Consider the following 72089-nt stretch of genomic DNA (forward strand, 5'->3'; position numbering starts at 1 on the left):
ATATAATTATTGTGGTTGGGGGTATGATTTGTTACCAAAAAGTTAGACCAGCACAACAGCTGGTACGGACACAGTTATATGAGTATAAAAGGTGTCTTATAACCATCTTTATACTAGTATCACTGTGTCCGCACAAGGGGGATTTAACTATAATGGTACAGTTAAAGTAGTACTACTTGTGTGTATGGACAAGCATTTACATGCACAAGCTAAACTGATATAGACCAGATTTAAATGGATGTAACAGTGTTCACACAGCTCTGGATTTTTGCACTAAATCAGTTATTAAAGAAATTTAAGTTAAGCAGTATAACTTATATGTGTAAACAAGACCTGAGAAGGAGGTGTCCCTGACAAGTTCAGTGGTCCACTGTGTCAATTGGAAGGTGGTAGAGGGGAGAAAACACTATCTACACAAGTAAGACAGTTATATATAACTAATACTGTTCCTACCCAGCTTAACTATCACTGTGTATATAAGATTAGTTATGTTAAACAGACGGTGCATCTGATTCTCTAGTCTTTGATTTTTATGAAAAACTGGTGTAACATATTGGAAAATTAGGCCCAGTTTCTTTTATTTTAATCTGATTTCCTCTCTATTCATGCATAGTTATCTAGTGCATCACAATGTGGGATTGGGCCTTAGAGCAAAATAGGTGTATTTTGACCATAGTATGGCTAAGGTGGGACAAAATAAACGTCAACATTTATTTAAGGATGTTGACACCAGGGATGGGGATTGATTTCTGTAGGATGGTGCAATGGGCAATACCTATAAGTAATGGGATACAATTAAGAAAAGAAATACTTAGGGGGAGATTTTTGAAAGTGCTCTGTGTTGGCCTAATTCTATTCCATTTCAGTCAATGGGAACAGAGTTAGGCCAATGCTGGTGGATTTCATCCCAAGCTAAGGAACTGATCTTACCCTAATTTCTCTTGTTCTTCGTGTTCTCTACCTAGAGATTTCTGGAGTTATTTTTCATAAGAAAGGAAAGTTTATTATTACAATAACTCAAAAAGAAACATGTATTGACTAGGAATATTTCTGAATAAAAACAGCTTCATTTTTATTAACATCATAACATCACACTTCTGGCACTGGTCCATCTTCAAATAAGATTGATCATGGTATTTATTTTCCATTAAATCTGACTGGTACTTTTTGATTCACATTTTCTTCTTATTTAATTTTCTTTTTAATCAGAAAGATTGTCATTGTAAAGCACAGAGACAGAATTTGCGAGAGAATTATCCCTGAGGTAACTGCACTTCTCACCCTGCCTCCTTGAGGGCACCCTGCTTAGACATCTGGCCTCTAGCCATCACCTTTTTTGGGATGGAGTCCCACGACTCTCTGCCTCTAGGCTGGGAATTTAGGCTGCAATTCCTCCTGCAATTTCTACTGTGATCACCATAGCAAGTCTGACGTTAGTTTAGTCTTCTGTCCTGGTCTCTCAGGGGAATCACAAGTTTAACCAGTGACCAGCCAGCCTTCATAAAGCAAAGTATTATTTTTTCTGAACAAAAGCATTATAGAGTAACATATCTTAAAAACAATAAACAGCTTATTTGCAGGTCTAGATTTCCAGGCAGTCGTTCCACATGGAGATCCTGATAGGATTACCGTACTTCAGACCTATTCCACAGGGTCTGCCACTCTTGGCCACAGACTCATGTCAGTTATTTAACTGAGTGAGGGTGACCTGCATTCCTATGCCAGGCTTGTCACTTTATACATTTTCAGTTCTTTGTTTTCTCGGCTTCTTCACCCAGGTCAAACCAGGCTATGCAATTTGCCTCAGCAGGCGAGATTTCTCCAGACTTGCTACCTGCCTAGGGATTTGCATTAATTACTCCCCAGTGGGTTTAGTTTCTGTAAGAAACCTTGTAACTCCTCCATTCAGTCAGGAATACAAACACTAACCCATAAAGATAGATAGAGCATTTATAAAGTTGATACAACAATAGTTTTTGAATATTCCATATGTCCATAGCATCTGTCACATTTTACTCTTTAATAAATAAATGGGACTACTTGTGGAATAAGGAACTACTCAGTATGAGTACATCTGGTCCTTAATGAACAGGGATCTGAAAGTGAATATTCTTTTTAAAAAAATGTTTTATTAATGCGAAGTTACAATAAAATGTTGACATACAACATTGTACATTAACGACTCAGGATCAGGTTAATATTCAAAGAACCCGACTAAGGAGTCTAGCTAGACCATCCCATTTTGTAGGCTCATATAGAACGTTAGAGTTCTCCCTTGGTCTTTTATGTTTCCATATGAATTTTAATAGCACATCCTGCCATATTTTTAATGTCAGGTCAGGGATAGCAACAGGGATGCACTGAAACAAAATAACTTTGGGAGGACATTCATCTATACTGAGGCTACTCTGCCTAGCCAAGAAATTTCATACTTGTTTCATTCCCCCAAGTCTTTTATAATTTGGTTCCACATTGGAGGGTAATTTGTCTTAAGGAGATTTTTGTTTATCCACAATATTTATTCCTGAATATTTTAGAGATTCCTTTAAACATGTGTAATTGACAACAGTTTGGGGAATACTAATTCCTAAAATTTCAGATTTATCAAATCATTTTACAGTCTGCCCAAATTCCCATGTCAATTGTTCTACCATTTTTAACAAGGTTTCTGGCTCCTGCAAAGATAAGACATAGTATACAAAACTATAGTGTGTTCCAAATCAGATAGCATTTTGCTGCCCTCTGTCAAAGTGCTGTTTCTCACATTTGTTGCAAATGCCTCAATTGCCAAAGCAACCCTGTCTCGTATTCCTAGACCAGGGATTGGCAAACTACGACTTGCACCTGCAGGACTGCCCCCCGTGGTGCCGCAGGCCCCGTGCCGGTACCACGTTCCTGGGGCCCCGGGGGGTGGGCACAGAGGGCACCATGTGTTGCCCTTACCTCCAGGCACTGCCCCCCGCAGCTCCCATTGGCCTGGAACGGGGAACCCAAACCCCTCCTGCACCCAACCTCCAACTAGCTGCCCTGAGCCCCCGTCAAACTGCACCCCTCCTGCACCCCAACCCCCTTCCCTGAGCCCCCTCATACACCCCGCAGCCATCTTCTGCCCCAATCCCTTGCCCTGAGCCTGTTCCTGCACACTGCACCCCTCCCATACCCTGCACTCCCTCCCACACCCCAACCCCCTGTCCCAGCCCTGCATACAATTTCCCCACCCAGATGTGGCCAAAAAGTTTGCCCACCCCTATCCTAGACAAATTAAAAGGAGGGGATTGATGACCATTAACCAAATCAAATGGATCAGCTAATAGGCCCCTATAAAACTGATTTCCAAAACCAAATCTCACTAGGTCTGAGGTACTCTCCAGCTTGTCAGAGGCTTTCTCACAGTCCAAAGAAAGCAGTGCACAGAAAGAACTGCTAGATTTAACATTATAGTTCAAAGTCAGAGTTCTTCTGGTACTATCAGATAGATACCAGCTAGTGCTGAACCCAGTTCGGTCAGGATGAATATATTTGTGAAAGATAACACTCAGTCTGTTTGCTAGCACCTTGGTATACATTTTCGCATCTACATTACTTAAAGCAATAGGTCTGTATGATGCAGATTCTGTAAGATCGTTTCCTTGTTTAGGAATGACCACGATTTTTGCCTCTTTCCGTGAATCTGTAATCTCATTTCCCTGCAATATACCATTAAACAATTCAGTTAAAATATGGACCAACAGTTGCTTTAGAGCTTTAGAATACTCTCCAGGACACCCATTGTGACCTGGCGCATTATTGGATTTTAAATTCTTACATTTAAATTACAGCTCCTTCTTCACCAATTCATTTATCAGTAGTTGCCACATAATCCGCTGAAAGTTGTGGTAGTTTCACACATCCTCAAATATCTATTTATAAATTCAGGATTTGGATGTTCTGAAATTTACAAAGTATGGAAAAAGTTAGGAATGGAGATCTGTTTGATGCCAGTTACTAAGTCTGCCTTTTTATTTCTAATCAGAAGGATGTCAGATTTATCTTGTTTCTTTTTTAACTTTCTGGCTAAAAGTCTATCAGCTTTATTGCCCTTTTCATAATATTGTTTACTATATCTAAGTATTTGCTCAGCCTTATTGTTTTGTAATAAGTTACTCTCCCCTCTTATCTCAATTATTTTCTTATATATTCTTTTAGATCCAGTAGGTTTAGGTCTACATTTCAAAAAAGAAAGTTCATTAACCAAACTTTCTTCATCAGGAGCTCTCATCTTTTTGAGATATGATGTTTTATTTATAAGGATCCCTCCCATTTCCACCTTTCCTGCTTCCCAGAGAACACTTTTATTGATCCCTTCCCTACCATTTTCTTGTAATATATTTCTGAAATTTGTTCCCAGCTCTTGAATTCTAAGAGTATCATATAACAAAGCTCTAGTCAACCACCAGGCTCCTTTCCCCACCTTCTCCAACTGAGTTCCAGTATTTGTATCTAATATATGTATGAGCAGGATCAGACCAAGTTATAACTCCCAGAGTAACTTTTCTGAATAATTTAGCCAAGGTCCTAGAAAAAAAATCATATCCATGATAAGATAAGGTAAGAATAAGATCCATGAGTAGAAGAAGAATATGTATAATCCCTGGCATCTGGATTTATCTCCCACCAGACATCCATCATCATTTTCTAAGTGATGCAACAAATTTGCCTTTGCTCTCAAATGCCCTCCGTGTTCTTCCAATAGATCAAAAGTGAATTTAAGCACTTCTTTAAAATTTCTCCCCTAGCCGCACGCTAGGTCTCCATAACATTTGCACTTGTTCTTTAAATAAGACATTTTAGATGGAGTTCCTATCATACACACAGTAATTTTTTGGACACCCACACACATTTTGCTTTTTCCTTTTTTTAACAGCTATATTGTTGTACCCTGATCCTGAGTCTGGTTTACTATAATTTTTTAAACTTCTGAGCCCTAACTTTTTTATTAGTATAATATTTTCTATTAAAAACATATAACAGTATTTAACATCTGTTTCTGTTTTCTTCACCTGTATACTTGCCTCCTTCCTCCCTTCTCATTCCCCCATTATCATCTGGTCTCTTCTAGCAGTGGGAACTTGGGATCTCCTTACTTCCTTCATGGGTGTGTTAGTTCCCGGAAGGGTGTGGGGGATGTTTTTCCTCCTTTTATTGTTGAGACTCATCAAGCTTTATTGAATCTTGTGAAACATCTGTATAATATTGGATTTTCTGAGGTTATTATGCTATCTTTGAGTTCACATTTTAGAAAAAGTTTCCACCATAGGTGACCCTTCACAAACATTCCAAAATGTATATCTCTAAAGTCCAACTTACTTCAGTAGGGGAGATCTGGGTTTCCTGCTATTTCATTATTAAGTTCATTTATAATATAAATCACTACATTGTATTAACTATAATGTTTTCCCCTTGCTGTGTACTGTATCCTCAGAGAATAAAATAACCTGGGTGCTATCCAGCCCAGCTTCCATTTAATTATATTCATGTGGTTATAATGATAAAGTGATAGAATAGTTATTTTTTTATTGTAATGTCTTCGCCTATGAACTAATCTTGTTTTTCTGGATCTGGACTGTTTCTTCTGCTCTCATGTCTGTCCTGTTGTCTTGATGTTGCACCTTTTTGAGCTATTTGGGCTGTCTTTGATCTCATTGATTCCCAATGATTTATTGGTGACCTGTGGGACTGATACCTTTCATCTTGTTCAGAATGTCATTGACCTGATTCACCTGTTCCCTGTTAGAGATGAAAAGGATGATCAGGCGGATTAAATAAATGGGCTTCTATATTGCGGTACTTGTTCCCCTCGACTCAATTATCGAGAGTTACATACCTCACACTCTTTTATCTAAGTTAATATGTAAAAACCCACATTTACTACAACATCCCCATAACCCTTATTTGATAATATTAATGCCCATATAATGAATATTAATAGCTATATACAGAATATAATTATACCCACCCCTGTTTACTGTTTACACCATTAAACATATTATACAGACATTTTTACCTTGAAGATGCATTTCTTTGCAGTAATTGTAGCCACAAGTTCCCTTAATCAGCAGTTCACAGGGGAGGGAGGAAGGGGCCATGACCCTGAGCTCGTTTATGTAGTTGGGAAAGGGGGAGGGGAGAGAGAACACTTCTTCACACAAAGGGTATCCCTCAGACAACCACATTCCTTATGCAACTGCAATGCTTATCTATCCTTAACAAGCAGAAGCGAAGGGAGTGGGATAGCACTTTATCTATCAAGTGAAGAGACAGTGCCTGCCTGTGCCTTCCTTCCTAATACCATGCTAGTGGTTACGCAGGTCTTTACTTAACCCTTACATACCCCAACACTCCCATGTCCATGAGTACCTATACATTTTCTTCTGGATCTGAAATAGACAGATATCTGTCCTTCCACATAAAGGACAATTTAAATGGGCATCCCCATTTGTAGCTTATCTTGTTCTTTCTAAGAATTGTGGTCATCTAGCAGAGTTCTCTTCTCTTGCTAAGGGTTGAGGTTGGCAGATCTGGGGAAATTTGTATGGGCTTGTGTGGGTGGGTATGTCAATGCCACAGCACCCATTCAGGCCAGGCCTTGCACCAGAGTTCACTCAGTCTGGCAGGGTGGTCAGTTGGTGCCTCTCTCTTGAATCCTGCTGGACTTCTCTTCTTATTTCTGGCAGAGTCAGCTGGTCCTGGGGCCCCGGGGTCTTGAAACCCTCTCAGTTCTTAAGTCTCTCAGGGGGCTGGTAGGGGAACCCAAGATTGCCCACTCCACTGGGCTCCAGCTCAGGGCCCATAAGGGTTGCCAACCCTCCAGGATTGACCTGGAATCTCCAGGAATTAAAGATTAATCTTTAATTAAAGATTATGTCATGTGATGAAATCTCCAGGAATAATCCAACCAAAATTGGCAAACCTAGCCCTAAATCAGACAGCAGAATCAGAACTCAACAACTCCAGGTGTTCCCTGAGCTCCTTCCTACCTCCCCTTGTTTTTGTAGGCTTCTCAGCCTGCTGGTCTGGTTGTCCCTTCTCAAGGTGCTGTCTCTGAGCAGCTTCTTAGCAGCTTGCTGGCAGGAGTTCCCTTCTCCAGCCTTTTTGTTCCTCTGGCAGCCACTCTGCCTCCCAGCTCTTTTATCCACCCAGCTGCTGTGAGGCTGCCAATCAGCAAAGTCCGACAGTACCTGTATTATCCCCTCAGTTGTTGGGCCAGCCTTGGGTATATACCTCCCATGACAGCTGCTTAAGAATCATCAGTGGTTCAGCTCTCTCCCTCATTATTTTACCCTTATCGTAACAGTCATGTAGCTGGCCATCTCTTGGTCTGGAGCCTGCTGTGGGCTGGGGAAAAGGGATTCTTTCATCTAGATTCATAATGCCATCCCATTGCTCATTTAATCTTTCTTCATCTCATTCATTTCATTTTTTAAATATCTTTAAAAAGTACCCGAATGTTCCCAGGAAAGCTCAGATGTGGATTGGCATCTATCAAGGTCCATTGTTAGCCAAGTACTCCCAATTACTTGAATAACCCCTTCACACTATGTTGACCAACCTTAGGTGCTTTCTACAGCAAACACTTTAAATACAAGCATAGAGCCAACGCTCATAACTTCAAATATAAAAATGATACATGCATACGAATAGGATGAATACATGCAGTAGAACGAAAAGGAGTACTTGTGGCACCTTAGAGACTAACACATTTATTTGAGCACAAGCTTTTGTGCGCTACAGCTCACTTCATCGGTTGCATCTGATGAAGTGAGCTGTAGCTCACGAAAGCTTATGCTCAAATAAATTTATTAGTCTCTAAGGTGCCACAAGTACTCCTTTTCTTTTTGCGAATACAGACTAACATGGCTGCTACTCTGAAACCTGTCATTATGCAATGCAGTAGAACATAATCTTTGCAAAGATACGTTATGTGGCATATCTAGCATATCTAGCATAAAACATATTCCAGTTATGTCATATTTACACTCATAAGCATATTTCTATAAAGCATTATGGGGTGCAACGTCACATAAGGAACAAGATATTTTTGGTTAAATGAGACATTTTTCTACAGAGGATATATGTTGTGGCCAGCAAACCTGCTTAACAGAACTAAAACAAGTTTTGAACATCTGATCATTTTTACAATTATGCCAAAGCAAAGATTAGAGATAGTTCTAGAGGTATCCGGGTTTCCTTCCAATTTTAGTCATGTTCTTATTTCCTTGGTGCACTGTTTATAGAGAATACATTCTATGATCCATGCTGGTCTTTTAGAGTACTGAGAATAACTGCCAGGTAACATTTGTCCATCCCAAGTTTTGGATTTGACTAGAGAGTCTGAATTAGATACAAATGGAGAAGCTGCATGTTGTGTTCTGCAAGCTGTCAGATTAAAGCAGTGGTTTGTGGAATCTTACACGCTACACCATGTCTGTGGGTTTCATTCGAGAAACTCCTAATAAGTTAGGACTCACTACTCTGTATTCTCATTCCTACAGACTTATCCAACTGGCTGCGTATGTTACAACACAGGCTACAGATCTGCACAGACAGGTGACTCTGAATGCATGGATGCTCCTTCCCAAAGTGCCCATGGCTTCAGCACTCTGTTTACCTCTGACGTTTTTCTGACATGCTTTCACACCCTGTATTTGCTTCAGGCTCATTCCACAAGCACTTTTTTCTGACTGATAATGATAAAAAACATTTTTATGCACATAGTGCCCAGAGTAATAAATAACAGGATTTGGGGGCTCCACAGTGAGATTTTGTATCACACTAACTTGCTTATAGTACCTGTTGACCATGGAGCACAGTTATCATTGCAGATGACCTTGAAGATTAAGCCTGTTTAACTCCTTTCCTGAAGTGAATGCTATATGGTATTCCAGATTATCATCTGCTTCTTTAACTTTGTTCCAGCACCCCTGTGTATTTCTGTTTTCCAACTCACACAAACAATTCTGAGGGGGTGCTGAGAAGCATTGAACCAAACTGTAAACCCTTTTATATGATTGAAAACACTTCAAGCAAAGGGCTGCGGCAGCATCCCCTGCACTCCTAGTTCCATCACCTGTGGAAATATGATGTAAATGAAAGGACTAGATAGCTGAGGGAATTGAAGATAAAATGTAGAATCTTTCATCACAAGATTATTGTTGTTTAACCCAATTAGTATAACACTTTCACGGTGGAATTTTCAAAAGTACTCAGTGTTGACCTAACTCTTTACTCCTGGGGGAATTCTGTGCCAACAAATTAAAAATTCTGCACATAATATTTTAAAATTCTGCATATTTTATTTGTCAAAATAAAACAATATAATCACAGCAGTTTCAATTATTTTGGTAATTTATTTTAAAATACCTGTTAGCAACTATGTCTGTAACAATACAGACAACAAAAAAGATACAGGAAATTTTTTTTGACAAATAGATTCCTTACTAGGCATATTAATATAGAACTCTGAGTGATAATTCATTTAAACTACAATACAGAAAAGTATTTCCTGCTCCCCTCAGAAGAAGTGCAAAGGCTTGGGGGAGTCAGGGTAATGGAGGAGCTGAGGGAGAGGGAAGTAATTGCTGGGAAGGACCCTGGGTGTCAACTTGTAGGGTTGTTGGGTGGGAGAAGTATGGAACATGTTTATTTCTTGGGCTGGGAGGGATTGTTAGGGAGCCTCTACCATGCAGACCCTGGCTGACCCCTAGACTCTCTCATTCGGTCAGGCACATCTGCCCTTGTCCCCATGTGTCCTTGCACCCCCACTCAGCCATCCTTCCTACCCCCATCCCCATATATACCTGAATTCTCACTTCTCCATGTGTCCCTGCCCCCTACTCAGCCACCTCCTCCTCCCTTCATCCCCATGTGTCCCTGCACCCCCTCCCCCAGTGGCCCTGAACTCTGACTCAGCCACCTTGTCCCCCCATCCCCATGAGGCCCTGTGCCCCTACTCAGCCACCTCCTCCCCCATGTGTCCCTGCAGCAGGTAGGCCTGCTCCTACCTGAGGGCAGCTGTTCTCTGTTCTGGCACTACAGCATCCCCTGGTGGATGAAAGGAGTAATTGCAGCACCTTTCTGGCAGAATGTATTTTCTGTGGAAAAAATTCTGCACAGCACATGAATTCTATTTGTGGTGCAGAATTCTCCCAGAAGTAGACTCTGCTTCCATTGAAGTCAGTGGGATCAGAGCTAGCTCAATGCTGAGGGTTTCTGAAAAAATCCCAAACTTTGTCTTTCAGGTTATGATTTTTTTTCAGAAGTCTTTTATCTGATGTCTGTTCCATACTGTATATGAATTAAATTGCTTGATTCAGCACATGAGGTGTTCATGTCATAAAATGGCTACATGTTCAGAAATCTGGCCAGCAGTTAATACAAACCAGAACTAGGTGCCCCCTGAAGATGCTACTGCAAAGTTGCATGGGGCTCCATCTAATGGCAGCATGAGAGCTAAGGTGCTATAGAGGATGAGGAAACCAGTGTCAGAACTAAGAGGCAGCAGGACTTGTCTCCAAAGCTCTGACATGTCCCTTTACTGAGGATATTAACGACTGGTAGGGTAAAGAGGATCATCTTTATGTCTTGCTGAAGTGGCAAGCTGCTTTGTAATGTTTCCACTATTTCCACAGTTGCTAGAATGTTGTATCACCCTCCAACCAATCTGCAAAATGCAAATGGCCCCAAATCCCTCCCGCTTCAGGGGATGATTCACAGGAACCTTTGTAGAGGGAACTTTATGGAGTTTTTCTGCTCCTTTGAGCTCCTCCCATGGGATTCTTCATTGGATCTGGTGACCTTACCCAGTGTGAGTGGGAAAATGTTTTCAGACCACACACACATTTAAACACCTTTTCCACAAACATCTATGGGAACAACACTGATGTGGTAGCTTTACAATACATTGCCATGGGTGGTTTCCACCATGACCCTAGGATTATTACTGAGATTATTACTATTATTATTATTACTGGCAATTATTACATTGCCATAGTGAGAAGCTTTAGGCATGCAGCAAATTTATTTCTGTATAAATAGGTTCCTAACAGGTTCCTTTCCTGCCTAAGTCCTACTGTGGAGAAATTCACAACAGTGTGACAGCGATGGCAGCCTTAGAGGCCTCCAGAGGCCTCTCTCTCCTGGCCAGGTAGTGTAAAATGTACAAAACATTGAAAAAGAACAAATAAATGAATTCTGGGTCCAATCTGTGAGAGCAGCTAAAATCTGTTTGGTGCAGGACTTGATGGGACCGATGGGGCAAAAGGGCTATGCCCCATCATTATACTCTAACAATTCTTGGGACTAACCCTGGGCTGGTTCAGTCCTTAGTGGAATTTAGAATGGCCATAGAGCTGCCATAGCCTGTGCAGGCTAATAATGCCTCTTTGTCCCTCAGGGCAATTATACTGGCTGGAGATAAATGGAATCCTAAGGTGTTGCGGCTATATTTCCTTGTCAGCCACACCCTTGACACACTGCAGTAAAATTCAGCTGCCTGGTTAAGGTAGCATTATTGACCCTTTGCATTGATACTAAGTTATGTATTGTATTAGGTGGAAAATGGGGGGCATGGATCAACATTCACGTTGTACTCCCTGTCAGTACCCAGCCTGGGCTGGGGAAGCCAGTGGACCAAATTCAGACCAAATTTGGTGATGAATCCTGGTCACGTTCTAGAACTGATGAATGAAAATGTTCATAAGTAAAGTTTACGAATGAAAAACATTCATTCATAAAACCGGTTACCCCAAGAACTGGCTAATTGACAATTAAGATGCTTGTTAAGAGCCATAGCTGTTCAGCCAGCTGCCCTTGTAAATTTCACTTTCAATCCAATTGCTGATTAAATCACTGAAACTTACACTGTTTCAACATTGTAACTTCTGCTCACTGTTAGCCATTCATTATACTTGTCGACATTATAGCTTCTGTTCACTCTTTGCCATTCCTTACACTTGTCCATATTGTAACTCAAACTCCATTTTAAAATGCTCACTCTATTTTGTAAAAGCCTGCTGCAATCTTCATTTTGTAAAACTCTAATGTAATCTTATTAGTTTAGTTTAGATGTGTAAATGAGGTATGTATGAATGATGGAATCAACCTCTAGGACCAGCCCATCCTGATGAAATAAAAAGTAAACACCAATGGTTGAAGATACAGACAACAGCCCTGACAAAGTAAGAAGAGTTCACCCTAAAAAGAAAAGAACAAAGGTACAATTGAAGGAACATCAAAGCCAGGTCTGAGACTGAAAGGCACATCTGCAATTGACAGGTGATCAATCACACCGAACCCAGAGGCAGCGTGACACAACAAGAGCTATAGACTCTGGATTCAAACTAAAGCTTACAAAAAGGATGGGTGAGATGGAAGATTTTTGGGTAATGTTCTGCTGCCAACATGGGAGGGCATCAGTGCACACCCGACAGAGACCCAGCCCTTCCTTGTGCCTGGCTTTCCTGGCCAGTTAGCTGCCACAAGCTACAAATCCAAGCTGTGAACCCAAGCCACAGACTCAAGCTACGTTCAGGACTGGTAACTATCCAGCAGCTGCAAAACATTTAATCTCTCTCTCTCTCTCTCTGTGTATATACATAGGCATTAGATATTAGTTATTGGTCATAAATCAAATGTGTATAAATGAAATAAATCATAATAAATGTGGCATTTTGTCTTGTCCCCTGAAATGATCCTGTGTAGTTTTGTCTGCATAACGTGTCACCTGAGGCATGTTTCTCATAAGCTAAGAAGCAGCAATTAAATGCAAAAAGGAGTATTTTCTATAAGTCTTTATATTTAATATTATATAAAACCATAAAATGTTTATCTAGGCAGAACTCTTTATAGTACTGGACTAGATAAGTAAAAGTATTTTAGTAAGCTCCAGAAGATGTCAGAGTGTTGATTTTTAATTTTCATAAAAGATGCAAACACAAAGCATGATCAATTTCGGTGTATGTGTTTATGTGTGACATTCATAAGCAATTTTTATAGCTAATAAAGCCTATGCTAGGATTTGCCTTATGCCTTTCATTATGTTCATTTTCTGACGAATTTTCAGTGGGATAGTTATAATTCATTGTTTGCTTCTCTAATTGAATAGGTCCAAAGAGAAAACACTGATTAATAATTAGATTTCAGCTAGCATTCAACACTCTGAAGCACAGTCAGGCATACTTTTCTCAAATCTTCTCTTTTTAAACTATAATTAGCAGTATGCGGCATGAAGGTGATACAACATTCTGGCGACTGTGTGGAACTAGTGGAAATATTGAAAAGCTACTTGCCACTTCAGCAAGACATAAAGATGATCCTTTTTACTTTCAAATTTTAGTGCTTCAGGTTAAGCACCTCCATCCATATTTATGCCAGAAATATAAGATACTGTATCTGTGCCCCACTAAAGAGCTGAATTAAAGAGCAGGAAGATAATTGGAATGTTTCCCATTGTCTTCAGTGAGCTTTGGATTAAGCTATAAATACCCTGGATCCAGGCATTTCCATGGTCTCATATTCCCGTTAGTAAATAACATGTAAAATCTTGTGAAGTGTAGACTGTTTATAGGATGGATGATCTAATGCTTCAAAGCAGGTCAGCTGGTGGTGTCTCACATGCTAGAGACACCACCAGGTATAATTTTTGGGGCTGCAGTACCCATTTGTGCTAAGGTGGAGCCATTGACTATTCCATGCCAGGAGCATTTCCAGGCCATCTCCCTCTTGGCAGGTACATTATTTAGTTGGTGCACTTGAATCCACTTGCGCCTCCTTTAAAATTTATGCCTGTTGTTGCAGACTTAGGTACCCAGTTTGGTGGCACAAAATCTTGGTATAGACAGCTCAGTACTTCTCTCTCATATCCTCATTCTCAAAATGTTTATATAGTATTTTAAGGACATTGTTCATATTGATATAATTACTTGGTATGTGTTTGGTTTATGAATGAAGAGGCTGGTATCTTGAGGTCAGCAGTTAGCTCAGTCATTTTCAGTAGCTATTACTCTTTGAGATATTTTCTTGATTCATCATCTCCATTTGAATTCCATGTCATGCACATGCTTGCTTTTTTACAGTATGGAGGAAATCCCACTTCAATGGCTGAGGGTCCCAAGACTGCAAAACCAAGATGGGACAATGGGGACTTTATTGGAGGTGGCTCTGAAGAGTATCCCTTCCTCCTTGTCCCTCTTCTCAGTATGCAGCCGAGTTACATACAATAACCACTTAGCTGAAGATTTGTTCCTGTGTGTGAGAGAGATTTGTCTGTATCTAGAAATTCTTGCAGATTTCTAATGACTAGTCTCTTAACGCCATTTCTATTGAGAAGATGGATGTAGAATCATAACTGCTGCCTACTCACTCACTCCAGTAATTAAGATTTAAAAACTAACTATGGAGCTCTCCCCTTTCAGGATATAACAGAGTATCAGAGAAATTAATTTTGTAGCAGGACACCTTATTACAGTGTTTACCTTTTTGCACCCAGAGCCGACTTAGGGCATGTCTATAATACCTTACAGTTTGGGCTCTGGGGGAGTGAATTGCAGTGTGCACCAAAGTACGGTGGTGTAACTTCCCTGTCTGAATGCTGTGGGTGCGAACTTAAAGGTCTGTAGTTTGCACTAATGTTCAGGACTACATTAATAGTTCAGGACTACTGCTGCTAGTCTACTAGCCCAGACTGTGAAGAAAAAAAACAAGAACAATTTTCTTAACTGCTCAGTTAAAAAAAAATAACCGACAGCACTTTCATCTCAGGATATCGGGTAATATCCCTTTTGAGCAATATCTGACAGTATCTCTATCGTTTCTTCCTTTGCCCTCCAATTACTCATTTGCTTATTGCATCCACCTGTTTTCTGACAGAAACTATAACATAAATTCTTAGGTGTGGAAAATTACATTTAAATGAGTGTGTGTATGACGCGTATGTGTTTACTGGGACCCCAAATCTTGATTGTGTCTTTTAAATGCCACCCCAGTACAAATAACAATTTTACACAAAGATAAAGACAATGGCCAAAATAAAAGTGTTATGAAGGGTTTAAAAAGCATTTTACATAACCGTACAATATATTTAGTCAAGTACTATTAATCATCTCTGTAGTGCCTTGTGTGTGTACAGTGCTTTACAATTCAAAACAATGAGAGTTCCCTGCACCAAGAAGTTGAAGATATTTAATAATTTTATTAAGATAATGTTGAAGTAAAAAGAAAACGGTACAGAGTTTAGGCATAGAAGTTTCTGGTTATGAGGGAATTAGGTACAGATTAGCAAGGGGTGTGAAATTCAGTTTAGGAGCAGGTGGCATAAGGAATACATAATCTGCAATCTCCCCAATTGGGGGTAAAAGTTTAATGGGTCAAAGTACAGACATTGAGATATGGGGGTATGTTGTCCATATAATGGCTATGTTCATTGTGGAGTATAATGAGCGGATACGATGATGAGGATGGATCTACCCTCATTTGGTGGGATTTAATGTTCAGTGAGTTTATGGTTCCAGTTCATATGGTCCAATGGAAAAAGTCTCTCAGTCCCTTTCCCATAGTTGATGCACGATGTCGTACCGGCTCACACCTCCTGGTATTGTCGGTGGCTGGTGATGTGTTCGATGTAGATGTCCTTGGACCTTCGGACTGTGTCCGAGACCATGAGGCGCCGCATGAGCCGTGCGTACCATCGACTGATCCCTCAGGTCTTCAGCACATGCTCGTTGCAGGGGTGCCAATCGCCCAGGGCTCCGACAATCAGGGCATCCATCCTCACCTCGCAGCCCTTCGCTTTCAGGGTGTCGGCCAGGGAGGCATATTTTTCCAGCTTACGAGCTTGGGATTCGCGGAAGGCCGGGGTCCTATTCTCGAAGGAGACCGTGGATCTACACTGCATTGTAAGCCCAAGGTTTGAATTCAGTCTTGCACCCAGTAAAGTCCATAGGAGTTTTCCATTGATTATGGCAGGAAGACGGGCCATAAAACTGCAGACAGGCAAAAAACAGACAAAAGGTCCATTTATTGAATGGAGATAGTGAAACAGACAGACAATTCTAGAAATTACTTTGAAAAAGATGGGTTTAGAATATATTCTTATTTAGTAAATATTTCTTTAACAATCTAGGGGCAGATTTTCAGAGGCACAAATGGCTTGCAATGGGATTTAGGCACCTAACTGCCAATTGTATCTATGAAAATCTCTCCCATACAGAATAGCTAACCATGAGTAAAGTCTTTAATTTTGTAAAGTGTTTTGAGAGAGAGAGAGAGAGAGAGAGAGTGAGAGAGAGTTTGTACTGTACAAAAGACTTGAGATTAAATAAAGTTGCATTGTTTTGTTGCTGTACACAAGGAAACACCATCACTGAGTATTATTGTGTTATTTATATCCCTCTAAATTCGATGAATATAATCTCTTCATGTGCCATCTGATAATGCTACATAGTGGGAAAAGCAGAAGACAGCAGAATAATGGAAGAAGATTGATCCTAGTAGGTTACTTTCTTTTTCTGTGTAACACTCTAGATCAGTGGTGGGCAACCTGTAGCTGATCAGGGTAATCCACTGGCAGGCCGTGAGACAGTGTTTACATTAACAGTCCTCAGGCACGGCTCCCCACAGCTCCCACTGGCTGATATTTGCTGTTCCCAGCCAATGGGAGTTGTGGGAAGCAGTGGCCACCTCCTTTTGCTTTTACAATCTTCCCTTAGGCTTACGTTAGTGGTGCTCAATGGTGATCAGCAGCAGCCATAGGTAGTTGTTTTTACTTGGTATGGGTAATGTTCTTATGGCTCTATGGAAGACCCTCTATAGGCATATGAATCTGTGACTGCCATTTTCTGTGCACCATCTCTTTAGCAATCCCATAAGTAATCTACTCAAATGTTAGTACTAGTGGAGACACCGTTAATTTTTATGTGTAGACGTTGAACCTCCTTTCTGCAATGGACTGGTGGCTCTGGAAAAGGGCTCAGGTGCACAGGCCTACTAGAGCAATCCTGCTGGGGCTGAAGGGGTTTGGAAACTGCTGCAAGATCCATCTCAGGTAATCCACAGATGGGGGCCTGAACCAAACCTGCTTATTGCTTGGGAGAAGAACTCTGACTGCCAAAGAAATGATTCAGAGGAAGCTCTATGAGGATAGTTTTGTGGAGTCTCCAGTATTCTTTGTGGATTTGCTGCCATGATTGAAATGATGACATAGTGTGATGGGGCAAGGTCAGATGGTTATAGAAAAGTATTGGGAGACAAATATATTAGCCCCAGGCTAAATAAATCTCTGTTACCAGGATAAGTAAATGGCAGCTGCTCCAGGTCAATTAAGACACCTGGGGCCAATTAAGATCTTTCCAGAAGGCAGGGAAGATAGCTGAACACCTGAAGCCAATTAGGGGCTGGCTGAAACTAGTTAAAAGCCTCCCAGTTAGTCAATTGGCCATGCATGTCAGGAGCTGTAGGAGGAAGCTGTGCTGTTGGAGGAACTAAGCAGTACAAACCATATCAGGCTCAAGGAAGGAGGCCCTGAGGTAATGGTGAAGGAGATATTGAGTGGGGGCTGCTGTGGAGAAGTGGCCCAGGGAATTGTACACATCCTATTTCCATAGCTGCTACTATTAGGGTCCCAGGGCTGAAGCCCGGAATAGAGGGCAGGCCTGGATTTCCCCCTCCCCTACCTGATTAATCACTGAGACTGGGAGACAACAGAGACTGTGAGAGGGAGGGTTGCTTCTCCTCATCTCCCTTGCTGGCTTATGATGAAAATGGCTCAGTAGGCTGTGACCCTTGCCTCTAGAGAGAGAAGGGCTATGTGGAGGGTCACAGTGAGGCTAGCGTAATCCACCAGGAAGCGCAGGACCCACTGAGACAAGGTTGGAGCTCTGCCACAATAGATTATTGATTTTAATTTTATTTCATACTTGTATGCTAATAATTCCTGTAATGGTAGCCTATTAAAATACCTTTTGTTTGTTTCTATTAAAAATCCATGTCTTGTGGTTTGATATGCAAAACCAATATCAAAAATAGATCAAGATGTGTCAACATTTCCTTTACGAAGTACTATTTTTCAGGGGTTTCTATATTACATAGTCAAGATACTCCTAGGGTATGATGTTCCTTTCAGTTGCACCAGCACAAATCCACTGATATGATGAGTAAGAGCTGGATGAAGTATTTATAAAAATCATTTATTCAAGGAATTTCACTTTTGTATAATTCACAGACAGATCATAAATTCTCAAGTGTACTTATTAGAAACTATTTGCAACTTTCTTCAGCAAATAATTTCTGAAGTTTTTCATGAATTTGTGAACATATGCATGCTGTAAATCACTAACCTAAGGCATGCAGTGTACTTTCTACTGCCTGATTAGATGACTTAGGCAAATAATGGAGTGCAAACTGTAAAATGTTTTTTGGTTTGATCTTCTCCAGAACTCCTGGAGGGCTGTGGCATTCTCCAAATGTGTGAAACATATAATCCGCTCTCAATATTTTTATTCTTGCTTTGTTGCTTTACTAGTTTATTATGAACTTATTTTATTCTTCTTTGTTTTTAAATGCACTAATGATTCTGTCTGGAGAATCCAAATCTGATCTGATTGTCCTTGTGGCTGTCAATTTAAATATTCTCAGCACTGTCAAGATGGCACCAATTGGCATAATAAAAATGGGATACAACTGTGTGGTTTACCTTGGTTCCTGAGTCTCTGTGCTTGTAACTCAGGGAGAGGTATGCTGTCCCTGTAGGGTGACCAGACAACAAGTGTGAAAAATTGGAAAAATTGGGGTGGGCAGTAATAGGAGCCTATATAAAAAAAAGACCCAAAAATCGGGACTGTCCCTATAAAATCGGGGCATCTGGTCACCCTATATCCCTGAGAAGAAGGGGACAAGGGCAACCTCAGAGTCTGCTGGGTGACCCAGAGAGAAAGAGGATAGACACTATTTTGAGCAATAGAGGTTCCTGTTGGCTCAGGGGGGTGATAGCAAGTATGCCTGGCTGGTTACCAGCACGCCTGCTTGGAGGAGGAGCACTGTCTGAGAGAAAGGAGTGGGGCAGAGTCATATAACTAAGAAGTAAAAGCCCAGGAAAAGAGGATAGCCGGGCCAATAGGAAATAACATGCCCACCTCTGGAAGCACTGTGAGGGGGGGAGAAGCTGGTCTGGAGCAGTCTGGAGCCAGCTGCTGGAAGGTAAGGACTTGGTATGTGGTGAGCTCCTGAGTCCCAGGCCTGCATGCAGGGTTTCCCCTGAGAACTGGCCTCTCGGTACCTGGAAGTAATATCCCTAAGCTTGGCCCTTTCCCCTTTCAAGGTAACGCTGAGAGTTTAGAACTTTTTTGGGAGATCTCCCTCCCTAGCAAGACTGAGTTAGCCCTTCAGTTCCTAGGTAAACTCACCTACCACGTGGTCAGTGCTGCTCTTGCTGTTTGTCCAGGGCTACCTGCCTGCTGTGACTGTATCTGAGCGCTAAGATCAGAAATCAGAGTTAGGGTTTTTAGTAAAGTTATTATAATTTTCACTTTGAGCCCCGCATCCCTTTGTGGTGAAGGGAAGTTGTGGGAATGGAAGCAGTCTGATTCCTGTATGAAGGGGACGCCTGCCAGCTGAGATCATCAGCACAACTGCAGGAGTCCAGATTCGTTTCTGAAGCTGAAGATCATTTTCAGGATTCAGAGTGCACCAACTTTTAGTTAGGGAAATTGTTTGGGAGACCCCGGACTCCATAAACAGTCTCCTAAAGCCAGGGGTAAGAGTTTGGGGATTTCATTACCAGCTCCCTATTAAACCTGTGAAGGGACTTACCATCTGATCCCACATGTGAGTCTTTTGGGATGAATTGAACCAGGTCAGTCAAATTGGCAATTAGTGCACAAAATATATCATTACAGGCCATCCAGGGTTTGCTTGTGCATACCAATGGGACATTACATTTTATTCCTGCTCTATCAGGTCACATCACTGGGGAAATTCATGGATATTAGTGTGGTCACCAGTGACCCTTACTCTATTATATTTACTTTCTGTTTTATATAATGACTACATTGAATATATTGTTTGTATTTGTGTTATTTCTTGGAAGTTTCCAACTATCTGGAAAGTAAGTGTGGATTACCCTGTGGTTAGAATTTTTCTTCCAAGCTGCCCTGGTGAGAAGGGTGGAGACACTACCAGCTAAATTCATATGAGAAGAAAATAAGGAAGTTACACCCTGCTGAGCTGGAGCTGGGATCCAGAAGAACCCAGGCTTGTCCATTAAAACCAATAAGGAGATTGGTGCTTAAGGAGTGAACTGAAAAGACATGCTATAACTGCAGTTACCTCGTTCAGTAAGATTGAAACATTCTCTTTGGAATACAGGCCATTAAATATAGTAGGACCCTTATCTGTCTTATTCCATCATCCAGTGACATGAGGATTGCCTTGTGTGTCTACAGACCCATTCTTCAAGAAGGATTGTGGTTGACCATCACCATTCTTCTCTTTATTTGGGCAGGATTCACAAGGGGGACTTAGGCACCTAAGTCCAACATTTAGGCACCACAAAACTATCATGAAGTTGCTGCCTAATACCCTGCTGATGTTTCTCTGGTAACATCTCCTAGCTTCTCCTGGGGGGCACGCACAAAGCTGCCTTAGTCCCAACAGTGCTGAGCTGCTCGGTGCCTAATTTCTGCCTAAGACCTGGCAGGATTCACTAACTAGACATTTCCCTGCTTATCTTGACCGCAGGCATGCTCAGAACATGCCTAACTCACAGAGATGACAACCAGGAGGAGGAAGTGTCAGTGGATAGAACACGCATGTGGGAGACATGGGTTTAAATCCCTGCTCCAAACCAGCGGGAGTGTGGATTTGAACCTGGGTCTCTCATATTGTAGGTGAGTGCTCTAATCTCCTTCTCCTCATTTTTTTTTTTTTAAACAAGAAAGGGTTGACCGGCTTTAGATGCCTAATTCCAGGAGAGGGGGGAAGGCTGTGAATCCTGAGCTGAGTTAGATGTCTCTCTCCAGCCTGCAGTTAGGGACCTAATTCCCTTTGAAGGGTGGGCTAAGGCCTCACCCCTCACCTCCAATTCCTACTGGCTAGTTTAGATGACTCCCTGCTCAGCATGCTAGCTTTTGTGAATCCCTTTTTAATGTGCTTACCTCTTCCCATGCATTGTATGGGGAGTCCAAACACCTAATTAGAGTTGTGAATTCCTCTAAGTGGCAGGGTGCCTGAGAGTTAAGTAAAAAGAAAAGGAGTACTTGTGGCACCTTAGAGACTAACAATAGGTCACAAAGTCAGTGGTGTCCAATTAGCCTACCTTGCTTGTCACTCTGACATCATAATCAAAAAGGCTGACAAAGGAGGTGCTGTCGTCATCATGAATAGTTCGGAGTATGAACAAGAGGCTACTAAGCAGCTCTCCAACACCACTTTCTACAAGCCATTACCCTCTGATCCCACTGAGAGTTACCAAAAGAAACTACACCATTTGCTCAAGAAACTCCCTGAAAAAGCACAAGAACAAATCCACACAGACACACCCCTAGAACCCCGACCTGGGGTATTCTATCTGCTACCCAAGATCCATAAACCTGGAAATCCTGGACGCCCCATCATCTCAGGCATTGGCACCCTGACAGCAGGATTGTCTGGCTATGTAGACTCCCTCCTCAGGCCCTATGTTACCAGCACTCCCAGCTATCTTCGAGGCACCACTGACTTCCTGAGGAAACTACAGTCCATTGGTGATCTTCCTAAAAACACCATCCTAGCCACTATGGATGTAGAAGCCCTCTACACCAACATTCCACACAAAGATGGACTACAAGCCGTCAGGAACAGTATCCCCGATAATGTCACGGCTAACCTGGTGGCTGAACTTTGTGACCTTGTCCTCACCCATAACTATTTCACATTTGGGGACAATGTATACCTTCAAATCAGCGGCACTGCGATGGGTACTCGCATGGCTCCACAGTATGCCAACATTTTTATGGCTGACTTAGAACAACACTTCCTCAGCTCTCGTCCCCTAATGCCCCTACTCTACTTGTGCTACATTGATGACATCTTCATCATCTGGACCCATGGAAAAGAAGCCCTTGAGGAATTCCACCATGATTTCAACAATTTCCATCCCACCATCAACCTCAGCCTGGACCAGTCCACACAAGAGATCCACTTCCTGGACACTACGGTGCTAATAAGCGATGGTCACATAAACACCACCCTATATTGGAAACCTACTGACCGCTATTCCTACCTACATGCCTCTAGCCTTCATCCAGATCATACCACTCGATCCATTGTCTACAGCCAAGCTCTACGATATAACCGCATTTGCTCCAACCCCTCAGACAGAGACAAACACCTACAAGATCTCTATCATGCATTCCTACAACTACAATACCCACCTGCTGAAGTGAAGAAACAGATTGACAGAGCCAGAAGAGTATCCAGAAGTCACCTACTACAGGACAGGCCCAACAAAGAAAATAACAGAACGCCACTAGCCATCACCTTCAGCCCCCAACTAAAACCTCTCCAACGCATCATCAAGGATCTACAACCTATCCTGAAGGATGACCCATCACTCTCACAGATCTTGGGAGACAGGCCAGTCCTTGCTTACAGACAGCCCCCCAATCTGAAGCAAATACTCACCAGCAACCACACACCACACAACAGAACCACTAACCCAGGAACCTATCCTTGCAACAAAGCCCGTTGCCAACTCTGTCCACATATCTATTCAGGGGATACCATCATAGGGCCTAATCACATCAGCCACACTATCAGAGGCTCGTTCACCTGCGCATCTACCAATGTGATATATGCCATCATGTGCCAGCAATGCCCCTCTGCCATGTACATTGGCCAAACTGGACAGTCTCTACGTAAAAGAATGAATGGACACAAATCAGACGTCAAGAATTATAACATTCAAAAACCAGTTGGAGAACACTTCAATCTCTCTGGTCACTCGATTACAGACCTAAGAGTGGCTATCCTTCAACAAAAAAGCTTCAAAAACAGACTCCAACGAGAGACTGCTGAATTGGAATTAATTTGCAAACTGGATACAATTAACTTAGGCTTGAATAGAGACTGGGAATGGATGTGTCATTACACAAAGTAAAACTATTTCCCCATGTTATTTCTCCCCCCACCCCACCCCACCCCCCACTGTTCCTCAGATATTCTTGTTAACTGCTGGAATTAGCCTACCTTGCTTGTCACCATGAAAGGTTTTCCTCCTTTCCCCCCCACCCCCGCTGCTGGTGATGGCTTATTTTAAGTGATCACTCTCCTTACAGTGTGTATGATAAACCCATTGTTTCATGTTCTCTGTGTGTGTATATAAATCTCCCCTCTGTGTTTTCCACCAAATGCATCCGATGAAGTGAGCTGTAGCTCACGAAAGCTTATGCTCTAATAAATTTGTTAGTCTCTAAGGTGCCACAAGTACTCCTTTTCTTTTTGCGAATACAGACTAACACGGCTGCTACTATGAAACCTGAGAGTTAAGTGTTGCACAAGTCCCCTTTGTGATTACCTTTTCCAATGCCACCTCTTTGCTACCAGAGAGGTCTTTTGATAATCTGATCAGATGATAAGCTGCGAACTAACTTTTAGTTAAAACACTTTTGAGTTGGAAACTTTGCTTCCTTACTTATTTTTCTAGAATATGGCAATTATTGTTTGTGTTTCAGAAGTGAAAAGCAAATATTAGATGTGTTCCATCTTCAGTTACTAAGGGTGGCATTGTTGATGATGTATAATAGTTGTTACAAAAGCTCTTATTCATCAGTTCAGAACTGTCACCACAAATGCACACTATTAACAGTGGCTTACTGTTCACAAGATATGTTTCAAATTGACTGACAGACACATTTGAATGGAGGTGGCTTATTAAAGTTATTAACTCAGATAAATTAAGATTGATTCAAAATGTGAAACCTAATTAAAAGCAACAACGCAAAACCCTTTCCCACTTGGTTTAATATAGTGCTACATTGCAACTTGCTTCTCTGCTCTTTTCATTCACTGAGAGGCACAGTTTTTATTTGAGGCTGCTAAAACAACAGCGGTGCCTGAAAGCACCTTTGGTGAAAGAAGGAGACGACAGTCATGTGAATAGATAATAATGTACTGTGCATTGGTTAGGGAAGAATTTTGGTCACAGAAATTGGTTGCTATTGCAGCAGGTTGAATAATTTACCAATTCTTTGCTGGATGAATTCTACTTTCTTTTTCTGTTAACAAATTGTCCATGAGCAGATCAAGATTTTCTCTAAATTATTCATTGTTTGAAACCAAATTGACTTTTCCTCCAAAACACTCTCACTCTTCACATTCCCTGTCACTCTGACCCTATGAGGGCCAATTCCATATCCTTCCTACCTTCTCCTGCACATTCACATCATGCCCACATTTGTGCCACTTATTCCTCTACAGCATTTCTAAAATCTATCTCTTTTTTTTTGTTTAGCCAGCCAAAAGTCCATGTCCTCATGATCTCCTGTCTTTATGATCGTAACCTGGCCTCCCTCACCTCACATTGCCTCCTTACAGTGCATACCAATGCAGCTGCTGAGTTCATCTTCCTTGCCCATTGCTCTGACCACACTTTTCCCTCTATAACTCCTTCTGTTGGAGCCCCTGTTTCACCACACCAAATTCATGCTTCTTGTGGACCTTTAAGACCCTTCGTAACTTAGCCCCTCTTCCTGCTTGTCCGTTCTTATCTATCATGTTGTACCCTGCCTCTTCTGTTCTGCCAATAATGCCAATCTAGGACATCCAGTCATCAGCCTCTCACACAAATATCTCTGCATCATATTCTGTACTGGCCTTTATACAGGTGTTCTCTCCCTGAACTAATCAATAAGGAAGGCCAATACTGTTTCCTCCTTTAAGCATTTCCTGAAGACTCACCTCTGCCATGACACCTACAAGAAATCAGCCACTATTATGGCTTGAGGAGTAGATGGAGATAGTTGGCACTTATTTTAAAGTATTTGAAGGTGGATAATGAGGCTGCTTTGCAGATAATTTGGGGAGAAAGCCTGAAGATATTTGAAAATTTAACAAGTGGGCAGTGGAGACTGGCATCATTTGTCAATCATAAACAAGTTTTCACAGCTCAAGAGCGAATGAGAGATGATAGGTAGATAGAAAAGGGGAGTGCCAATGGAGGTATTCAGAGTGAGGAATGATGTGACCAAAGCAACTGGCTAAGAAGATGATCTTAGCAGCGGCATTCTCAATGCATATGATCAGGGAATGACTGCATTTGTCATGGCCAGAGAGAAAGATGCTGCACTAATCAAGATGAGAGATTATGAGAGCCTGGCTGAGAGTTTTAGTTGGATGGATGGATAGGGAAGGCATTATCTAGGCACTGTGCAACACACAGTAAGGGACAGTCTCTTACCTGAAAAGCTAAATATGCATAGAAAAAATGGGAGGGGAAAAAAGGCACAGAAAAATGAAGAGCAAAGTCATTCAGTATGTCAATGGCAGAACAGGGAATAGAACCCAATCCTCCTGACTCCCAGCCTAGGGCCAAAGTAACTCTTAGAATCAGGTTTCTGGTGTGAATAGCGACATCTATGAATTTAAGTCACTTTCTGCAAATCCAATAGTTTCTTAAAATGTTCTGTTTCAGTGAATTTGTTTTCTAGAAAACCCATTAACAGGAATATTAGTGGAAAATAAATATAAAAGGAGTGCTGGTCACAGTAAGAAAATCCATTTAAAATTAAATATCGTAGTGGGCTGGATAAGGGGGTGGTAAGTTTTTATTAGTGTCAAGGAGCTGTGAGGAGGATTTTGTAGCCTGCTACAATACGTATTATAATCCTGTATAGGCTCTTAGGGCAAATCCTGGGATAGGTGCATTTTAATAAATAAAATCTATTATATGAATGTCCAGTTGGCTTTTCAACCCAAGCATTTGACAATGTCAATCTTTTAGAAACAACTTCTACTATACATTACTTTTCCTTCAATGGTGACTGACTGGTATCAAATCTCTTATGGACAAGATCAAATCTGTAAAGGCTGATTTCAATTTAGAAGTCCCACCTTAAAGTCTGAAAGGAGGTGGGAGGAAGTGTAGTAGCAACCATATAAAGAGAATTTAGTTGTAGCCCCCTTTGGAGTTTGCTAGCTCCTAGAATACTAAACTGAACCTCTAGGGATCCTACCCTTGGACTAGAGCAATAATGACTCCAGACCTTCCAGACACCATTTCCCAGCCTGGTTAGCATCCGGGGTGTCAGATTATCTAGAGTACTGGACAGACTGTCCAGGGCACAAACTGGTTGTATGCTCTATACTTAGATTTTACCAACCAAGTATCAAGCATGAACTCCTCAAACACTATAACAGCTTAGCATGGAATCACAGACAGTCCCCTTGGGTACTCTGATCTATTTTGTCACGTAGGCAAGCCTGCCTTTGTGACAGATGTTCCCTTACCCCAAAAATCACCATAATATTCAAGTTTCAGAGTAGCAGCCATGTTAGTCTGTATTCACAAAAAGAAAAGGCATACTTGTGGCATCTTAGAGACTAACAAATTTATTTGAGCATAAGCTTTCGTGAGCTACAGCTCACTTCATCAGATGAAGCTTATGCTCAAATAAATTTGTTAGTCTCTAAGATGCCACAAGTATGCCTTTTCTTTTTGCATAATATTCAAGTTAATCCCAGTCTTGAAGGACCAGTCACTTACCCCAAGACAATTGTACCTTAGATCTTTCACCAAAGATAATGCTTGTAGCCAATCCTATAATAAACTAACTAAAGAATTATTAATTAGGAAAAAGACATAAGAGAGTTAGTTACAAGCTTAAAACAAATACACACACGAATGAGATACAGGTAATAGTAATGCTATCATATGCAAACTCTATATTTCTGTTAGGGCTAACCAAAACCAAGCACTTGGAGATCCCTTGCTTATGGTTAGAAATATTGCCATTGCCAAACTACAAGCAGCATAGTGATAACAATTTCTCCTGAACAAGGATTTTTATTCTCTTCCTTTAGAGTTAAAACTGTAATTGGATGAGTGTTTGTGCATGTCTCCTCTGATGTCTATAGACCTTCTTTTGTTGGGCAGGAGATGACACCTCTTGTGCGGAACTATTATTTCACACTTGGTAATGCTTTTTTTCCTGACTGTGGGCATTTCCACTTTCACAGCAAACACTTTTGTAGTTACAAAGCAAATACTTAAATATTACCGTACAGCATAGGATACAGATATTCTAAGTGACATTAATGGATGCAGCAACTTCTAAGCATTTGATAAAGTCTAAACACTAAAGACATACTTATAAACTTAACATCTATTTTAACAATGCAATCACACAGGCGAGCTAGATTGGTTTCCAGCTATGCATTTCTCAGTGTTCATTGAGGCTCAGGGGCCTTGGCATAAGCTGGTCCCTGGTCTGCCACCATAACACAAGGCAGGGACAGAATAGACTGAAAACTCCTATAAAAGCCAGTGGGGAATTTCAGATGGAGTGATTTACATAGACAGTTTGCTGGGCCAGTGGGGAGCCAGGACTGCACAGTCCCTCAGTAAGAGGGGAGAGGCTACATCAGAGACAGGGGCATTAGCTTTGGTTTTACTTTTGGGCTGCTTGAGATGGAGCTGGGAGAGGAGCAGTGCAGCTCCCACTCCCCACATATATGGGGACTTTGAGCTATTATGGGACTTAGCATGTGATCGGGGAATGCCAGCCCTGCAGAGACTGGTGATCAGGGAGGCAGAGAACCAACCTCATGCTGGCTGCTGACAGCTAGCAAAACGTCCACAGGACTGCAGCCCATGGAACAAAGAGAGGAGCTTGCCCCACTTGGGTGAAGATACCATAAAGGAATCCCTTCCTTTTTGTTAAGTCATCCGACATTCACAGCATTGCAGCACTCATCGCAGGACTTATCCTCAGTGTCCCATCTGCCTGGAATGATGTTAGGGAGGCAGCCAGGGGTTTGTGTCCAGGGGTAAATGCATGGAGCCAGGGAATTTATTATATATTGTTGATGTTTTGTTAATATTAATATTAATTAATAATTAATTAATATTAATATTAATAAAATATTAATGCTTTCCTTGCCTGTAGTTCTTATTTCCTGTCCCGAGGAAAGTCCCCTCTTCTTTTGGAGTTTAGCACTTCATTGGTCGGGGCTTGTATTACTGTATGGTGTTCATGTATTGGGTTATATTTCTTGTGAATAGAGTAGTAGTATTAGTGATTGTACCAAGGTACAGCCACCCAGGTACAGAGAGAGGAGTCATCTTGGGTGGAGTCACCAGATGCCAGAATAAAGAATGCAGGATCCAACCCGTGCGAGGAGGGGGCCGGGGGGAAGCCACACCAATCAGTAAGCACCAGAGAAGGGGCGTGAGCCTCGCCTTGTGGAAGGGGGCTACATATCTTTAACTGATAACCTTTGAGATACTGTGGAAATATTCCACAAATGTTGGAAAATATCAATTTCACTGTACACATACAAACTGACGAACAAACATCTTCACAGATAATAATCAAAATTTACGGATAGGCAAAGAAATAAAAATGTTGAATGAGAACTTATTAGAGTTTGATTTAAGTGTATTTACTTTGTATATTTTTGACATGTGATATTAACAATTTGTGTTTTAATGGTTACAAAGCTTGAATTTTTTGAATCTCAATGTCTACTATCATTAAATGATATTGTATGACCTCCCATTGTCTGTTCCCCCCACCATCTCCTGAAACTGTGAAAATTAAAGGGATTAAAAATAAAATGCTTAAAAGCAAACATTGATATTAGTTAAAATTATAAAAAAATAAAAATAAAATTCATTCAAGCCTAGATATAAGGGTAAACATCGTCTACTTGTTTGTTTGTGTGATGGGATGTACCAGGCACCTTGAGGCCCCTGCTGGAGGCCTCATGGTCCTTCCACACCCCACACAGAAAAGGAGCAGTGAGGGTGGGTCCTCCAGGCCTGCCTAGAAAGGCTGCAGGGAAGCAGCCAATCAGAGCCCAGCAGGCTCAGTTAAAAAGAGCTGCAGGGCCTGAATAGATCAATTGCTGGCTAGGACCAGAGGAGCAAGGAAGGTGCTGGAGCTTAAGAGAGAACCAGAAGACAGGTTCTGGTGACACTGGCATTTTTAAAGGAAGAACTTTAGCCCTGAGGTAAGGGTGAAGAGGAAGGGATTATGTGGGAAGTGGTCTAGGAACAGCAGCAGCAATGGAGTTAAAGGAAGCAGCATGTGGCTACTATTTTTAGGGTCCCTGGTTGAGAGCTGGAGTAGTGGGTGGGCCTCAGTTTCCCCACCAGCCACTGGAAAAGTGGCCTAAGACCTGAGAAGGCTTGTTTAGAGGCCCAAGTAAAGGGTAGGACTTAGAGTCTTCAGGGAGAAAGACCTGGGTGCACTGGGCAGACAGGGACTTAAAGCTAGCCAAGAAGGGGCTGAGGACTGAGCCTAGAGACAGGGCTGAAGACATTACCATGGGCACAGGGACAGGTCCTGTTGGACCTTTTTCCCAGGTTGACTGTGTGTGACTTGACTGGAGGGCTGAGCCACTGAAGACCCACCTGACAAGGGCAACAGCTGACAGAGGGCTCCCTAAAGAGAGAGAGAGAGTGAGTGCAGGTTCGTACCCACCCAAAAGGAGGACCTCACAATAGGTGAGTGTCCTCTCTCCCAACTTGTATAGTCTGGTCTTGTCTACTGAGTATTTGCCTACATATTATATTCATATATTAGCTTTTGGTCTGATGTGTGAGATTTCTATTTCAGTGTTTTAACTGGGCAACTGTGATATAAAAGGAAGTTAAAAGATACCATATATCCCTGCATAAGTCTCATGTAACTTTTTATACAGCATTGCATACTGCATGGAATGCTACTTCAAGAATGTATGTAACATGTTGGGTCAAAATACAAAAGCAATGGAAACAAATACTGAATTTACTACTGCAAAATGTGTGATTCAGCTGGAGTTCATAAATTGCCTCTCAGAGGCCCTAATGGATGGGAAAGTGGTGGCACTAGCTGATGCAAAACATAAGTACAGAGAAATATGTACTTTGAATGGTACTGATGAGGAACAAACGCTTAGCAGAAAGGCTTTTAAAGCACTTCCTGAAAATTAACTGTGGGATATGGATGTAATATGTCTTCCCCAGAAATACCAAAGTACCATCTAGACTCAGCAAGGGCTGTTAAATGCCAAGAAGGGACAATTTTAAAGCTACAGAATGAGTTTACTCATGATCACACTGGCAACCCATTTGCATATGGTGGACTGAAAATCATTAAAATAATGACAAAAGCTGTCTTAGCAATGAGATAGGCAGTGCGGGATGTGTGTGGGAAGAGGTGGGGTCGGGCCTTGGAAGAGGTGGAGTGAGGGTGGGGCCTGGGGCAGAGCTGAAGGTTGATCGACATTGGAAAGTCGGCGCCTGTGATGACTTGCATGAAGGCTTCAGAACCCAAAGAATTATCCAAGGCTTCATCAGTCTATGGACTCTAATCAAAAAGAACAGACTAAAGCTGTGCTTGAATGCAAAGAAGGAAGTCAGAGTGAAGGTGGCAGGGATTATTACAGAGCTAACTGCAGACTGGTCATTGTTTGCTCATCTCCTGGTCATGTCCAGATATCAATGTGGTGATCTACGTGAGGCTCTGGGAAAGTGAGTTCTCCATGGTACCATGACCAATGTTTGAATGCAACAGAACAAGGCATATGTGCCAGGTGAAAAGCTAACTAATGAACACCTTGCATAGTCTTCCTAAGCCAGCATCTACTGACAATGTGACTCCTACCTTATGCCAGCAGAGGCCTTTCAGTGTAGCAATCATAAATGATATGGCTGAGGTACAAGTTCTCGACAAACTGTTAACACTTGCCAAGATTTGGCTGAACACTTCATTATGGGGCTATGGGAAAGAATATTGGACCTGTGATGATATCTGCCTTGTATTTGACCTGTGCAGAGGAATCCATTTAAAATATTACCAGAGAAGAGACTCCACAGTATTGCCTCTGTACAATACAAAATCATTGACTCCATGATCATCTTCAATGTCACAGTGAAGAAGGTACTTGTCTCATACTTGTACAGAGGATGAGCTAACTGCATATCTTGCAGGAAAAACACTCCAGCATGCAAAGAATTGCTCAAAATTTTATTGTCACATGGTGTCATGAGGTTTCTGCTTTGCACTGTTCAGTGTAGTTTCTTAGTTTCCATGAGGAGTCTGACACTAAAATTACCTTGCATGTCATCAATGCCACAGAGGTGCTACTAAACATCAGATTTTTTTGCATAAGACACAGATGTTCCAGTACTCTCTGTGAGATGTTACCCAAGCCTTCCACAGGATTGGGTCTTGGTGCCTGCTACTATGGAACAGAATTGCTGTATATCCCTTGTTTCAGAGTAGCAGCCGTGTTAATCTGTATTCGCAAAAAGAAAAGGAGTACTTGTGGCACCTTAGACTAACAAATTTATTAGAGCATAAGCTTTCGTGAGCTACAGCTCAAATGCATCCGATGAAGTGAGCTGTAGCTCACAAAAGCTTATGCTCTAATAAATTTGTTAGTCTCTAAGGTGCCACAAGTACTCTTTTTCTTTTTGTATATCCCTTGGATGTGTTCCTATCACTCAGACTATTAAAAGCCACTGTACTTTCAGGGTTCCATGCTCTTTCAGAGTATGACACTACTGGAAGATTGGCCAGGAAAACCAAATTATTTTACTGAAAGGCATTTAATTCAGCCTCTGAAGACTCTCTTGTTGCTCTGAAGGTGCTTGGAACAGCTGGGACAGTGACCAATGAGGTCATAAATGCACTGGAGGCATTCATTTGCCAAATTTACCATTTGAAGACCAACATTGCTATACTTACAGAGCTATGGTATGTGAATGATTTCCAAGAAGCAGACAAATGGGGAAAAATGCCACTGACAAGGGATGTATGTATACTTACTATCAAAATGACAAATCAAGAAATGGAATGGCTCTGGGATGATTGAGTGCATCCAAAACTCCCCTCTGCTACTGGGCATGGATAGGTCTAGGAGGATGGATTGATCACACCAGTTGTGTGTGGAATACTATGAGCTCCCAGGTCTGTCCTTCAGCTAATCAAATGCTTGCGTGCAAAAACCAAATGCTCACCATCCAGCAAATGTCTGGCCAGCAGCCTGCCTGGTACTGAGATGGGAGTGCAGTGGGTGAGGATCAGTGTGACATGTCTAGCAGTGATGCCTTAGATGGAGATGACACTGACTTTGATGAATGAATGTTTTCAGTCCTCTTTATCAAGGCTAACTTCCCTAGGATTATCAAACATCACTGTCTTTTTTTTTTTTTTAACATAAGTAATGTATCCCTGTGCTAAGGCATAATTTAAAACGTTGACTTTTAAACAGTGTTCTAGTTTTATCTTGTTTGGTGCCATTGTGTTAATGGGAGAAATGGCTTTTGACTGATACGTAACTTGACCCATTTCTGACAACACTGGATTATGAAAATTTCCACAATCTGAGGACATGGAGCTTAGCATAGCAAGTCCCCCTGCCCCCCGCCATGCCACAGAGGATGATACTATTGAAGTTATGATTTTGTAATTTTTTTACAAATCAAATTACACCTCCCTAATTACCATTCTATCACTAAGTTGCCCATGGAATGAGATTTTACTACATTAGGCTCCCAGACTAATAGCTTTATCACTGACCCTTATTTGTTTCTTCTCTAAATCAAACAGTGCTAACATTTCAGTTTCCTCTCCCATGAAGAGGTTCAGATAACCCCTCTCAGTCACATTTATCTTGATATCAATTAACTGAATTTCAGTATTTGTTTGGTTTTTTTTACAGTGTGTGTAATTTTAAACTTCATAATATCAGCAATGTTGCTGATGGTCTGGAAAATGCCAGTACTGTAAATAGTTAAGGATAAAGATAATACAGTAGGTCCTTTTAGATGTACTCTGAAGCATACTGAAGTTACACCAGCCGACCTATTGATTTAAGAACTCAACTTTCACTGGTCTTAGAGTGAAATAAAATGAGAAGGTGATGGAGGGGAAAAAAATGTTGTATATCCCTCTGAGATGTTGATTAGAATAGGGAAGCCTCCTTTCAGCAATATGTATAAATGCACTTATACACCCACTTTCAGTAACTGTTTATGAAAATATTCCAAATAGCTATATCTATATTATGGTTAGCGTTTTTTAGATTTTTGCTTTGAGATAAACACAATGGGGCCAGTCCTCCATATTAGCCAAGCTGCACTCAGTGCAGGACCTGAAAAGTGGTGAGGGTGGAATAAAGGTGATCTTATGCCACCATTATGTTCCTGATTCTCTGGGCAACGGGGTGCTGGTTCAGCCCCGTGCAATTTCTGACAGCATCAGGGCAGCTCTAATTTGGCTGGCAATGCCCCCCCAGGAGGTATAATGCAGGGGAATCACCAGAACACAAGGTGCAGTGGCCATGTCCCCTGCCTCCCCCAATATGTGTCCTAGGCTTGAGAGAATGGGGGAGGGAAGGTTAAAGGCGTAGAGCTGGCTACTTCCAGCCCCTTTGTGCTACCAGAATGACACAAAGGAATAGAATAAGGACTGGGATTGAGTCCAAAAATGGTATGAGAAATTAGGACATATTCTCCTACTTGCATTTCCAGCATAGTTCAGGGAGTGGGCAGCATACTGATGTGTCTTTTCTTAGCTCACCAAAACTGAGTTCTAGGCGGGGCTGATAGCACTATCTATTAAGATTGCCTGGCACATCCCAGTATAAGACCTATTTTCAGTTGCTTATAACTTTGCCAAACTACTGTTTGGGTGGACGTTTTCCTTGCTTGAGGTCTGCCTCAGGCTAAATTTGTTTGGAAAAGGTCAGCCAAAACAGTTTAGCTATTTGCAAGCATGAGGGAAAAATACATTTATTTTTAGCAATGTTAAAAAATTCTTGAGAACTTTTCTTTGAAATGCTCTAGTTTTCATATGCTGTGGAGAAGGGATATGAAATTTGGCTGGGGGTTGCCTTTGAGTCCAAGATACTCTTCCTATGAAAATTTGGCCAAGTTATAAGCCTCTGAAAAGTTAGTTTGTATGTTCAGAAGAGACTTCTTTGATTTTTAGCTAAATTCCCTGATGATGCCATTTGAATTGGGCATGCTGAAGCTCAAGGCTAAGCAGAACTTTCCCTGCAATTGCAGTTCTGAGCTGCTGCATCTAAGTTCAGGTCAGAGTCCAGGCATTTGAACTGAAAGCAGGAAGCCTATCCCTTCTGTGCTCTGAATGATCCCCTGCTGGGCCTAGGTAGCAAGGAGGAGGAAGCTGCCCAGTTCAATGCAGAGGGGACAAGAGGCTGGGGGGACCTGCTTTTGAGGGCAGAGGGGAGTAGTATATTGGGACAAGGAGCAGGGTGTGCTTGGCAAAAAAATATGAACCTATGTAACTGACTAGCATAATGCCTAGGCACAAGGGAGCCGAATTATGGTTGAACAGGTAACCTTAATTCTGGCACTTTCATGTGCTTGTCTTTGTAACCTTAATAATGTTCTTTTAAGGTAGCTTTTTTGTCTGTAATTGTAATTATGCTTGAGAAGGCACTTTAAAACTTTAGATATAATTCTTGATTATCATACTAGTTACTATTTCAATCATTTTCCTTCTAGAGTACATCTTCATTCAGTTTCCAACTATATATATATCTGTAATGATGTTGATACACCTTTTATGATGTTCACGGTTATTTTTGAGAAGCACCTTTCTTTATTTGTTCCTATTCTTCCTTCCTCTGCATTTTTTTCACAGCTTTGAGGTGCTGTCATCCTATGAGTGGAATTGTCCTCTAGTGATGTGCGACTTATAGCTGTTTTTTCCCTCCTGACTCTGATTATTCAGAATGTCCCTGCAAAAACACCAGGGGTATGTAAGATTAATTCTCAGACTGGTAATAATTTCATCCTGTTTTCAGCACATGCAAGGTATCATATTTCCAGTTATGCTACTGAGATCTCAATGAAGCAGCATAAAATTTTCTGCTGATAATATGTATTAAAACATACAAGTGATTTCAGAAATGTTAGCTTAATTATCCTAACTTGTTTCAACACATCTGATAAGAGAGGCTTTTTAATAGTGCCCTTGGGGCATGAACAGCTGGATGCTGAGGCTGCTCTAACTTATGCTGGTGGCTAATTTGTTCCCTGGTCAACTCCAGAATAGGAGAAGTACAGAGGTAGAATAAAATCATCTTTGTCTTCCCGCAAACCCAAGAGTACTATACCAAGCTGAGTTTGGACACCCCTGAGAACAAGGCCCTGATTCTCCAGTTACTCTTAATTTATACTCTGAATTAAGTTGAAGCCCACAGAGTTAGTGGTGTGAAACAAGAATCAGACCCAAAGGGTATGATCTTATTGGACAAAAACAACCTTGTTTGTCAATTTGTCCTGATCTCTCAATTCTAAATTGCTTATGCTTATGTTACTTATGTTTTCATGGCATACAGTCTTTACAAATTGATAATCCTATCCTAAATTCTAATTTTACACTGAATGTGCTGAGTTGATTCTTGCTGTTGGGCATCTTATGTGTAGCTGTGCAACAAGGGACACTATCTGTAATGCAGTTTACTCCGTTAGTTGTGCATGCTAGATAGGGTGTGGTATGGAGTTACATCCAACAGAGATTTTTTTACAAGGGGTGAACATAAGCAAGAGTGATGGCTGCAGAGTCAAAGTTTTGCACCAGAAATTGTACTGGATAATGCTTACACTAGAGGATCACCACAGCCCAGCTTCTCTGCATTGACTCATTAGATCAGCCACACCACCACTGGTAGCTGCAACAAACAGGCAGTCACCTTTTTCCTCCAGCAGGGGGAGCCCTCTCCCCTTTTATTGAGGCTGGGCAAGAGGATCCCAAAACTTTTTACAGTTGTAACCCAGGGTCAAAGTCTGGATATAGCCAGAAACGACTAGCTTGGGTAATGGAGGACGATAACAATGGAGTCAACTCGAAGACGAAATGAAGTGTCTAGCCCTTACAGTTGCAAATGAAACTTCCAGTGTAACTAATGCAGTGATGCCTGAAACAAGTGGCCAACACAGTCATGTCTGTGCACCAAGAAGCCAGAGTGCGGAAAGGGGTGAACTCCCCATTTTAAACACCAGATGTTTTAGGTGTGTCACTGTATATTATGGTATCACACTTGCTAGAGTGACCTAAGCAGAGATTCATCCAAAGCACCCCCTTAAGTAAAGAACCAGGTATGGCTGGCTCAGTAACAGCTTCCTGTCCTGCTCCCAGCCAACATAGAGGCCACAAAACACAAGGCCTGCTGGAAATGGTGCAGGCTTTTGCCATGCAGCCAGCAGAGCAGAGCCGCCAGGGAAGCAGCCCCACAGCCAGTATGGGAAAGGAGGGGTCTGGAAAGAAGCCTGCAGCACACACAGCAGCCACTCACTTAGCAACCATTTTACATTTGCCTGGCACTCCATGGGAACATGCTCACATCTCACACAGGGACCAAACTCACTCTCAAGGAGGTTATGAGAAGAGCAAGAGACCCATAGGCATCGTGACCTTGGTTATTTTGTCTGCCTCTGCAGGGTATGGGTATGGGTCACTTGCCACTAATATCTGGGTATATCTCACTTAATACATTCCCGGCCACCTTGTTCTTTTTGTTGATACAGACTAACATGGCTACCACTGTGAAACCTGTTATTAAATAATTATCTGACTCCCCTCAGGCTTCAACCCCCTCATAATTTCCAACAACTGTGATCAATAATTTTTAAGAACCTTTCAAAGAAAACCAATATTATCCGTCAAAATGATCAAAAAATAAAAATCAAATTCTGCCAAGCATACACATTTTAGAAAAAGGGAGTAATGTGATTTAGATAAGTGTCAAGTCTTTATTCACACCAAGAAACTGGGTAGTGTCCTTAAAGAGATCATTATCAGACAGAACAAGTTGCGAACTTGAACTTTCAAAACTTTCATGGTCTCCCAGACCATTAGAGGAAAACAAACTGAATTAATTCGTCATAAATATTCAGAACATACAGTGAACACAACAGGTGGGAAAGAGTGTAATTAGACTAGCATAGCCTTGATGATCAACATTTTACCTTGTACATATTAATTATGACTTCAGTCACTGTCTGTTAAAATGTTTGTATAAGACTTTTATACCTAACATTAATAACCAGCAACATAGATATCCTGCTTGTACATAACGAAAAACTACAGACTTTTGGGACTTGATGTTCAAGTGTATACAGAAATGTACATTTAGTTAGTGTCTAATCTGCACATCTACCTAGATTGTGAAGGCAAACTGAATACAGTAGAAAACTATTTTACAAATCAATCTGGGATTGAGGTATTAATAAAATTGACAAATTCATAAAATTGAACATCTTAAAATTACAATTTGTACCATGCATAAATTGCATTATGGTGCACTGCATTTGTCATATTGTGCTTCAAATCACTGCAAAGTAATTTCAAATGCACTAAAAGCACCGGAACATGAAGGATGTTGATTTGTTCTTCAGTGACATCACTTTTATTACAGGTTTCAGAATAGCAGCCGTGTTAGTCTGTATTCGCAAAAAGAAAAGGAGTACCCATGGCACCTTAGAGACTAACAAATTTATTAGAGTATAAGCTTTCGTGAGCTACAGCTCACTTCATCGGATGCATGAAGTGAGCTGTAGCTCACGAAAGCTTATGCTCTAATAAATTTGTTAGTCTCTAAGGTGCCACGGGTACTCCTTTTTTCTTTTCACTTTTATTACATAATTCTTTTTCATGTTGGGGGAGGGAAAATGGCTTGTATAACTGGTTATTTGTAGGATTGGTGTTTGTGAAACTGAGGTTCTATTCTTCCTATTTGTAATGCACAAATATCTGGTTAACATATGCAATGATGGCAACACTATGTGTGTAGTGCTGAACATAATTTTGAACAATTAGACTTTTAGTTTCTGCAGTGGCTGATGATGATGTACTGAACAGATCATGATACCTAGTTCAGCACTTGAAATTTCACGTACTTAACAAAGCCAGCTATATTTTACCACAGTATAACAGACATTTGACAAGGGGGAGGGGAGGAGAAAGTCAACTACTTCAACTCTGGACCTCTTCAGGATTGTTCCCTTCTGCTGATTATTTTTATTTTTTTTTTAGTGGCTCTGCCCAGCTTCGTTGTTTAAATGTCTCCATTGATGAAACTCCCCCCCCCCCATATGTCTTAGGCTATGGAATAGCTTCCTAAATTTAAGAGGTTTTTTCCCTTATTCAAGCCTAATTTTTTTCTTATCTTCATATCACTACATTACTCATACTCATACCACCTTAATTAATTCCTCTTCACCATTCGATTTAGAGTCTCTCCCTGATATAGATGCTTTTGTTGCTCTGGTGGCACAAAGAGGCCATAAATGGGATAGAATCATATATTTTGCGGTCCCTTCCAACCCTAATATTCTATCTCCCTCCAAAATAGTACAGTTCCCTGGTGTAGGGGAGAGACTTCAGATGCTAGTGCAACACAATTCAAGTGCTACAGAGCTCAAATAACTGGGTCTTATGCTAACCCTCTTCTGACTAGAGCGACCAGTTGTCCTGATTTTATAGGGACAGCCCTGATTTTTAGGTCTTTTTCTTGTATAGACTCCTATTACCCACCAACCCCGTCCAGATTTTTCACATTTGCTGTCTGGTCACCCTACTCCTGACTCCGGTGTATTAGTAGGTGGAACATATTGCCTGCAACATTGTTGTGCCCTGATGATTCTCAGCTGCAGGATGACCCTTTCGTGGCCACAGCCAGCCAGTACAGATCAGACCTGCCTCATAACTGCTCTAATCTACATCAGGGCCAGGACTGGTATAGTACTGGAATCAGAGAGCAATAGTTGGGTACTTTGTAGCTATCCTTGCCCAGATACACTTACTGAACACAAAGGATTTAGCATGTAGCATTTCCTGTGGCTCCCACTAATGCTGTTTAATCACACCTCCAGATCATTAGTGTAAATATTAATTAAGATTGGACCTGTCACTGAACCTTGCAACAAGATATCACCTCCCTGCAACTTGCTACACTGCTGTTTATCAATCTTTTCCTGTCCCTTCAAATTGTTTTCAGCCCAGAGGACAATTGACATCTATGTGCATTTGAACTAATTTTGTGAAGAACTTCATGCGACGCTGTGAAAATGTTAGTAAAATTACAATATATTGCAACTATTGCATTCCTTTCATCCACTACTTCTGTAACTATCAAATCATTCTGACACCTTGGGCAAGTCACTGAACCAAGCAACAAAAAATGTTTCCTCCACTGTAAATGGGCATATTAATAATGTTGACATCCTATACAGGATGTTAGGAGACATCTGATCTGAGATCTTCAGAAGGAAAGTGAAAAGGCAATGAGATCATATAAGAGGAAACAAAGTGGCAAAGTTAAGTTATATAAGATTCAGCAAGGACAAATGCAAAATAAGTTACAACAGAAGTTTCCTACTTTGTACTTAGTGAAGCTGTAAACCACATAATTTGAAGATGAAATATGGTGGTCTCAATCTACTTCTCAGCAAATATTTAATTGCAGAGTGTCCTAGTGAAGTCCCTTATTACTAAAACTTCATTACTTTTTAAGTTATACTCCATATATTTGTTGGCATATTTTGATGTTATGGCCTAAAGAATATTAAAATGCAAGTCTCAATTAAATGAATAAAGTGCATTTAGTGATCTAAATAGTGAGAATAATGCAACTGATTTCACTCATTTGGACTTCTATCCTGTTATGAGCGCCACATAGGCAGACCTTTGTGTCTGTGTAAAGCCCCACTGAAGTATTCACATAGTATGATAAAAGCATCATAGAAATACCCACAACGTTATCTGATTAAACTATGACCATGTAGATCATTGTAGCTACCACTGTTGTATAATTGCAACAAATCTTGCACAAAATGTGGCATGTAAGATGTCTATGGAAAGGTTATAATTTACTAAATATGATTATGCTATTTGCATGCCTTTATCATTTTTGTATCTGAAGTTATGAGTATTGGCTCTACACATGTATTTCTAATGTATTTGCTTCGGAGAAACACCAAGATGTTTAGCCAGCACATTGTGAAGGAATTATTCAAGTTAAGTGGCTCATCAAAAGGACATTTAACTCACAATGGAAGATGCCCATCTACACTGAATGGACTGTCCTGTGAATATTCTCTCCAGGGTATAGGTAATGGCTTCTTCTGTTCCTAAGTGGAATCACGCAGGGACATGTGACTTGCCCGTGTGACTCCAAACTCCATTTTTTTTACCTGTAATTTTCCACTAGCTGTGCTGAGGGCTTTGTTTTAAACAATGGATTTCCCTCTACGTGGCAGAAGCTATAAAAGGCCTTGGAAACATCTCCACGTTGCCTCTTTCTGGTTCAAGCCTCTGGACTAGGGGTTGGCAAACTATGGACTGTGGGCTGCATCTGGCTCACCAGCCATCTTAATCCAGCCTTTGAGATCCTGCTGGGGAATGGAGTCTGGGGCTTGCCCTGTTCCAACACTCCAGCCAGGGAGCAGGGTCAGGGCTGCTCTGTGTGACTTCTGGAAGCAGCAGCATGTCCCCCCTCCGGCTCCTATGTGTAGGGGCAGCCAGGGGGCTCTGTTCCGCATGCTGCCCCCACCCCAACCTCCACACCCACAGCTCTCATTAGCCAGGAACCATGGCCAATGGGAGCAGCAGGGTCGGCGCTGGTGGACGGGGCAGCATGCAGCAGAGCCACCTGGCTGCACCTCCACATAGGAGCCGGAGGGGGGACATGCCACTGGTTCCAGGAGTCACTTGAGGTAAGCGCTGCCCAGAGCCTGCACCCCTCAGCCACCCCCCAAGCTCTAACCCCAGCCCAGAGCACCCTCCTGCATCTCAAACCCCTCAGCCCCACCCCAAAGCATGCATCTGCAGACAGAACCCTTGCCCCCTCCCACATCTCAACCCCAGTTTCATGAACATTCATGGCCTGCCATACAATTTCCATACCCAGATGTGGCCCTCGGGCCAAAATGTTTGCCCACCCCTGCTCTGGACTATGGATGTATACTAATGGGAGCATTCGAACCAAGGGATTGAGGACCTTCCAATGATTTGGAAGCAACCAGAGCCTTGACTTAAGCCACCAGTTTATTCCATCACTGCTACAAGCCTGAACCAAGAACTTTGCAATTATTGTATGTATTTGATTCTTTTAACCAACTTTAACTCTCATCTTTCTTTTTATAAATAAACCTTTAGATTTTTAGATATGAAAGGATTGACAACAGTGTGGTGTGTGGGTTTTTTTTTTTTGGGGTACAATTTGAGTTGTATATTGACCTGGGTATGTGGCTGGTCCTTTGGGATCAGAAAAAACCCTTTGTTTGATTAAACTGGTTTTAAATAAAGACTCATTTTTAAGTCTAGTGTTTTTGGTGGTAAGAGGACTGGAATACCTAAGGAAACTGCTTTTCTGACTTCTTGTTAGCCAGTGTGGTGAAACAGAAGTTTACTTTTGTTGCTGGTTTGGTATATCTCATGGGAGAATAACCACCAGTCTTGGGGAGTGTCTGCCCTGTTTCTCTGTAGTGTACCCTGAATTTGGTATTTTCAGTTGTGACCCACTGAGGCACAGTTACAATACCCATAAGTAAATTAAGGATTTTGTATTCAGTTCCAGGTTAGGTTAATGTGTGTAAATAACCTCTGGAGTCACACGTTGAAGGAGGATAAAAGAAATATTGAATAACTACCCATTCAGTAAATGAGGCTTGAGTCTTGGGGGTAAGGGGAGAAAGGACATGATATTAGAGCTGGTTGAAACTCTGAATTTCCGGTTTGTGAGAAATGTTGACTTTAGAAATTTCTTTTTATTCTGATTTGGAACAAAGACAGTTTTCCAAATTTCCAGTTTGTGGGAAATGTTGAAAAGTTTCAGATTTTGGAATTTCAAAATTTCATTGTGAATTTTTCATGTGTATTTTTTTGTTTGCTGTGAACAAAAGCAAAAAATAATCGGGATCATTGGGACATGAAATGATAATGGGGAAAAATTAAGAACTTGCTGTAAAATGCATAATGTGGTGATTGCAGTACTTTGTCACCTCATACAGATATGCACAAAGGTTACCTGGAACTCACCATACGGTCAAACTAAAAATCAGATTAACCTCGTTATCAGTAAAAGGCATACACGGTCACTCTTGGATGTTAGTCTATAGAAGTGCTGAATGTGGCAGTGATTATGAACTACTAATGACAGACTGAGATTAGAGTCCAAGAAAAAGATGGGTGCAGATGGAGCCAAATTTGATCTTGAAAGTGTTAAGAATTGCAGAAAAATTAAGCAACTGGTTCAAATCAGTGTGCTGTAAGACAAGAAGGCATGGAATCGCCATCACTTGTCAGCACAGTCTTAAATTGGACATTAAGAATGGTAGATAAATTGGAAGGCATGTCATTGGGTGATCTACAGTTAAGCTCTTTAGTTTAGGCAGATGACATTGTACAACTGGCAGACGTGTTTGAATTGATTATGGTACTCATCACTACCTTGAAAAATTGGGGTGGAGTTGATCTGGACTTACTACCTCTTCAACATTTTGGCATTTATTGTATCTTGAAAAAGGGACATTGTTGAAATGTGGCAGTGGTGAAATGGTAAAACAAGTAAAATTGTATGTGCTAAGACATGTGCTATGGAACTAAGACGCTTGATCTGTGCTGCTGATTCCATCAAGGATGAGGTTAAAAAGAGATGTGCTTTAGCTACAAGTGCAGCACAGATGTCGATGAATTATGGACTGATAAAAACCATTACATTTGGTACAAAAGTGAAAATATATCAAACCAGTGTATTAACCACATTACTCTGTCTGGAAGCAGCTGCATTAACTGAAACAGACATCAGAAGGCTGGAGGGAGTAGAGATGACAGTTAGAATCATAGAATATGAGGGTTGGAAGGGACCTCAGGAGGTCATTTAGTCCAACCCCCTGCTCAAAGCAGGACCAATCCCCAACTAAATCATCCCAGCTAGGGCTTTGTCAAGCCTGACCTTAAAAACTTCTAAGGAAGGAGATTCCACCACCACCCTAGGTAACCCATTCCAGTGCTTCACCACACTCCTAGTGAAAGGTTGGATATCAAGGAAAAAACCTAAACCTCCCCCACTGCAACTTGAGACCATTATTCCTTGTTCTGTCATCTGCTACCACTGAGAACAGTCTAGATCCATCCTCTTTGGAACCCCCTTTCAGGTAGTTGAAAGCAGCTATCAAATCCCCCCTCATTCTTCTCTTCTACAGACTAAATAATCCCAGTTCCCTCAGTCTCTCCTCACAAGTCATGTGCTCCAGCCCCCTAATCATTTTTGTTGCCCTCCACTGGACTCTTTCCAATTTTTCCACATCCTTCTTGTAGTGTGGGGCCCAAAACTAGACACAGTACTCCAGATGAGGCCTCACCAATGCCGAATAGAGGGGGACTATCATGTCCCTTGATCTGCTGGCAATGCTCCTGCTTATACAGTCTAAAATGCCATTAGCCTCCTTGGCAACAAGGGCACACTGTTGACTCATATCCAGCTTCTCATCCACTGTAACCCCTAGATCCTTTTCTGCAGAACTGCTGCCTAGCCACTTGGTCCCTAGTCTGTAGCAGTGCATGGGATTCTTCCGTCCTAAGGGCAGGACTCTGCACTTGTCCTTGTTGAACCTCATCAGATTGCTTTTGGCCCAATTCTCTAATTTGTCTAGGGCCCTCTGTAACCTATCCCTAGCCTCCAGCATATCTATCACTCCTCCTAGTTTAGTGTCATCTGCAAACTTGCTGAGGGTGCAATCCATGCCATCCTCCAGATCATTAATGAAGATATTGAACAAAACCGGCCCCAGGATCCACACTTGGGGCACTCCGCTTGATACCAACTGCCAACTAGACATGGAGCCATTGATCACTACCCGTTGAGCCCGACAATCTAGCCAGCTTTCTATCCACCTTATAGTCCATTCTTCCAGCCCATACTACTTTTAACTTGCTGGCAAGAATACTGTGGGAGACCATATCAAAAGCTTTGCTAAAGTAAAGGAATAACACATCTACTACTTTCCCCTCATCCACAGAGCCAGTTATCTCATCATAGAAGGTAATTAGATTAGTCAGGCATGACTTGCCTTTGGTGAATCCATGCTGACTGTTCCTGATCACTTTCCTCCACAGTTCTTCAGAAGACAGCAAATGTAAAGTGGAATATTGTAAAACAAATGAAGAAATTAGTCTGATGTGAAATCAGGGTACTGCATTAGCTGCAATTGAAAAGATTATAATGATGGGAACACTGCAGAAGACAAACAGATAATTGCATTATTTTTTTTGGCATCCTAATGCAACCAATGTCAGTCAGACATAGAGGCCAATACCTGACTAGGTGGTGGGACATTATAGCAGAGATGTGACCAGGCTGGGCTTAATGGAGCAACAAGCCACTGACAGAAATGAATAATGATGCTCGACTGATCCCCATGTCTGTAAAGATGCTTTGAGATAAAAAGCAAGAAAGAATGTGATTTTTAACATGGTATGTAATAGTAATAATATTATGTACTCTTCTAATATGCGCTATTGACTATGTTATGCACTACTACTCTTGGTATGTCTTGAAATAATGTAAAAATAACTAAGAGTGGAAAAAAATCCATAAAATAACATTTGAAATGAAATTTTAAAGTTGGGAAACAAAATACATTGAAATCCAAAACAAATCTTTCCAAAACATTTTTAAATTAAACTTTTCTTCATGGAAATTTTAATCAAAATACATGTCTTGAACAGCTGCACTAACATTTTGATAAATTTCTGAACAGTTCTAACCATAATACATAATATCAGCATGAGGGCTGAAAGAAAGTTGTATAGATAAGAGTAATTCAGACATTTCCTAACTTTGAGTTTGCAATCTTAATATTCTCTTAGTGTAGTATTTCAGATGTAATATTGTAATACATTGTACATAATTTTGTCAGGGGTTGTTATGGTGCCATTAAAAGCAACTAAATATCAAGGCTCTAAAGTTGAGACACCCCTCAAAATGTATTTGTAGGAAAATTTCTCATGAGGTTTCTTTGTAATGATACAGAAACAAAACTGGACTTTAAATGAAAAAAAAAAAAACGCTGACATTAAAGAATCATCAGGTTTTCCATAACTCATCCTCCCCTTTCTAATAGATTAAGGGTAGCACAGAACAACATATAGTGACTTATTAACAATTCTTCTTTTTACATGCCAATGTTATGATAAGATTAAAGCTTTGATAGCTATATTTGTAATTATTTGTAATAATGTATAGTGCATGAATACAGATGAGGTAACGCTTAAGCCAAGTCCTTTCTGGCATAAGTGTGGTTTTGCCGATTTTTTTTTTTTTTTTTTTTTTACACAAAATTGCTAATTTGCAGAAAATGTTATTGCTGACAAAACAAAGGTAACGTTGAGTTAGAAGATGTAAGTAAAAGATACACAGACATGAAACCCCTCTTTTTCTGGGAAGACCCAGGGCTGGGTAACAAAAACATGACCCAGAAACTGCAAACCCAGCAGGAAAAATACATAAATTGGATAACTGACGCTTGCGCATGTGTAGTATATGGGTTACCAAAAATTGAAAGGGTTGATGTGCTGAAGGCCAACTGGATAAGGATTAAATAATATGTAATATAGAAATATATATTAAAAAAAAACCCTAAGTGAACAGGAGCCCAAACTGGCGAAACATCAACTAGAAACTGAAGGACCAGACCAAGGAATCAAAGAAGGCAATGAGTATCATGAAAGGTGCTTCCTGATGTCAGAGAATGTGGTAACTTGCCAATTCTGTCTTGTCTGTTATCAGTATGGCATAAATGTATGTCCAGACACTATTTGTGACAATTCTGTCTGAAATTGTTTAATGGCGAAAACTGATTAAGCCTAAATTGGGTAGACTTGTTACTCTGTCTTCCAACTTTTTACCCAGAACTGATTTACATGCTTCTCAAATATCAGAGGTACAATGAGATCATTAAAACCTGCAGTATTGGGCGAACCACAGAAATGGCCAACAGATCCCAAAGAGAGCTCTATTTGACACTGTACTTTCAGAAATTACATCTTAGTGCCACAATTCAAGATGCCTGTGGAGGTACAGGTTAAGTTTATCCAGGGGGACCTGCAGGTAATGAATATTTTCTGATGGATTTATTTCTAAAATGTATACTTACAAGGAACAATATTCATGAGTAAAAGTGAATCAACTCATTTTTTCTCTTGGAGAACTGAAAACCTTATGCACTATCAAAGACACTGATCATTGTTTTTCTACATAAGGAATGGGTTCACAAGAAAATAATCCCATTCAGTAAAGCACACAGCTAGCTTATGAACTAATTAAAATGTGAGGCTCATTCAGCAAAGACCAATAACATTTAATAACGGGTAGCTTGATTAGGCAAATGCAGAATCTGCCAACAGTGAGTTCTTGGCAAGCTTAGAGCTTCCACTCAGTATAAGGACTGAAGACTGGGCCCTGAAGTTTTCAGATGTTTGGATGTATGGGCCAAGTGTCAGCAGTGCTCAGCACTCACAAATTGCATTGATGGCAATGGGAGTTGAATTGTCTCAACAACTTTGAAAAGCCTGGCCATACTACTAATAATCAGTATTACAATAGTGCCACGAGACGCTGATCAGAGCTCCACTGTACTTTGGACTATAAGTAAATCCTCAGATAATCAGGGTTCTGACACCCCAAAGGGATAATAGAAGGTTTAACCCCGCCCCCCCACAATAGGCAGCTAAATCAACTGATTGGCTACAATGTTATTTTACTGTAAAAAATATATTAGTAAAGTCTTATATGAAAGCTTGTAATGTGCTAAATTTCATCATCATAAGATATGTATACAGGCTATGGTTACAAATTTATACATATAGAGAATTGTGCTCATAAACTTCGGCTCCATCTTACAGCAGGGTGGTGGGTGATCAGGCAGGGAGGGGAACCTTCCAAGCCAGATATTTACACAAAAACAGACTCAAGTAATGATCCAATGTACAACCCATGAAAAAACTATGAAGGGCCATTAGAGTTAATGGCAAGATATTGAGACTAGTGGGGATTTACTCACTTTGAATATCCGTAGTGATTAGAAGGAGGGAAAAAAACTGCAAACTCTTTTGAAATTGAAGGGGTTTGACGTGAAATCCATCTAGAAACCATCGGACTGCCCCTGACAGGAAGCTGCCCATGAAAGGCTGGAGCCCCTCTACAGGTAGGGAGTATGCTAGAAACTGTTCAAAGGCAATAGGTAATTTGTATTGGAAAATGGATTGTATCTAATATGGAAGTGTAAAGCCTGAGGTTGCATCTTAATGTTTATTTTCTGGGTAACTTGTATATATGATATGGCTATGAAAAAAGCTAATGCGATCTTGGGATGCATCAGGAGAGGTATTTCCAGTAGGGATAAGGAGGTTTTACAATGCACTGGTGAGACATCACCTGGAATACTGTGTGCAGTTCTGGTCTCCCATGTTTAAAAAGGATGAATTCAAACTGGTACAGAGAAGGGCTACTAGGATGATCTGAGGAATGGAAAACTTGTCTTATGAAAGGAGACTCAAGGAGCTTGGCTTGTTTAGCCTAACTAAAAGAAGGTTGAGGGGAGATATGATCCCGCTCTATAAATATATCTGAGGGATAAATACCGGAGAGGGAGAGGAATTATTTAAGCTCACTACCAATGTGGACACAAGAATAAATTGATATAAACTGGCCACCAGGAAGTTTTAGATTTGAAATTAGACAAAGGTTTCTAACCATTAGAGGAGTGAAGTTTTGGAATAGCCTTGCAAGGGAAGCCGTGGGGGCAAAAGATCTATTTGGTTTTAAGATTAAACTCGATAAGTTTATGGAGGAGATGGTATGATGGGATAACGTGATTTTGGTAATTAATTGATCTTTAAATATTCATGGTAAATAGGCCTAATGGCCTGTGATGGGATATTAGATGGGTGGGATCTGAGATACCCAGGAAAGAATTTTCTTTAGTATCTGGTTGGTGAATCTTGCCCATATGCTCAGGGTTTAGCTGATCGCCATATTTGGGGTCAGGAAGGAATTTTCCTCCAGGGCAGATTGGAAGAGGCCCTGGAGGTTTTTCGCCTTCCTCTGTAGCTTGGGGCATGGGTCACTTGCTGGAGGATTCTCTGCTCCTTGAAGTCTTTAAACCATGATTTGAGGACTTCAATAGCTCAGACATGGGTGAGGTTTTTCACAGGAGTGGGTGGGTGAGATTCTGTGGCCTGGTTTGTGCAGGAGGTCAGACTAGATGATCAGACTGGTCCCTTCTGACCTTAGTATCTATGTATATGTATACTTTCCATTACTATTTCATCTTTGGATCTGGAGTTTTTCTATTAAACTGTTTATTTTTATATCCCAAGCAGGTCTCTGTTGTGCAAACTATGTGGTGTATGTGTGTGCCAAAGCGAACTGATAACTGAGGGGCTGGTTTCATGCCTTTGGGGGGGGTGATGAACATGAAGAAATGGTCTAAGTGTCTGGTAATTAAGAATTGAGAGGTATGGATTTGGGGAGACTCAGAACTGGAAGGGATGTTGGTGTCAGCCTTCAAGGAGTAACTAGGCTGGTGAGAACCAGGGTGAGGCCTTATCCTTGTGGCGGGCTACTGCTCTCAGGGCTTTGGACCATAGCTGCACAGCACCAAGGCACCCTGAAGATACAGGGCAGGTAGTGACAGAACCCCTTACCAGTCTGGGTGATCCCCAAAACATCACAAATCCATTTATTTATGTCTGAATATTGGTGACATAGCAGAATTTTCAGAAGCAATCCATTGCTAACTTTGAGCACTCAGCAGCTGACCTTCCAGTGATCTGCTGCACTTCATCCATCCTTCTCGCTGGTCATCTCCTACTATGATGACCCTCCACCATTCCTTCCATAATAATTTTCTCAAGGTTATTTCCATCTCTATGCCTAATATAACTAAAGTACATAAGTCTGTGTTTTGATTTCCAACATCAGGATCTGCTTCTCCAATAATATTCCTAACATAGATATTTATCTTTTTCCCATCCAGCAGATATTCAGAAGTCTTGCCCAGCACCACATTTCAAAAGCTTCAAATTTTTTTTTCTTGTCAGCAGCATTAACTTAGGACAATACTCACATAAAATAGACAGTCCCTGCCCAAAATGGAGAAAGGTTGATAGACAGAGGCCCACAAAATCTGTCAGAAGAAAGATGGGACAAGATCAGACCAGCAGTTACTCTCCTGAGAAGGTGTCCCAGGACATCAGTAGGCACCCTTTTGAGCATTCTAGGGATGATCACATCCTGCACAAAGACAGTGCCCTGGGCAAGCATGTATATGAGGATTCTTCAGTTTCCTGCTATTCCCAGAAGGAAACATGAGAAAATGGCAGAGAAGGAACATTCTGTCACTTGTGTTGAAATCCCTGGTTGATAAGTCCAGAGAGATCTCAGAGAGGGATGGTCAGGGCAGAGCAAGAGAGGTGTAGCATAACTGATGCCAGTCTAGAAGGATGGGCAGCATTCTCCAAGAAGTCGGTGGCTCAGGGACATAGTCCTTCTCTGAAAGAAAAAGCATACATTTTCTAGAGCTGAGGGCAATCAAGTATGCTCTTCAACAACTGGCCCTAGTGTTGCCAAACTGTCATATGTTGTAATGACAGACATGTTAGTCATGGTGTATGTAAACCATTAGGAGGATATGGGGGTCAAGGGATCTACAAAATGCATCATCATTGATGCATTAGGTAGAGGCCCATCTATGGCACCAGCAAAGCAGAGGCTGACTGACTAGGCAGAAGAAGAAAAAATCAGTCAGGTGGAATGGAGTCTTCATAATTAATTCTTCCAATTGAGCATCAAAAATTTTGGAGTTCTTATTCTGGATGTATTTGCATCTAAGGCAAACCAGAAAGTTCACCCGTACTTGGCAGGAAAAAGGGAGCCAGGACCCCGAGGCATAGATGCCCTGTAGGTCAAGTGGGCAAAGGTCTTACTTTGTGTTTTTCCCTCAGGGCCCATCATCACCAGGTTAATACATGAAATTAGAAAGAAGGAAGCAGAAGTGATATTAATGTCTCCTACTGGCTCAGGGAGCCTTGGTTTATCAACCTAGTGAACATGTCAGTGGAATCACCATTGCTCCTGAATCTCTGGCTAGATTTGTTATCCCAGGATACAAGACAGTTAATCTAGTAGCTTGGAATTTGAAAGAAAGTTTCTAGAATGCAAGGGTTATGCTGCTGCTCTCACTGAAACTCGGTTAGTATCTAGGGGAAAAAAAAGTCAGACAGGGCTTAATTAAGGATCTGGTCTAAATTCAAAACTTTGTGTAGAAAGAGACATATATTCAGTATCATGTAGTCAGTCTCTCATATTCTGGAGATTTTTAGAAGATGTTTCTGACATTTCTGCACTGGCTGCAATTTCGAGTGTATCCAGAAAATCTGTGTATTTCACATATGCTTCACTTCATTAGAGAAGTTCGGCTATTGCATCCTCCTAAACAGCATAGAGCTCAGTCTTGGGATTTGAACGTTGTGCTCAGTGCCTTAACCCAGGCACCTTTGAACCAATGAAGTCATTTTACTTCACTATCAAAATGACTTGTTTGAAGCGCTCTCTCTTCAGGAAGGTGGGTGATTTTGTTGGGAGATTCGTAAGGTGATCCATCTTGATGTGTCTTTCACAAAGCTAAGGTGGTTTTGAGAACAGATCCCACCTTATTCCAAAAGTGAATTCAATGTTTTCATCGAGCACAATCGATCTCATTGCCTTCTTTTTGTTCAAATCCTTCTCACCCAAGGGAGAAGCTATGGCATTTGCTGGATGTAAGGTGAGCCTTAAAATGTTACCTGTAAAGAACTGAGAGCATAAGAAAAACAGACTTCCTGGTCAATTTCAGCAAAGGGAAAAAAAGAGGTGCTAAAGCATCTAAATTATCAGTGTCACAATGGGTACGCTGGTGCTTTGCTGAGGTGTAGAGAGCAAAAGGACTCCAAACTTCAGTGTGCGCAGTGGTAGCATCATGGTCTGAGAAAGGGCAGGCCCCTTATGAGGAAATCTACAAAACTGCAACTTGATCTCTGCAAACATTTACTAAGTGTGACAAAGTTCCTACTCTACCTTGGTGGATCTTGCGCTTATTGGAGGATTTGCTCGCCTTGGAGCTTCACGGCAGCCCTCAGCTTGGCCATTTTTCTGAACTCACAGTCTAGGTCGACTCCTCCTGTGTCTGACCAGGAGTTGGGAGGATTTGGGGGGAACCCAGGCCCACCCTCTACTTTGGGTTCCAGCCCAGGGCCCTGTGGAATGCAGCTGTCTAGAGTGCATCCTGGAACAGCTGTGTGACAGCTGCAACTCCCTGGGCTACTTCCCCATGGCCTCCTCCCAACACCTTCTTTATCCTCACCATAGGACCTTCCTCCTGGTGTCTGATAAAGCTTGTACACCTCAGTCCTCCAACAGTCTGCGTTCTCACTCTCAACTCCTAGTGCCTCTTGCTCCCAGCTCCTCACATGCACATCGCAAACTGAAGTGAGCTCCTTTTTAAAACCCAGTTGCCCTGATTAGCCTGCCTTAATTGATTCTAGAGCCTCTTGATTGGCTGCAGGTGTTCTAATCAGCCTGTCTTAATTGTCTCCAGAAGGTTCCTGATTGTTCTGGAACCTTCCCTGTTACCTTACCCAGGGAAAAGGGACCTACTTAGCCTGGGGCTAATATTTCTGCCTTCTATTACTCTCCTATAGCCATCTGGCCTGACCCTGTCACAAGTTTTACAAGACAGATGATCTTCAGCCAATGCAGCCTTTCATAGGCAGGTCCTGCACACTGTAGTGGTTTCTTAGAGTAAGGGAATCCTGTCTCTGTGACATTATTTTGTTCCCTCCCTAGGAATTTTGTGACTGTCGAGAAAATCTCTCACTGAGGATCTGTGGACCTAACCTTGAGACAAAATGGAAGAATTTGTGGTTGTTTACCTGAAAATTTTCCCCTCTTCAAAGGGACAGGTCCACAGATTGGGCCGTCCTTTAAAAAGGATTTTTTTTATGGTTAAAGTTCACTGCGGTAGTTAACTTTTTCTTGTTGTTCATAATGTTCTCTTGCAAAGTATTATTTTTTTCAAGGTGCTGATACAGGATGAGATTTATTTTCTGTTTCATGATCTGTAAGGGTAAGCTTTGCAAACAACTCAAAACTGAGGGGGTTTCCAGGAGATGGGGGCTAAACCCTCATCAGGCATCCAATTAATTTTGATTCTGCCTCCTATAGCTGCAGACAGGTGAGGACCCTGGGAACAATCTACACACTGAGGATCTGTGGATGTATCCCTCTATTTTCAGGGAAAACAAGCCCAAATTCTCCCTCTAGACAGCATTTCTCTGTCCTTGGTTTTAAATCAGTTGTAACACACTTTCCCTATATTTCTTTTCATTTCTGTTTTAAATTTTCTTCCTAACACCTTTTCCTTTTAGTGTTTCATCACATCTGATCTCTGTTTCTGATCTTGGCACTGTGGTTATATTTTCTATTTTGTTTCTTTATTTGAAAACATTTGAAAACTTTTTCCCTCAGTTTTTTCATCTTTCCCTTTTAATTAGATTTTCATCCTGCCACCCATCCCCCCTGCCCCATTTTCCTTTGTTCAGTTCCGTCCTTTTGTCTCTCTCTACCTTTTAGAATTTTTTGGTCCCCTGACAGTTTGTTGTTGTTCTCAAAAATGAAATGCAGGGGAAGAAGAATTCTGTAGTGGTCACAGCACAAATAAGATTTGTTTTAAATATGCCTGTCACATATACAAAACCTTGCCTGAATCAGGGAAAGTGATTTATTCTTCATTGCATTCAAACCCAGGAAGTTTGAATGGCATCAACATTTGAGCTCTGGGATCACCTGTTCCTAAAGAAGTCAGAACTGGCTTCACTGGCACATGCATCTCATAGATGCTAATCAAAATTGCTTTCCTCTGATACTGTACATTTCTGTTGTGGATTAAACCATTGGTCCATATAATTCAGCAATGTTCAGCTTTAGAGAAAGGCAACATCCCTGCCCTATAATACACTTGACAATTATGCAATGTTAAACATGGTGGTAGTGGGAAAGAATTTCTTCTTGGTCCCCTGATTTATCTTCTCATTTCCTGAAGTAAGAAGTTTAATTATTCATATCCATTTAAGTTGAAAAACTACAAATGTTAGTAACAGAGATGAGTCCAAGAAGCAGGTTGAAGATCTAGAATTCATTTTGGGGTTTTTGGATCCAGGGTTTAGATCAGACTCTTACATAGAAAGAAACCAGCCAGGAAATTAAAATCTTGATCTTGGTTCAAATTCAGGACTCTACTCGCAAGTTCAACTAAGGAATTTGGGCTTTTGGTTCAAGCCCATCTTTCATTATTAGTGCTCGCAGTGTTTGGATTAGTAGTTTCTTAACTTTGACTGACTGCACTATAAAGGCAGTGTAAAATACTTCTAAATTTACCACACTTTAATCTCCAGAACGTATGTTGCAGTAAAATATTGCTATGAACTTCAGTTGATTGGGTTGTTTGTCATTCTGTTGCTTTGAGAAAACAAATGAGGGCATAGCCACCTTAGAAAAAAGGTTGTCGTTAATCAAAGCAGTCCATAGGACCAGTACTATATCTTGGTTTCCAACATGCTATCAGGCTATGAAAATAGCAGCATATGGGATATGAACACAACTTGGTGAAAAATGGGTGTGGGGAGGCACACTTTACCAGCATGCCAATGTTCCTTTTTGGGCTATGGATTATGGCACAAACCCTGCAGCAAAGAGCTTAAATATATTGTAGCTAAGAATAAAAGACTGGTATTGTTTCACATCTCCAGTGAAATGAAACAGAACCCTGAGAGCTAATCTCTTCATGGTTTCTGATGCATCAAAATAACACCTTACCACTACAGAATAGCCATGTTGAAGATATGAGTGCAAGAGGATTTGTACCTGTCCAGCAAGCCGATAACACTTCCCCTCTAAAATAAGAAGTGCATTCCTTCTAAATTAAGGTGGGGAGGGAGAAGGAAGAGAGGAGAAATTTATTTTAGAAGCTTTTCCTATTAAGAATTGTACTGAGTAGTTTCTTCAGTAATGTATTTTTCTTTTGTTAATTAAGTGGAAGTAATAGCTATGTTGTTGAGGGCCCCTTTATGTTATGGGGTGTAATTAATAAATCATGTGCTAGTTTAATAATTTCACATGGTAAATCATATTTCTATGCCATTCAGAATCCACATGTTCACTCACCTGTGTGTAAAATGTGAGAGGAGAATAGGCATAATTAGCATCCCCCAGATGCTATCACTCGGAATATTTTAACAGCCTTTTCTTCTCACATCAAAAGTAACCCACCATTGACTAGAATAGACAGCCTTTACCGCCAGAAATGTATAGGTTATCCAGTTCAAACTACAAATTGGAAGTGACTCACACAAGTGCTATTCAATGAGAAATTAATAAGTGAAAGTTATTAATTTGACAGTCATGAAATGTCACACAGTCATCCGTTCACATGTGTCAGAGTTTCCTTTCTTTTTCTAAGCATCAATACTACTTTACACTAGATGGTAGGAAACCAATCTCTTTAATGTATTTAGTAGAATGCCAACAAAACTTTAAAAAGTGGCTAGGAGAATGATGAATTACTTGAGCTAAAATTAGAATTTTTAAAAGGCATCCTCCAGTTCCAGACAGTTCACTGGTCTTTCACAGGAAAGACTCATTCTACTATGCTGTCATGGTAACATGAACCTTTAATCAAATAAGCATTAACTGCTGAGTTGCAAGTCCAACATATTTCTCCTCACAGGAAATAACAAAGTGGAACAGGATTGAATCCATTTTATCATAGAAAAGTTCAAACAATTCCCTTGACCAGTCAATGGCAGTTTCATGATGGAGCTGCTTTCAAATCAATACCACCTACGTGATTTGAAAGGCACTATGTCCCAAGATTTGTGTGTCTGGAAGAGAAGCTTGTTTGCTATGCATACTTTCTATTTACTGGTTTCAGAGTAGCAGCCGTGTTAGTCTGTATTCGCAAAAAGAAAAGGAGTACTTGTGGCACCTTAGAGACTAACAAATTTATTAGAGCATAAGCTTTCGTGAGCTACAGCTCACTTCATCGGATGCATACTATTTCTAATAGTGTAATTTCTATTTACTGTGTAAGTAGCATATAAAAAGCTCTCGTTACAGCTGTATATCTATGTAGCATTGTTGTATGTAAGCTAAATGTTCTTCAGAATTCGATGTTTCCTACTTTTTAACAGAGTGAGAAAATATTTCTTTTATCAACACTTCAATCTCTCTGGTCACTCGATCACAGACCTAAGAGTGGCTATACTTCAACAAAAAAGCTTCAAAAACAGACTCCAAGGAGAGACTGCTGAATTGGAATTAATTTGCAAACTGGATACAATTAATTTAGGCTTGAATAAAGACTGGGAATGGATGAGTCATTACACAAAGTAAAACTATTTCTCCATGAAGAAAAGGAGTACTTGTGGCACCTTAGAGACTAACAAATTTATTAGAGCATAAGCTTTCGTGAGCTACAGCTCACTTCATCGGATGCATTCGAAATGCATCCGATGAAGTGAGCTGTAGCTCACGAAAGCTTATGCTCTAATAAATTTGTTAGTCTCTAAGGTGCCACAAGTACTCCTTTTCTTTTTGCGAATACAGACTAACACGGCTGCTACTCTGAAACCTGTATTTCCCCATGGTATTTCTCCCTCCCACCCCACCCCCCACTGTTCCTCTGATATTCTTGTTAACTGCTGGAATTAGCCTACCTTGCTTGTCACCATGGAAGGTTTTCCTCCTTTCCCCCCCCTGCTGCTGGTGATGGCTTATCTTAAGTGATCACTCTCCTTACAGTGTGTATGATAAACCCATTGTTTCATGTTCTCTGTGTGTGTGTGTGTGTATATAAATCTCTCCTCTGTTTTTTCCACCAAATGCATCCAATGAAGTGAGCTGTAGCTCACGAAAGCTTATGCTCTAATAAATTTGTTAGTCTCTAAGGTGCCACAAGTACTCCTTTTCTTTTTGCAAATACAGACTAACACGGCTGCTACTCTGAAGTGTGGATGTTGTGGCCCAAGAGGCAGCATGGGCTAGCTGCCTGTGCTTGGACCCCGGTGGTCAGAGAGGCGGACGTGGGTGGCTAGTCCAAGCTGCTGGCTGTGCTGCAACATCCCCACTGATTTTTTTTTTTTTTTTTTTTAGCTTGCTTGTTTGAGGTGAGCCAGCATGAGTCCGTCTATCTGTGCTGGGAGTCCCATCTCCCAGTTGCAGTGTAGACATACCCACAGGAGATTGTATTCGGCAATCTACTTGCAGAAATGGGGAGTAAATGATGGACTTAGTAGACAAATGAAGTTATAATATGCACTAGGAATGAGGAAAGGGTGTGGAGAAAGGAGGATTATAGATTACAGAAACAAAATTGTCTGCTGACTCATTCCTATAACTCAGTCATTTAAACAAACATAGTCCACTGGATACAGCAAGTCCAAACACCTGGGGTGAAATCCTGGCCCCACTGAAGTAACTGGCTAAACTACCATTGATTTTAATAGGGCTTCAACTGGATTTCAGTCCTAGGTAGTTTCCTGGTTCTGTGATTGATCTGCTGTAGGACTTTGGGCACAGCGCTCTGTGTTTCAGTGACCGCATTTATCTAGCTTCTGAATTCCTTGTTTTTAGTACTGGAAGCAGAACACTCTTCATTGTTGATGAGGGAACTGCCACAAAAGCAAACCTATTTTATGGGGTGTATGTAGAGAGATCACAATTAGATTTTATTTTGTCTATATGTAGGCAGGAGGTGTGCCTTTGTTCAGGAAATTCGTTTTTTATTTTCTCAGTTTTTCTTTTTTTTTTTAAGACAGTGCTACAAAAATACATGAAATCAAAATACCTGTCATTATTTCTACCACCATCCTTAAACTAGAGGTCAGTATGGAGAAGGTGATAAGATAAATAATGTAACAGATGCTATTATAAAACCCGTCCCCCTTATTAAAGTAAATAGGGGAAGATTTCTCATTCTCAGTGAAGTGTCATTGAGGGTAGAAATTCTTTCAAAGATACTGCAAGACACCAATTAAAAAGTCGGAAAAAATGTAGGCTGGCTGCAGTTTATATATATTTTTCTTTTTCTCAAAGAGAATTTTCTCACATCTCTGCATATGTAAAATTGTATTTACTTAATATGGGATATTCTGTGTGCCCAGTCACTCAGGTAAAACTATTTCTGGCTTCAAAATTATGCTTAAATCTTGTATAAAAATAAGATTATTCATACACTGCAAACTTTCACAAGCATTGCTATGTGCAACACGCAGTTTATATTCATGCATGGAGTGAGAGAGTCACTTTATGTCAGTAATCGAGGAAGAGAGATTTGGGATTTTCCCCAGGAATCCTAATTTAGGGTAGCTTCATCCTGCATAGCTCAGACTGATTTTCTGAGGTCCCATGAAGGCAGTTTGCTGCTTCTCTATAGGGGTGCACCTGTGATTACCTGAAGGTGTGGCTATTGAAATGAATCAGGTGACTCATTTCTACAGGGCATTCTAACATTCTGATAGTTCATGATGGTCCTGACCCTACTGAACTGCTTAATATTTTATCTTTGTACAATAAATCAGCTTAGAACTTGACCAGTTTAGCATTTCAAGCATCAACAAAACTTGATGCACTTAAAATGGCTAAAATGTGATTCATTTTGCTTTTACAAATATAATAGTTTAAGGAGCTCAGTCTGATGAGGACAGAGGTGAAAGTATGCCGGTCTGGTACAGAGTAACTGGTTTAAAAAAAAGATGTAGTAGTGTACTGGCAAATAAGGGAGTATTCAGTACTGGCTTACTCTCACCTCTTTTGGCTGCAGAACAAAAAGTTCAAATTCAAAACTAATAAAAGCTTGGAAAGGGAAAACTCACTGTCATATTTGTTTGTAGTTTCTCCCCCTCTCCTCCTCCAGCCAGGCTGCTGACAGGGCTAGGCTCAGTGCTTCCCCGCACTCAGCAGGGGCTGTAGCGGCTCCCCTCTAGCTTGTAGCAGGGAGTAGGGGGACTGGCTGAGAGAGAAGCATCCCAGGTAGCCCGCTGCCTGCATAGGAACAGTTTAAACTTGCTGCTCTCTCCCTGGTTCAGACTGGGATTCGGAGCTATTTCTGGCATCCTTGTTAATTTCATTCACAGTTGTTGGCGGCGGTGTAGAAGGTGAGACCAAGGCAGGGGCAGAATACCATAGGCATTTTATTGCACAGCTTAAATCCAGAGCTAATGAAAACCAGTGGAAAAGTTTAAACTGTTCCTATTTTTTTGAGATATTTTACTCTGGCCCCATATTTGCTAGAAGTGTTTTTAATCTTCAAATTGAAGTGTCAAGCAAATCACACTCAGCCAACTGCTAAGGTCAAATTGCTCTTGGTAATAGTCTGAATTATAAATTCCCTTACAATTCCCTTTCAACTGTTAGTTATATTTTTGAGCTAGTCAGAACATATCAATTCCTTGAGAATAGGGGGCTGAATTCAGCCCTAGAAGCAGCAAGAAACAACTCCCAGTGACTTAAAAAAAGAACAGGTTTCAGAGTAGCAGCCATGTTAGTCTGTATTCGCAAAAAGAAAAGGAGTACTTGTGGCACCTTAGAGACTAACAATTTTTTTTCCACTCTATACGGCTAAATTCAGTGCCTTGCATAATGACAGGTTTCAGAGTAGCAGCCGTGTTAGTCTCTAAGGTGCCACAAGTACTCCTTTTCTTTTTTTAAAAAAAGAAGTTTTCTTCATTTATAGTAGCCAAAATCAGCTCTGGTTTATCTACATTTATAGTGCCAGATCCTGAAACTGCACGAGTAACTTTACTCACATGGGCAGTTCCATTGTCTCCAATAAAACTCATCAGATGAGCAGAGTTACTAAAACGCATAAGCTTTTGCAGGCTCAGGGCCACAGAGACAATTTTTGAATAATTAAACTCCTAGAAAGTTCACCTGAAATATTTTTTATTAGATTTGTATTGCTAATCTTTAATAATTCTACAAATACACAGACAGTATAATGAAAAATTTAAAAGGCCTGCATCAAAATAATCCAGTGAACATAATTAAAGTATAATTTTAGACACAACAAATCCTGCATCTTGGCAGGGGGTTAGACTAGATCAGTGGTCCCCAACCTTTCTTGTGGGAATAGCATATTACTATTCCCAGAAGACTGTGGCGGGTGCTGGACATCCTGCTGTCAAAATGCCGCTGCTGAGAAGCAGCAGCGGGCCGCCGAGAAACGGCAACACTTCTTAGCGGCATTTCGGCAACGGGGTATCCTGCGGACGCACAAAAATGCCCCGGCGGGCGCCATGGTGCCCGCGGGCACTGCACTGGGGACCCCTGGACTAGATGATCCTTGCAATCCCTTCTGACCCTAGGGTTCTATGATTCCATGAAAGCATAAATGGCATGCAAGGAACACCTTGACCTACTGGAATCTCTAGTACTTGACAGGTTTCAGAGTAGCAGCCATGTTAGTCTATATCCGCAAAAAGAAAAGGAGGACTTGTGGCACCTTAGAGACTAACAAATTTATTTGAGCATAAGCTTTTGTGAGCTACAGTATAATGCAGGCCTTTTAAATTTGTTAGTCTCTAAGGTGCCACAAGTCCTCCTTTTCTTTCTAATACTTGAGTGGGGTTCTCTCTGTGCACTGGGGTGGTTTGCAAGTTTAGGACTTATCCTGTGGCCCTTGTCTGTCTCACAATATCTAATTGTGTTTTGACATCAACTAACCCAAATTCAAATTGTAGCCTGGACCAAAGAACAAATATTCTTTCATCCTTTTCTCTTTCTGCACCAGAGACACATGCCTCCTCCTCAGACTCAAGAATAGAACAATTCTGCCTTGCCTTCATTATGGCCCTTGTTTGGGCCTCTTCCCCATTTCATGTCATAGCCTTTTGCCTAGTTATTCTTGACCTCTGACTCCTACCACCAGAACCCATGCCTCTTCCCTATTCAGCAGTGCTTCTTTGGGGTTTAATTTGGATCTAAAAGTACATGGTCTCTTTATCCCATTGTGAATATAATTAGGTAATTTTGTACAGGGGCCATTCAGTTCAGCAAAAACAAACTCTCTACTCACAGTTCTGCAGGGTGGGAACTTGCTGCTTTATTGAACTGCAGCATTACAGTGTGTGTGTGTGTGTGTGTGTGTGTGTGTGGCGGGAAGGGGGAGGCGGAACGGCGAATGGAGGGATGCCCACTTACAAAACTGGAAGTAAGAGGGTGTAGAGCGGACTCCATCCCACAATATTTTAGGTAACCAAGTTAACACTATCAAGACCACTTTTCTACTGGTAAGAAGATACTCAGAATAAAAGAAGAAACAATAGGAAATTTTACAAGTACTTTATAGTAAAGGAAACAAATGTAATCTAGTTAGTGAGTGAGAGATGTTAACTGACTTCTCAGTACTCATAGAATTGTAAGGAAACAACTTAATGTCTTGTTAGTTTTAGCAGTAATCGGCAACTCTTAGCACTCTGTATTGATCTGTTCATCCACAGAGCTCAAAGCACTTTACAAAGATAGGGAAACATTGTTATTAAAAGTGCATTCATTAAAAATGACCCTCCCATACTCTGTAGACTGTTTCTCTATTTCTTAACTATTCTACAATGACCAAAAATCATAGTAGGAAATATAGCTGATTACTGCATATTTCTCAGTTCACTAGGCCAGTGTCTCTCTGGGGGCGGGCGACCAAACATTACTCTGATACTAAAGGAAATATCAAGGACACCAGCAAAAATACATGGGTAGCCTCGATGTCTCTTCAGGGAGAGAAGAAAACCATTTGCAGCTGTTTGGTATGTCACATAAGAAGTCTGATAACTTTCAAGGCCATATCCCCAAAGGCACCTAGTGAATTTGGGCACTGAGTGGGCTAGGGGGCAGTGGCTTCCCAACCCTGTCAGTGCCTAAATTCACTAGGTGCCAAAATTTTCATTTTAAGAGTTCCCTAAACACCTAAATTTCTGCCTTTGGCACATAATGCCTCAGGGAGGCACCCTACCAAATAAACTGTGACTCAGGGTAGGGTCTCCTCAGCCTACCTCCCAGCCTACCTGCCAGCCATTTCTAAGTCCTACCAGCCCACTCCCCTGCAAGGGACAGAGGGTGCAGAAAGGTAGTGGTCTCTGCTGATGAGGGCCACAAGTTCTGACATTGGCCCATGAGGACCACAAGGTCTCACCCTAGCTCATGATTCCACGGCCCCTCAGCAAAATCTCAGGTCTTTTACCTCTGGGAACCATTCATTTTATCCTTTTAACCACGCTATAAATTGGCCAGAGTTTAGGCCAAAATTTAGGTGACCTCATGATTACCAATAGTTCCCGCAGTGTAATTTTCTTTGCCCCTTTGAGAACCCGTGTCAGTGTCCTGACCAATTCCAACATCAGTGCAGATAATCTATAAACACCCCAAACTGCACCCACTTCAATGTCCAGGTAATGTTATGACTTTGGGCGGAATCTTTTTTTTTTTTTTAAGTGATGAGAAGGAATCCCAAGGAACTTAGCTGGGTTCTGGAATGCCTGAGGCAAGTTTGCTGTTGTCCGTCCCTAGTCCTCCTGCAGATAAGAAGTCAGTGAGATTCTGCATGAGACTGGCCTACATCATAAAACAGTGCACTATCACTCACTTCAGCATGGAAGTGACTCTTTTGTAAGCAGCCCATGACACCAGGCACTCCATGGGCATGGCTTTATCAAAATAGTAATGGCCTTCAAACTAAAAACCAAGCAAGTTAAAGTCTGAGATGCACTGGAAGCAATTGGAATGCCGACTTGATGTCACATTTAGCTAAAGTCACCCCAAGGCCACACTCCTTGACCATGGCTACCGCTCCATCAAATGAGGAGTATCTCACCGAACACAGCTGGGGGTCAATTTACTGATGACTCACCACCATTTGCAAAGAAAACTGTCCCAGCCACAGTCCTGGCTCCTGCCCAGCTGTGTCCCTTATCCCACAACTATTATCCACGTTGGTTGCAGGCCATTGGTCCTCATCCAATCTCCATTCCTATGAAGACTGAACACATTCTTCCCCAGGAGGCAACAATCCCAGTCTCACAGTTCCCCAGCAAAGCTTCCCAAATGAACCATCACCCACCTCTGAGGCCACTACTCTCAGTGCCTCCAATAGGGCAGGGCTGGGTCCCTCCTATGCCCATGCTGTGGACTACCTATGTCCAGCTGGCCACCCCAAGGGCAGGGTGGAGGGACTGGGCACTCCACCTGGCACCCTCAGAGAAGCTCCTGAATTGGGCACCTGCAAGGCCATTGGACATACCCATAGTCAGAGGTGAAAGTAAGCTGGCATGGTCTGGTACGCCGTGCTGGACCAGACTGGCTTCCCCAGACCGGCGATTTAAAGGGCCTAGGGCTCCCCACAGCAGTTGGAGCCCCAAGACCTTTAAATCACTGCCTGAGCCTCACTGCCAGAGCCCTGGGGTAGCGGCAGCAGTGGGGAGCTATGGTAGGACCCCACTACGGTAGTGGTGGCAAGAGCCCTGGGCCCTTTAAATCGCTCCTGAGCCTTGGGGCTCCCAGCCGCCTCTGCAGCTGGTAGCTCCGGGGGTGATTTAAAGGGCCAGGGGCTCCCAGCTGCCGCTACCACAGCCGGAGCCCTCGGGCCTTTAAATCTTGATTTAAAGGGCTGCTGCTACTGCAGCTGGCGCCCCAGAACCTTTAAATGGTATTTAAAGGCTCCGCCTCTTCTGGTTGAAGCCACACCTCTTCCGGTTGAGACCTCGCCCCCTGGTCAGGACTCTGGCATACCGGTAAATCCTTTAAGTTACTTTCACCCCTGCCCACAGGTGAAGCCCCACAAGCCCTTCCTTTCACCCCACCTGAAGCAGGCCGAGGAAGAGGGGTGCAGCAGGACACACAGAGCAGTGCATTCCTGTGACAGCCATGGCAACAGACCGTTCAGCCCCAGTAGGGCTGCCCAGAGATACATGGCCCAGGGCCCTATTCAGCTGCTGCAGCAGCATGACGTGACCCTCAGCCATTGCCCCTGCAAGCATTTAAATGTGAATACCATTTCTGCTTCTCAAATGCTTAAGATGCATGTGTCTTCTGAGATGTATATTTGCAAATGTTTTGTATCAAAATGCAAGCCTTCGTACACTAACCGATACCGCTGTTATGTAAACAGTAAGATGTTTTATGTGCAAATATAGCAAGGTCATTTGATGCTAAACTAAGTAATGTCAGAAGCCATTTAAGTATAGAGTAATTATATTAATGGGGAATTAATTACTGGCATGCACAAGCAAACCCGTACCGAACTCCGGAAGACAAGAATCATCTCTAAAAAATTGTTATCAGAATCAACAACTTTTTAATTATTTAAGCTTAAAGACTTTATAAGAGTTATTTCATTTAAAAAGACTTTGCAGGAGTGTTTGCACATTTTTGAAGACAGAACTTCATTTTCTGTCAAACCAAGAAAAGTGAAACAATCTCAGAAAATGGACTAAGTCAGAAGATAATTAAACTAACTTTGAAAGCTCTCATGTTTTCCCACCACAGGAAAAAACAAAGGCAAATAAAGGCAGACTGCATATTCAGGAGCTGAAGATGTCACCTAACTAAACCCTGAAAGCATGGAGACAATGAAAGAGTGACAGCAACCCACTTTGAATTTAAATAAGAATGGAACAGGTATGTTTTTGTATAATTTCATGGAAATAGGAAGGAGAAGAATATACCCCCCCCCCCACCAAACCCTTTGAAGTGAAGCACACCGCAACTCATTCTATTCCTCTTTACAAGGAAGCTGCTGCAGCCAGCTAAGAAAAACAGAGAAGACTCAAAAAGAAACCAACCCCAGGAAAACCTGTCCAAAACTTCCACATGGCTTAGTGAGAGAAGACTAATTTAGATACTGACAAGGGATTTGATTTAAAACTCTTGTAATGATTTAATTGGGATATGAAAGTACTGTTTCACTTAACATTTTCTCCTGTTAATTAATAAGTGGTTAGACCATGTATTCCTGACTAGGAGACGGGCTAAACATTAGTACACAGAGAAACAGTGAGATTTAATTGGATTTAAGATTCTTAATATTCATAATTGGCTTGTCTCAAGACAGCTCCTTAAATGGTTTCTTCTAAGTAACTGAAATATTTTCTTCAACTTCATATGATTTAGTTAGGATTGCTTACTTTGCCCAGTTACAAACTATCTGATTATTAACAACCAGCAGGATCCAACTTTCCAAAGTTCTTTTGCTCAGCTATAAACCTTAGTATATCTTAGATTTCTAAGGCAGCTAGTATCACAATAATTTTGGGAAATAAGACCTTGGTGTCAACTTTGCAAGAGAAAAATCGCAGGTTCACTTTCAAGGGTGTAATCTCTGTTAAAAGCTCTCCAGAGAGAGGCATACAGAAGAGATTGTAACCGAAGTAACCAGTTTATCATTTGTGTTGGTTTAATATTTTATTTTCATTTCTTTGATACTGAAATAGCCATGGCTAGCAATTGTGATAGTTTTACTTGGCCTTGATCATGGTCTCTCCAAAGGTATATAGTGGAACCCCTCTGACTAAAATAGCAGAAGTCATACCACTGGGTTGGCAGTAAGAGAAACAATTAGTAAGAGCTGGCCTGTCATTTCATGTTTCTCTAAACTAAGTATTTTTAGTAGCTTTTAAAATAAAATTACTTGGTGTCCAACCATTAAAATTACCCTTTTTTGCCCCACAGTTTTATCATTTGTGTTGGTTTAATATTTTATTTTCATTTCTTTGATACTGAAATAGCCATGGCTAGCAATTGTGATAGTTTTACTTGGCCTTGATCATGGTCTCTCCAAAGGTATATAGTGGAACCCCTCTGACTAAAATAGCAGAAGTCATACCACTGGGTTGGCAGTAAGAGAAACAATTAGTAAGAGCTGGCCTGTCATTTCATGTTTCTCTAAACTAAGTATTTTTATAGCTTTTAAAATAAAATTACTTGGTGTCCAACCATTAAAATTACCCTTTTTTGCCCCACAGTTCCCTGTTGAGAAAGTTCGACCAATTTAAGTGCTCCCTTATGCTCCAGTAGACTGGGTGAAGTGGGCCTATTTTTACCCCATTTTATGCATTGGTGTGCAGCTAATCACATGAGTAGGCCCATGGTGAGCAACTGGATCACAATCTGATCTGGAATATTTTTAGTAGTGTCACAGCAGTTTAGTGTCATACTGAAACAAAGGAAAGTTTTGTCAAATGAAGGAACTTCAGATTTGATTAAACAAGGAGCATTCAATCCAAAACCAAAATGTTGTGAACATAAAGAAATCTGTTTATGATCTTTAAATTGTTCATACTACAGGAATTTTATGTTAAACTCTTCTCCTTTGTCCCCAGTGTCTTCAATCTACCAATCAGGAAAACTCTGAACGAGTCTAGCTTTACTTAATGAGCAAGTCACTTGCTGCCATATCAGAAAACTGCCTAATTAGCAGTTCCAAGATCCCTTCAAATTAATTTAGCCTTTTCAGACACTCATGTGATTCATAGTAGCAAAGAACAAATTATTCCATTTTAAATGTAATCTGATTTAGTAGCTCCTGGTACCAGACATTTTGTCAGATGTGACTTTTCCAAGGAATATCACTTTACTAGCTGCATTAGCAATACAACCTTAATTTTAATGAGAAAAAGACACTTATAGTACTTGGGAAATCTCCTCTCTGGCCTCTTTCTTTGCTTCCTATTTCTGCTTTCCTTCCTCCCAGCATAGAAACTGCAGGAGTAATGCTGCAACAGTTTTGAGCTGCACATAGAGTTTTAGTCCTTGTTTTTCTGCAAAAGAACTACTCCTTGAAAGGTAGAGAAATATGCCCCTCTGGTGGAAATCTTGAAACCTAAGTGTTACCAGGTCCAGACAGAAAAGGAGTACTTGTGGCACCTTAGAGACTAACAAATTTATTTGAGCATAAGCTTTCGTGAGCTACAATAAGTGAGCTGTAGCTCACGAAAGCTTATGCTCAAATAAATTTGTTAGTCTCTAAGGTGCCACAAGTACTCCTTTTCTTTTTGCGAATACAGACTAACACAGCTGCTACTCTGAAATCAGGTCCAGACACACACACTTATCTTCGGAGCCTTAGGCACATGGGACTCCAGTAACAAGCGATTGCTGAGAGAATGTGGAATCGGTCCACACTACGCTCGGCTGATGCGGCAACTCATGGTCTCTGACACCATCAGGTAGTTGAAGGACAACTATAAAGAACACATCACCAGACATTGGCAATACCAGGAGGGATGAGCTGGAGTGCTGATGAAAAGCGCAGTCAGGAAAGTAACTAGAAAAGGAGTACTTGTGGCACCTTAGAGACTAACAAATTTATTAGAGCATAAGCTTTCGTGAGCTACAGCTCACTTCGTCACATCGGATGCATCCGATGAAGTGAGCTGTAGCTCACGAAAGCTTATGCTCTAATAAATTTGTTAGTCTCTAAGGTGCCACAAGTACTCCTTTTCTTTTTGCGAATACAGACTAACACGGCTGCTACTCTGAAACCTGTCATTATGCAAGGAAAGTAACTGAAATACTTTCCTCATGGATTATATTTTCTAAATGGACAACCAACCTAATTCTCAGTTACTAAGGGACAATCTCCACTCATTGATATATTTTGCTTTCCTCAACCAAATCTCTGTACAACTTTTCATGAGTGATGTACCCGAGTATTCGGATTCTAATATCTAAACTGTATTCGGATTCTAATATCTAAACTGTAAATCTATTCACTTAAATTTGGGTTATTGCTTATTATGCACTCTATGTATCTTTGTATCTATGACTTTTAAAAACTAACTTTATATTTGTGGATAATCTAAGCACTATACCCCGATGTACAGGTACTCTTTTCCCAACCCATGTATTATATAATTTTTTGAACATTAGCTTTAATAAAAATTTTAAATCTGATAAAGGGCTGTTTTGTTGTAAGAACCCAAAATGTGCCCCTTCCTCCTGTGCTTGACATATCCAGAAGTGTACACCATAGAGTGCAATGTTTAACAATCTCCAGATATTTGTTTACATTCAGTGGCATGAAATAATTCACTACTGCAGTCCCACTGATTGAGCCAAAGCCACTATGCTCACTTCTGCCCCGGGGGAGTTTTAATATGGGCTAAAATGCCAGTAATGCATCATGACACTTTACATTACCTTCCCATCAGATACAAAGAGCAACATCCCAGCTGTCTAAGGGTACATCTACATTTTGTGATGTACTAGCTCTGATCAAACTAGCGTGCTAAGAACAGAGCGTAGCTGTGGCATCATGAGTAGCGGGGCGGGGGGGGGGGCCTAGTGCCCCAAGTCTGATCCTGTCCAAGATGCTAGCCATGTACTCAGGGTGGCTAGCCCTTCCTGCTGCTTGCATGGCCATAGCTATGCCCTATTCTCAAAACAGAGCTAGCACAGGTATGTCTCCTTGATCTGGGAATTACACCTCAAGCTCGAAGCATAGATATACCTAAGAGCTTCATGCAATGAGCAAATGGATGAAGAACAACTGACTGAAACTGTATGGTCACATTTTCGGCCACAGTTTTGGAATATCCACAAACATCTTTCAGAAAGCACATGAAAGTGAAGAAAATCAATACTACTTTCAAGTACATCCGAACAAAATTCAAGGGAATTCAAGACACAGCTTAGGCTGAGTATACACTGCAGGCAGCTTACATTGCCCCAGTTATGTCAGAGTACACACTACAAGCTTGTTCCCGCCGATGTACTACTGTGTCCTATTACACCAACATAACTCCACCTCCGTGAGAGGCATAGGGCTTATGTTGGTGTAGTTAGGGCAACGCAGTGTCTGTGTAGACACTGTGGTACTTACATCGGCTGTTGGCTGGAGCTGTGAAATAGACAAGAAAGCTGGGGTGTCACCGGGGTGAGTGAAGGGCTACAGCTAGAGCCTGACTCCCCCCAGGCTCCCTGCTCCCAGCTAGGCTGTGCCTGCTCTACTCCCCACTCAGAGCCTGGCTGCCCCCTGGCTCACTGCTCCTGGCTCCCAGTCCAGCTACTGCCTAGGCTGCCCGTTCTCTGTTGCCAACTGCGCTGCTGACCGGAAGCTCCTGTTACTGCCCAGAGGCTCCTGGCTCCCCACTGCATAGAGTTCGGCTGCCACCTGGGCTTTCAGTTCCTCACTGCAGCTGGGAGCCTCAATGTAGCCACAGGGTGCAGCTTGGCTGGGAGTGGGGAACCGGGTGGGTGCAAGCCAGCAGCTATCCAGAGGCACCCTGCTCCCCGCAAGAAACCTAGAAGCTGCCCGGAGTCTCCCAGGAGCTGGGTGTGGAGTTCTCAGCTGGGAGTTTGGCTGCAGTGGAGAGTTGAGAGCCCAGGGGACAGCTGAAGACCCAGCAGCAGGGAGTCAAGAACCTGGAGGCAGCCAGGCAGGGAGCTGTGTGTAGAGCTGAGAGTGCAGACTCTCAGCCCAGTACCGGGTTTATAATGGCTCCAAAGTGCCATGGCACTGGGCCCACACACAGCAGGAGCCATTCCACTCCCTAGCCCCCTACCACGATGGGAATGCTGGTCATTGCACAACATCATATCTATCATCAACAATGAAGTGAGCTGTAGCTCATGAAAGCTTATGCTCAAATAAATTTGTTAGTCTCTAAGGTGCCTCAAGTCCACCTTTTCTTTTTGCGAATACAGACTAACATGGCTGCTATTCTGAAATCTGTAAAGAGTTCATCAAACTCATAGAATCATAGAATATCAGGGTTGGAAGGGACCTCAAGAGGTCATCTAGTCCAACGCCCTGCTCAAAGCAGGACCAATCCCCAACTAAATCATCCAAGCCAGGGCTTTGTCAAGCCTGACCTTTAAAACTTGTAAGGAAGGAGATCCCACCACGTCCCTAGGTAACGCATTCCCGTGTTTCACCACTCTCCTAGTGAAAAAGATTTTCCTAATATCCAACCTAAACCTCCCCCACTTCAACTTGAGACCATTACTCCTTGTTCTGTCATCTGCTACCACTGAGAACAGTCTAGATCCATCCTCTTTGGAACCCCCTTTCAGGTAGTTGAAAGCAGCTATCAAATCCCCCCTCATTCTTCTCTTCCACAGACTAAATAATCCCAGTTCCCTCAGCCTCTCCTCATAAGTCATGTGTTCCAGTCCCCTAATCATTTTTGTTGCCCTCCGCTGGACATTTTCCAATTTTTCCACATCCTTCTTGTAGTGTGGGGCCCAAAACTAGACACAGTACTCCAGATGAGGCCTCACCAATGTCGAATAGAGGGGAACCATCACGTCCCTTGATCTGCTGGCAATGCCCCTACTTATACATCCTCAAATGCCACTGGCCTTCTTGGCAACAAGGGCACACTGTTGACTTGTATCCAGCTTCTCATCCACTGTAACCCCTAGGTCCTTTTCTGCAGAACTGCTGCCTAGCCATTCGGTCCCTAGTCTGTAGCGGTGCATGAGATTCTTCCATCCTAAGGGCAGAACTCTGCACTTGTCCTTGTTGAACCTCATCAGATTTCTTTTGGCCCAATCCTCTAATTTGTCTAGGTCCCTCTGTATCCTATCCCTACCCTCCAGCGTATCTACCTCTCCTCCCAGTTTAGTGTCATCTGCAAACTTGCTGAGGGTGCAATCCATGCCATCCTCCAGATCATTTATGAAGATATTGAACAAAACCGGCCCGAGGACCGACTCTTGGGGCACTCCACTTGATACCGGCTGCCAACTAGACATAGAGCCATTGATCACTACCCGTTGAGCCCGACAATCTAGCCAACTTTCTATCCACCTTATAGTCCATTCATCCAGCCCATACTTCTTTAACTTGCTAGCAAGAATACTGTGGGAGACTGTGTCAAAAACTTTGCTAAAGTCAAGGAACAACACGTCCACTGCTTTCTCCTCATCCACAGAACCAGTTATCTCGTCATAGAAGGCAATTAGATTGGTGAATCCATGCTGACTGTTCCTGATCACTTTTCTCTCCTCTAAGTGCTTCAGAATTGATTCCTTGAGGACCTGCTCCATGATTTTTCCAGGGACTGAAGTGAGGCTGACTGGCCTGTAGTTCCCTGGATGAATGAAGTATCCCAATTCGATGCCTATCCGATACCACACATTGACAAGCTAGTTGATGAGTTAGGCAAGGCCCGATACCTAACCACTCTGGACCTGACCAAAGGATACTGGCAAATTCCCCTGGCCGAGAATGCCAAGGAAAATATTGCCTTCTCTACACCCGATGGCCTGTTCCAATACACTGTCCTCCCTTTCGGACTCCATGGGGTCCCTGCAACTTTCCAAAGACTTATTAACAAATTGCTGCGACTCCATGCCAAGTATGGCACCGCCTATCTAGACGACATAGTCATCCATAGCTCTGACTGGGAAACGCACCTAGGAAAAGTAGAAGCTATGCTAGACGACCTGCGGAAGGCCGGCCTCACGGCCAACCCTATCAAGTGCGTGATAGGACTAGCTGTGGCCAGATACCTCAGGTATGTAGTAGGGAGAGGTTTGGTGAAACCCCAATGGAATAAAGTGGAGGCAATACAAGGTTGGCCTCAACCAGTCCGCAAAAAACAGGTCAAAGCATTTCTAGGGATACTATCGGAGATTCATCCCTCATTTCGCCACAAGAGCAGGGCCACTGATGGATTTGATAAAGGCTCGGGGCCCCAAGATAGTAAAGTGGACTGATGCAGCAGAAGGAGCATTTGCAGATTTAAGGACAGCTCTTTGCTGCCATTCAGTACTCATAGTCCCAGACTTCAAGAAGGAATTCATCCTACAAATGGATGCCTCGGAGGTAGGGCTAGGAGCCATCCTTTCGCAGATGGTAGGGGAGGAGGAACACCCGATCTTGTACCTCAGCTGGAACCTCCTCCCCAGGGAACAAAAGTATGCCGTCGTTGAAAAGGAATGTCTGGCGGTAAAATGGGCTATGGAGACTCTCCGCTACTACCTACTGGGATGGCGGTTTACCCTTGTGACACACCATGCTCCACTCCAGTGGATGCACAGAAACAAGGAGAACACAACTAAAGCAGGACACTGTGGATGAGCTAAAATTGACTGAATATTTTCCTTCAGTGTTGATTCCACACCAGATATTAGCCGTACTGATCAGCTGACATTTATTGTGCGTTATATGCTGAATAACTGCACACCTGTAGAACGCTTCTTGAATTTTGTTCCAGTTACATCGCATACAGGTCTTCAGCTGTTTAATGTTATCAATGAAATCCTAAGTTATGAACTAAATATCAATCTAAAGGTCAGTGGTCAAGCATACGACAAGGCTAATAACATATCTGGCATTTATGCCGGTGTGCAAACTTGGGTAACTGCAGTCAATGAGAAAGCAGTGTACATCCCATGCATGATCCCCTCCTAAATCTATGTGGTGTTGCTGCTGCAGAGTCATGCACTGATGCAATTACATTTTTTGTATTTGTCCAAAAACTGTATGTTTTTTTCTCAGGTTCAACTTATTGCTTGGGCCTGTTGTGAGATTCTCTGAAAGAGGAGACATCTGAGGCCAGTAAGAGAGAACTTCTCCCATAGCGCCTCAGTGACACAAGGTGGTCAGCTTGAGCGATGCACTTCGCTGTTTATCATGCAACTACAAAAGCTATAAATCCATGCTTCAGGCTTTTGAAGACACTGTGCAGAACAGTGAAAAACGAGCAGAGGCAAACTCATTAGCTGAAACCATGGATCAGTTGGAGACTGCA

Source organism: Dermochelys coriacea, chromosome 2 (assembly GCF_009764565.3).
Source record: "Dermochelys coriacea isolate rDerCor1 chromosome 2, rDerCor1.pri.v4, whole genome shotgun sequence".
Classification (NCBI taxonomy): domain Eukaryota; kingdom Metazoa; phylum Chordata; order Testudines; family Dermochelyidae; genus Dermochelys; species Dermochelys coriacea.